Source organism: Dermacentor silvarum, chromosome 1 (assembly GCF_013339745.2).
Source record: "Dermacentor silvarum isolate Dsil-2018 chromosome 1, BIME_Dsil_1.4, whole genome shotgun sequence".
NCBI classification, from domain to species: domain Eukaryota; kingdom Metazoa; phylum Arthropoda; class Arachnida; order Ixodida; family Ixodidae; genus Dermacentor; species Dermacentor silvarum.
Window position 1 is genome coordinate 374,570,890 of NC_051154.1, and position 72,089 is coordinate 374,642,978.

General features: G+C 47.8%; 1 protein-coding gene across 1 annotated transcript; it reads left to right on the forward strand.

The window, feature by feature from the left end:
- The first annotated feature begins 13,123 nt into the window (after window positions 1–13,123).
- On the forward strand, window positions 13,124–32,104 carry LOC125943674 (uncharacterized). Its single transcript, XM_049663126.1, has 3 exons — window positions 13,124–13,288; window positions 20,055–20,201; window positions 31,943–32,104. The coding sequence occupies exons 1-3, from the start codon at window positions 13,124–13,126 to the stop codon at window positions 32,102–32,104; spliced, it is 474 nt and encodes a 157-aa protein (XP_049519083.1).
- Window positions 32,105–72,089: the final 39,985 nt, after the last annotated feature.

Consider the following 72,089-nt stretch of genomic DNA (forward strand, 5'->3'; position numbering starts at 1 on the left):
CATGGCCCTAAATTTACTGTGCCTGGGCCGGGTATGGAGCATAGTCTTGAAAAGACCGGGCCGGGCTTGGGCGGGCCAGCAACACAGGGCGAAACAGAGAGTGCACCGCTCTCTGCAGTCGTTTGTGGAGGCTAGAATATAATCGCTCTCGCGCGTTTTCCTGCAGCCGGAAGAGGGAATCAAGAGGCTTAGCATCAGCTTTGGCCCCAATGAAGAGGCGGCCTCAGCCGTTCTTCGACGTGCCACCGCCGAGGTATGTGCGTCATTCTTGGTAAAAAATACCTGTGCAGGCTTTGCTTTTCTCACTCATTAACAATAGGTACTCAGCTCTGTATTAACGGTGTCTTAAGGCCAAATTACACATTTCCTTGCCGGCGCGCGAAGGCCGGCGTGCCTTGCATTTGCCGTGCCTCGCGAGGAAGGGCGGTTCGAACTTACAAGAAGAGCGCCAACGCGCGCCCACGTCGCTCACTATTTTCGCCTTGGTAGACATGCTTTCGTACTGTGAGGCAGCCAGAGCACCGATATTTGCACGGAGAAGATATCTGTGCTCGCGCCGCGCCGCAGAACACCTATATAGTCTTGGCGGTGCTTCGACACGCACGATCTGTCTCGAACCGTCTCCGCATGCGTAGGCGCATGGGCGTGAGCTTTCGCGGCCCCGCAACCGTGCGTGTAGTTTGGCCTTTACAAGGGTGTCGCACGGCACACTTTCGATCGCGATCGAGCCTAATAGGGATCTAATTATTTCACTGTTATTAGCAAAAACGACCGTGTAATGGCTAACTTACAAACGAATAGCTCAGTGAATTCGGTGCCTATAGTCAGCGCTGCTGTCTAGATTTCGTCGCAAGTGCCGTTAACGCTGCGCGTACAGCAAACTGGCTCCATAAATTATGTCAGCATGTTAAGCGTTTTATGTTTTCTGTGTTTACACGCACAGTTCGGCGAACTGAGTGGCCGAGTGACAGAGGGACTATACCAATGGCTTCGGACAAGCTATCGGGATCTAGGTGTGCCTTTCGAGGAAATAAATATCAATGGTATGTTCTATTTTCGCATTCGCGTGTGCGGTAACATGCAAAAGCGTGGCCACATTGCGTTCATTGTCAGCTATGTCTCATTTAATATACTTGCTGTCCGTATTCGAAATTTTCATTTCACCAATTTCCTGCATGCCGTCGCCACACTTGCCTTCTCACCACTACCCGCCGCGGAGGCGCAGTGACAATGGCGTCGAGCCGCTGAGCACGCAGTTGGGGGTTCTAGTCTAGGCTATCGCATTTCGAGTAGGGTGGAATGCAAAAACGCTCGTGAGCCATGCCTTGGGTGCACGTTTCAACACCACAGCTGGTTAGTATTATTGTGAAGCTCTACACCACGGTGTTGATTACTACCCACTACGCATTTTAGAGACATTAAGTGTCAGTATTTTCGATTGCAGAAATGGGTGGTGAAATTTAATTCAGAGTGTGGTGAAATTTAATCCAGAGTCCCCCACTACGGCGTGCCTCGTAATCGTATCGTGGTTTTGGCGCGTTAAACCCCAACAATTTTTTTTGCTGCCAAGGTGTCAACTTGTGGAGAAATGTAGAAAACAACACTAGCTGCGCCACATGAATACGACAGAAGCGTATCGTGTAAGCTTTCAACCATATTGCATCTCAAGTAAACGAGGTAATTCGCTAAGAAATCGTTTCGTATAAAAGGCGAAAACAGTGCACCTCGCTGCGTGACCACTGGAACGCTGGTAGCTGCCCTGCAGAATGCATGCGATGCCGTGCTTGGTAGACCTACCGAATGTACTTGTTCATTGCATCATAGATGTCGGCTTTGGGCGACTGAAGCGGCCACCTCCCTCAAAGCGCGCGCCGGCCCCCATGCGGATGTCCTAATGATAATAATAATAATAATAATAATAATAATAATAATAATAATAATAATAATAATAATAATAATAATAATAATCAATCAATCATGTTTATTCAACGTGCCCATGAAAAACCGTAAGGTCTGAATGCTGGCCCACGCATACATAAAAACCAAAAAAAAAAAAACAAAAACGCTGCAGGAGAATATCATTAAAAATAAAATATTAAAAAGGAAATTGCGAAAAGAAGAGAGTACCTATAACAAAGCGCAAAATAAATACAAAAGAAAAAGGAGAACGGCACTTGAACAATGCATGAAACAATAGCGCAACAAGACAAAGCTCGGAAAAGACTGATGACAGCGAGTTATGAAAGATATCAATATCACGAAAGTAAGCTTTATAAAGACTTTTCTGTGGAGAATTGAGTGTTGTGGATGACAGGCAGGAACACGGAAAGGTCTATGGTCTCTGGTGAACTTACGTGGAATACGAAACATGATGCAGCTGAGGAGTTCGGGACACGTGAGGTTACCACAAAGGAGTTTGAAGAGAAACAGAAGGTCCGCGCGATTACGTCGGTAGCGAAGGGCAATGACGACAATACAACAGTGCTATTACAAGGTGCAATGTACAGATTTGCAAAGCGGCGATTATATATGCTTAGAAACGTTTTCTGGACCAATCTATAATGTCACTGTTGGATCTGGAAGAGCCATTCCAGACGACCGACGCATATTTGAGTTGAGGAAGACAGATGGTTGACTACAACTTTCGAAATGGTGTAGGAGACTTAAATTCTGTCGACAGTCGGCAGACAGAGCCAAGACAGCGCATACCCCGCATTCCAACACGTTTAGTGTGAGCAGAAAAGTGTAAGATTGCATCAAAAAGTGCATGGACATCATTGATCTCACAGAACTTACACAACGGTACAGAATCTACAAAATAAGAAATAAAAATACTCGCTGACTTTTACCTTAGCAGTATTTAAGGTAAGGGTATTATCCTTGCACCATTTAGAAAAAGGAAAAAAAGGTCAGACTTCAGGCTGCGACAGTCATTCACAGTGTGAATTTTCTTAAATATCTTGATGTTATCGGTATTCGAAGGAAAGAATAATTCCGAATAGCAGAAAGAACGTCATTAATAAATAATAATAATAAAAATAATCAATAGAATACTTATTATAGCGCCCAGGAACAGCTACGGAGCGTTTGTAGTGGTGCACTGAAAATGTAATACGTGCGACAAAATATACAGAAGAGACAAATGGGGTAGACAAAACGATCTGAGATTGGGAAACAAATAGGGAAGCAGTAAACGACGAGACGGTGTAAACGGGAGTTAATCATAGAACACGATTATGCACATATGTGCAACGCACAACAATTGAATTCTGGTATATGTCAACGCAGGCAGAATACTTAATTCAAGTGTTTTGGAGTCTTGCCACAGGACAGTCTCGAATGCAGCAAAGCCTCGCAGAAAACGCGGAATGCTGCCTGGTATACTTTTGCGGCACAAAAGATTGCACATGTTCAAAAACCTTTTGAATATGTATGATGTCATAGACCACCTTATGTAGGAAAAGGTGGCCTGATTCATTACATCTTGGTTATAGAGGTGTCAGTTAAGTAACGTTTGAGACTGCTGGACTATGGTCGCCAGAAAGGCGAAAGCGATGCACGAAAATAGATACCAAAAGTAGATTTGCACATTCCGCTGCAAACTACAGAGGCATGCTCTATTAGTGGAATGCGCCAAGTAGAATTACTCACACGTATACATGTTTATCTTTCACCGGTGGCCGCTTTCCACCGGCTAACAAATGTTAAACGTTATCGCTCAGCGCAGGACGCGCCTGTATCGGAAGTTTCTAGAACGTTATCGATGCTTCTTTCCGTTGCCTGTTTTCACCGACGCTTATGTTATCTGATTGTATGACCGACGCGAATTGTCTAGAACTTTCTGGAAGACACGCGGGCATCAGGGATTAATCTGGAACCTTCGATGACTCAGGTATAAAAGCCGACGCGCTTCGCCGCTGATCAGATTTCGACGACCGCCGACTGTGTTCGCCGCTTTCGTTGTGCTTCGAGTGTAGCTTGCTTTTGTGGGCACAGGTTCGCCCAATAAACAACCAGTTTCGTCATACACAGTTTTGCGACTGTTTTCTCTACCGTCACTACTACGTGACATCTATGTGTTGTCAACGCTGTTGCTAGGCGGCGTGCTGATATCTCGTCGTGATGATTCGCGAATCGTCGTCGTCGTCGTCGTCGGCGGCGGAGGATCTTCGGCATTGCGTCGTACAGCAACCGCACCTCCATCGGTTGCTGCCTTTAGTTTCCCGGGTAAGGGCTGGAAGATCGGCCCCGGGTGGGACCGGTGCACTGACGGCGATGCGGCGAGATGTAGCGGCCTGGTGACGGCGAGCGTGAGGGTCGTCGGGGTTGCCACTGGGCTCCGGCGAGGTAGTCGGCGATGTCGCGCGGTCGTTCACCCCGCACTGGACGCGGCGCGTTGACGGCGAACCCTCGTAGGCCCATCTCGCGGTATGGGCATCGGCGGTAGACATGGCCGGCTTCCCCGCAGTGATAGCAGAGCGGGCGGTGGTCGGGGGCGCGCCAAATTTCCGTCTTCCTTTGGTAACTGCGCTGGGTGACGGGCGGGCGTGCTGGCGGCGGCGGCGGTGGACGACGGAACTGCGGCGTTACGGGGCCCTGACGCGAGCGCGGAGGGGGGCCTTGACGACGGACGACGGCGGCGTAGGTCATCGCTTCCGGCTCGGGTTCATAACGTCACCGCTCTCATCGACACTGGCGCCGACTATTCAGTTTTCAGTGGCGCGTTCGCCGCCAAGTTAAAGGAGGTGAAGACGGCCTGGCAAGGACCCGATATCCGGACAGCGGGAGGCCACCTAATAACGCCGGCAGGAATCTGCACAGCGCGAGTCACAGTAAACAACCGCACTTACCCGGCGAGCTTCGTGATCCTGCAGCACTGCTCCAGGGACGTCATTCTAGGCATGGACTTTCTACACCAACATGGTGCAGTCATCGACTTAAGGTCGAAGTCGATAACGCTTTCAACACACAAAGCGATACTGCCGGATACAAGCATCAGTTACCATGCCTTGAATGTACTTGAAGAACAAGTCACCGTTCCGCCTCGCTCAAGCGTAATGATTTCCGTCGGTACCGAAGTGTCTGCAGACATGGCGGGCGTCATCGAGGGCGATCGTCACTTACTGCTCGACCGTGAAATTTGCGTCGCTAGAGGCATAGGTGAACTACGCGAAGGGTAAGCAAGAGTGATGCTCACGAACTTCAGCCACGAATATAAGCACATTAACAAAGGCACCACGGTCGCCTACATCGACGAAATAGTACAAGCCAGCAGTGCTTTCGCCTTCACGGATTCTAGTGCACCTTCAACGACGACTGTAGTACCTGAACCAACTTTCGACGTCAATCAGAACCTTCCCAATCATAAGAAACAACAGCTAAAAGCTCTGCTCCTGCAATACAAGGACTGCTTCTCGTCGTCGTCAAAAGTTCGACAAACCCCTGTCGCCAAGCACCGCATCATAACCGACGAATATGTCCGCCCACTCCGTCAGAGCCCATACCGAGTTTCGGCGCGCGAACGTGAGGCCATAAGGCAACAAGTCGACGAAATGCTACGCGACGACATCATCCAGCCGTCCAAGAGTCCGTGGGCGTCCCCCGTGGTGTTAGTGAAGAAGAAGGATGGAACCCTACGTTTCTGCGTCGATTATCATCGCCTCAACAAGATCACGAAGAAGGACGTATACCCCCTCCCACGGATTGACGACGCCTTGGATAGACTCTACAACGCAAAGTATTTTTCTTCGATGGACCTCAACACCGGCTACTGGCAAATCGAAGTCGACGAGAGGGACCGGGAGAAGACTGCCTTTATAACACCAGACGGACTGTTCGAGTTCAAGGTCATGCCGTTTGGTCTTTGCTCGGCACCTGCGACTTTCCAACGCGTCATGGATACAGTACTGGCAGGTTTGAAGTGGCAGACTTGCCTCGTCTATTTGGACGACGTCGTTGTGTTTGCCTCAAGCTTTGAAGGACACCTGCGGCGCCTTGAAACAGTTCTTCAAGCAATCAAAACCGCCGGACTCACGTTAAAGCCCGAAAAGTGCCGCTTCGCATATGAGGAGCTCTTGTTTTTGGGCCACGTCATCAACAAGTCTGGAGTGCGCCCCGACTCTCAGAAAACTGCGGCCATCTCCAACTTTCCTCCGCCCGCTGACAAGAAGCCAGTGCGTAGATTTCTTGGACTGTGCGCCTATTACAGGCGCTTCGTCAAGAATTTTTCACGGATCGCTGAGCCACTGACGTATATCACGAAGGCCGACGTCGAGTTCAAGTGGGAGACGCCGCAAGTCGAAGCATTCGAAGAACTGAAGCGACGCCTGCAATCGCCGCCAATACTTGCGCATTTCGACGAAAACGCCGATACCGAAGTCCACACCGACGCAAGCAGCGTAGGACTCGGCGCCGTGCTTGTGCAGAGGACTGACGGACTAGAAAGGGTTGTAAGTTACGCTAGCCGATCGCTATCGAAGGCGGAAGCAAATTATTCCACAACAGAAAAGGAGTGCTTCGCCATCATCTGGGCTACATCAAAGTTTCGCCCCTACCTCTATGGCAGGCCCTTTAAAGTTGTGAGCGACCACCACGCCTTGTGTTGGCTAGCTAACTTGAAGGATCCTTCAGGTCGCCTCGCACGCTGGAGCCTGAGACTTCAAGCATTCGACATCACCGTCGTTTACAAGTCCGGGCGAAAGCACTCTGACGCCGATTGTTTGTCTCGCGCCCCCGTCGAACTGCCGCCACAAGACGACCAGGATGACGACACTTTCTTGGGACCCATCAGTGCCGACGAATTCGCCGAACAACAACGAGCCGACCCGGAACTAAGGAGCCTTGCAGACTTCCTGGAAGGCAAGACCATCATTGTGCCGAAGGTGTTCAGGCGAGGATTGGCGTCGTTTTTCTTGCAAAACGACATCCTCCTAAAGAAGAACTTCTCGCCTCTCCGAGCCAACTACCTCCTCGTGGTACCCTCAGCATTGCGTCCAGAGGTTCTGCAAGCTCTCCTTGACGACCCAACGGCTGGACATCTTGGTTTTTCATGCACTCTCTCGAGGATACAAGAAAAATACTACTGGCCTCGCCTCTCTGCCGACGTCGCCCATTACGTAAGGACATGCCGAGACTGTCAGCGACGCAAAACACCGCCGACAAGGCCAGCCGGACTTCTACAGCCAATCGAGCCACCTCGCCGACCGTTCCAGCAGATCGGGATGGACTTACTGGGGCCTTTTCCGACGTCGACGTCCGGGAATAAATGGATCGTCGTCGCTACGGACTACCTCACCCGCTACGCCGAAACAAAAGCCTTGCCCAAAGGCAGTGCCGCCGAGGTAGCCCGATTCTTCGTTGAGAACATCCTCCTGCGTCACGGTGCCCCAGAAGTCCTCATCACCGACAGAGGCACGGCCTTTACGGCAGAACTAACTCAAGCCATCCTGAGGTACAGTCAGACAAGCCATCGCCGCACCACCGCCTACCACCCGCAGACGAATGGCCTCACCGAGCGCCTAAATAAGAACAACGCCGACATGCTGGCAATGTACGTCGACATCGAACACAAGACGTGGGATGTCATCCTTCCGTACGTGACCTTCGCATACAACACGGCCGTGCAAGAAACGACGCACATGGCGCCGTTCAACCTGGTCTATGGAAGGAACCCGGCAACGACGCTTGACGCCATGCTACCAGACGTCGCTGACGAAGAAAATCTCGACGTTGCCACTTATTTGCAGCGAGCCGAAGAAGGTCGACAGCTCGCCCGCCTGCGCATCAAGAACCAGCAGAGGGCCGACAGCCGACACTACAATCTACGACGACGCTACGTCGAGTACCAGCCAGGCGACCGTGTTTGGGTGTGGACTCCGATACGCCGACGAGGACTTAGCGAGAAACTGTTGCGTCGCTATTTCGGGCCATATAAGATAATTCGACGTATTGGCGCACTGGACTATGAGGTCGTGCCAGACGGCATTTCGCAATCACAAGGGCGCCGGGCACGACCTGAAGTCATCCATGTGGTGCGTCTTTAACCTTTCTACGCCCGCTGACGACGTTAGGTACTTTGTTACTTTGTTATTGTTTTTTTTGTTTGTTTGTTTATTACGCATGGTTTTGTTTTCGCTTTCGTGTTTGTAGCATCGGGACGATGCTTTTTAAGGGGAGGGTATTGACACGTATACATGTTTATCTTTCACCGGTGGCCGCTTTCCACCGGCTAACAAATGTTAAACGTTATCGCTCGGCGCAGGACGCGCCTGTATCGGAAGTTTCTAGAACGTTATCGATGCTTCTTTTCGTTGCCTGTTTTCACCGACGCTTATGTTATCTGATTTTGTGACCGACGCGAATTGTCTAGAACTTTCTGGAAGACACGCGGGCATCAGAGATTAATCTGGAACCTTCGATGACTCAGGTATAAAAGCCGACGCGTCTCGCCGCTGATCAGATTTCGACGACCGCCGACTGTGTTCGCCGCTTTCGTTGTGCTTCGAGTGTAGCTTGCTTTTGTGGGCACAGGTTCGCCCAATAAACAACCAGTTTCTTCATACACAGTTTTGCGACTGTTTTCTCTACCGTCACTACTACGTGACAATACAATTTCGGAAAGCCAACAGGGGAGTGGAAGTAAATATACGACAAACAATACTAACAGCGCGAAGGGCACGTTGTTTCGCATATTTCGCATGTGAAGATAAGCACAGCGTTTTGTGGAAGTACACACCAAGACCTTTCATTTTTGGCCCTGGGCAATCGAGCATCCCCAAGGGTGTGTGAGCATTTCTGGTGTGTTTTCCGCTTATACCATAGTTTTGGAAGTATTTAAGAGTAGCTCATTTTTTCTACATCACCTCGCGAGTGAAATAAATGTATTTGATGAGGTCAGTGGAGTCTTGAACTCTGTTAACAGTGTTGTATAGCTTTAAGACGTCAGCATATGGCAGGAATGAAGAGTATTGAATTGCTGAAGAAATGTAATTTATGAACCGAAGCAAGAGAAGAGGGTCATGAACAGATCCTGGAGGAACTCAGCTAGTGACCTCATAGCTAACAGAGCTCTGCCCATAAATGTCAACAGAGCACGATTTATTGCTCAGGTATTTTGACACCCATGCAGTAATGGATAAGCTATGTCTATTTGCATGATCTTTGTGATGAGGCGCTATCAAATGCTTTGCTTAGGTCAAAGTGAAATGCGTCTAATTTGCTCCTACTATGTACCGCACTAGAAACATAGGCCAAAATATGACCAAGTTCTATATTGTGGAGCACCCTGATACAAAACCATGCTGGTAATCTATTAAAATATTCTTAGTACACTAAAGAAGGTCAGGAATGCAATACCGATTTAAACACATTTGGCGCATCGCAGAGGCTAGATATAGGTCGGTAGTTTGTAACTGCACTTCTAGCACCCGATTTGTGTACGAGCACTACCCGTGCTACCTTCCGAGCGCTAGGAAACCTACTAGACATTAGGGAACTATTGAAGATGCTTATGGGATCAGGGACAACTATGCTTCCGTACGTCTTAAAGGGACAATAAAGCAAAACAATAAATCAACTTAGACTGATAAAGTATTCTTCGAAAACTCTGCTGTCGTTAATTAGACTGAAATTGGTGAATTATTCCCAGAGAAAATGAAGCGCAAAGTATAATTTTTTTTAAATTTCGCGCGGAAACACCAACTTAAAGTAATTTTTCGTATTTGCGCCACGTTGGCTCAGTAAAAGTTCGTGAAACTTGCCATATTCAGTCTTCGGCTCCTTTAGAAGACAATGTAGTCAGTCTTTACCGCAAAAAAATTAACTGAGACCTAGAAGACGCTGTCAAAATCCATGACGTCACGGTGAGCTGGTGCGAGACTTCAATGTGGTGTCGCCCCTTGCCTCTGTGTTTTAAGTTTTTTCTGGCTTACCAAGCGGCTTCTCTTGGTAAGAGTGCTGTTTTTGGCATCGCAGAAGGGTAATCTACTGATACAGAAGAAATAATTTTTTCCTTTAGTGTCCCTTTAAGCAGTGCGGGAGGATATCATCAGCGGCACAAGAAAAGGAAGGTTTGAGACGCTTTATACACCTCAAAATAAGGTCTTCATTGACGGATAGCGTACACACCATACCGGACTGAAAAGTGGAGTTACACTCTAAAAACAGTTGCACCCTTTGGGATGCATTTTTGCCACACAACAATAATCGTCATCTATCTTGCTTGCGTTTCCTATCTTGAAAACTCTGCACTTGCTACTTTCCTGTCGAGAACGCTGTGTCACGCTGATAACGCTCTTGTCGTTCGTGACCGAGAAGTGCCGGGCGCACAGCGTTAAAGAAAGGCAAGCCACGCAAGTCAGATGACGATTACTGTTCTGTTGCAAAAATACGCCCCAAAGGGTGCAACTGTTTTTAGAGTGTATGATGTGATACAACTGAGGAGTTCGGGGCATATGAGAATACCGTGAAGGAGTATGAAAAGAAACAGAAGGTCAGCACGATTACGACGGTTGCGAAGCAAGGGCAATGACAATAATCCAACAGTGCTAGAGCAAGGCCCAGCGTCCGTATTAGCAAAGCGGTGATGATATATGCTAAGAAACTTTCTCTGGACCCGATCTACAACGTCACTGTTGGATCTAGAAATGCCGTTCCAGACGACCGACGCGTATTCAAGTTGAGGAAGAGAGATTGTTGTGTACAACTTGAGGAATGGTGTAGGATTATTGAATTCGCTCGATAGTCTGCAAACAGAGCCAATAGTGCGCATACCCCGCATTGCAACGCGTTTAGTGTGAGCTGAAAAGTGTAAGATTGTATCAAAAAGTACACCGATACCATTGATCTCACAGACCTTACACAATATTAAAGAACCTACTGAATAAGAAAAAGAAATACTTGCTGTTTTGCGACTGCAAATCATGACTTTGGTCTTGGCAGCCTTCAAGGTGAGGTTCTATGCACCATTTAGAAAAAGAAAACAGATCCGACTGCAGGATGTGACACTCATCAACAATATGAATTGCCTTAAACATCTTGATGTCATCGGCATATAGAAGGATTGAAAAATTCCGAATGGCGGAAAGAACGTCATTAATAAAATGATAAAAAGAGTGGTCCTAACACTCATCCTTGAGGGAAGCCGCTAGTTGCCGTGTAAGAAGACGTTTGCCCGTTGACGTCAACGAAACATGATCTGTCAATTAGATAACTTCGTAAGAGATTTACAATTGACGAGTCAACACCAAATTGCGTAAGCTTGATGAGAAGCAGTGAGTGGCTGACCACATCAAATGCTTTGCTGAGGTCGCTATAAATGGTGCACATGTCTACTTGCCCCCTTTGAAGTACCGGCGCGGAGATCTGTGTCATGAAGCTTGGGAGATTTTTGATAGTGGAGCGGCCGGTGAGGAATCCGTGCGGATTCGGAGTCCATGTGTTCTTCACGGTAGAGTACAATATATTTTGAAGAGCAAGGTCAAAAATCTCAGACGTGGCACAGAGCCGAGAAATCGATCGAGAATTTTAGATATCGGTTCTGCAGGCAAACATAAATACAGGAAAAACAGGACCAGTTTTCCACATGCGAGGGAAAGTGGTAGTATTCAAAGAGATATTAAATATAGATGTCAATACTATATTTGTAATATATATACTGTAATACTATTTATACTAGTCAATCCAGCCTGTGGATTGTGTGCCTAGAAAAAAAAAACATTAGCAAAATGAGAACAAGGTAAAATCACGAGCCAACCTTCAAGTGAACTTGTCTTTTTCAAGGTGGGTGGGCGGTGCAGTGACCATTGGTGTGTTAGCGGCGAGGGTGTAAAATGGAAAAGAATGGTGTGCTAATCAACGTTGGTAGAGGAATGTAGGGTAACGCTGTGTGTGGCACAACGCTACCGGTTCACGTGTCACTGTAGGTTACTCTTTTCGTGGAAGGGGCCTGGGCACCGGAAAAGGGGAGGAGGGTTATCTGTTCCGCTGGAGGTCAGTGGACTATCGTCTCTCTGAAAGAGATAATAAAAGTAGCGGCGGAGAATGGTGCTCCTAGAAAAAAACTAAATATATGAATAAAACAATGAAAGGAATGAATGAAACAAACGGGAGGTGGGGAGGTTGGAATATTATGACAACCAAATAACACATAAACTAAGCAACCCAATGAAAAATAACTGAGGGCTCTTGCCTATAGTTTGAAATTTTGCATAGCGAATAGATTCTGAAGCTCGTTTGAAACGTTTATGTCCATTGGTTGAAATGTATTTTCCGTCTCGCGCAGCACAGAAATTTGACTGTAGGATGTAGAGTTTAAGTTCGTCAAAGTTATGACCTGGTTGGTTTTTCGTTTTTGTGAGAACGCGCCGCGACAAATCCCGCGCATGTAGAGGCTAACAGCTTCGCTGCAATAATCATAATAGTAGATATTAGTAGTAGTATTGATCATAAGAATTCGTGCAGTAATCGTCTACAATCACCATCTCAAGGTGAGCACCCCCCACACCGCCCTTGAAGAAAGCCTGGATGCGCGCGTTCCCGTGTTTGTGTACTTTAGGCGGTCAATAAACAGCTTCGGTTTTTTTGCGCAGGAAGCGGTACTTTTCAATAAAGCTATTTGCATAATAAAAGCACACAAGTAGGCATCATTCTAAATATCGGTAAATGAACATTTATTGTGTGTTTATTGATATAGAATTATAAACGAACAAATGCCTGCACATTTATTTAGAATTGGACACGGTTTTCATGGGCGTAATGGCAAGTTTCACCGCAGAGCGTGGCTGCGCGTCACTTTCGCTGCCGATTTAAAAATGTAATTTCTGATTTAAAAGATAAGGTTAGGCGTGTTTCCTATCATTGTGAGTCACAATCTTTGCATCAGCACCATAATCTTAAAAACACATACCGAATGGTTGTCGGTCATGTTAACACTTTCCTCTAGCCGCGCAATGGACTAAAAATATTCAGTTTACGCCGATTCTTTCTTATTTGCCTGAAAATTACTGAAGTAGCGTCAAGCTTTTCCTTTATCCGTTTCGTTCATCTGGAAAACGTGTTTGTTTCATGCTGCTGTTTTCTGTACCTTGCCGGAACAGAGAAGGAGGTCCTCGGAAGAGAAGTCGCTATGGTTGAAGAATTTTACAGGAACCACGGCCATGTTCTAGACCTCACGAAGCGCTATGAAAAATTGAGGAAATCGCTTATGGAAAGACTGACGGTCTCGTCGAGGCTCAACAACAGAGGAGCCAACCTGTTGGAAGAAGAAAAAGCCAGGGATCAGGTTATTGCGGTGAGTGCTTCAGTGAGGCATCGCGACGGCCTGCAGCACATGCGTGGTCTAATTGGATAAATTTCCTTCTTATTATACTAAACTGCTGCATCCAAGCTTTCTTTCAGCAAGCAGCACGAAAATAATTACGCGCTTGAACGCTGAAAGAAGAGCTACGGTGCCTATGAGCCTGTCAAAGACGGCTCCGTGCAAACATCGCGAATCTAAGCGATACTTTAAAGACGTGCCACAACCCATCAGTAAATGCACCGCAGTTACCTTTATGACAGCACAATAAAATCGGCGTCGATAGAATATATAATAATTATTCGCACAGAGCGTTAAAGAAATAAGTAGAGTGCGAACAATGGAATATTTCCGACAAATCTGAATAAAACAAGGAATAACACTCACATTCTCAACCACATGATAGATCATTGTAGAAGGAGCTCATGATGAAGGAGCATCATGCAGTAATATCACATGACTTAAGAAGAGTAAGGTATGTTTCTACTGCGCATAGTACGAATCACTTTTTTTTTTCTTTACGTCTTTAACGCAATACAGGGTCTAGACGGGCTTCCACATAGCGTGTGGAGGGTTGGGGGAGGAAGGGGGGGGGGAGAAGTGCTGCTGAGTAATGCATTCCATCTGTGGTTTACTTCATGGCGGGAGCTTCCACATTGTCTCCTTCATAACGTGGCAGATGTGGCTTGTAATCGAACCCATTAACCTCATACACACTGGCACAATGCCACAGACACCACGGTGGTCAGTTTCTCACTTTCTTTGAAATATGCAATTGCATACATATTTCAATTTTAAATATGAATATGCTCTAATGGACATTAATTTATAATTATTTCTAAATATTGGCAACACCTACAGCGCGTCCTTTTTTAACATCAATAAGGAACTCTTCTAGGGCTCAAATATGGAAGTAAAATACTAACCGTTACAGTTATATAAAAGTGAAATCGCTGCCTGTAAACGCAGAGGGATGTTAAACCTGTGAGAATGGGTTGATCAGAGCAAATTTGTCGCTTTTGACATGCCAATGCATACAGGCGAGCTGAGCGTTTAAACAAACGCGAGCCAGAGAACAAGAGGGTAAGCAGTGTTGTCACGCATCAATAACACATGGGTCAGAGCCATATTGCCATCATGGCTGAAATAGGCTCTATGGCTGAGCTTGTTTCGCAGGAGCATTGCTCCAGTACTATACAGCTCCTATTTGGCCACTAACTGCCGCGTTATCTATTTGCGCTTGCACAAAACATCATTTAAGCACCAAGTGTACTAAAAAGGATTATTGCAATCGTCGTGCGACAGTGCTGGTTCTTGGGAAGGAAGACTATAGGAACAGGTAGCATGATATTAGGCAGCCAACTTCGGCAAGGAAACCAATCTGAGGGCACTTTTACTTGACACTGGAAGATAGTTCGAGATGCATTTTCATGACGCCTCCATTAGAGCCTTTGCGGCTATTCTGGTCACCCCCAAATTCAAGCGTACTGTATACCTTCTCAGCTTTCATGGCCAGCTCTATCGTTCTGTCAAGCGTGCAATTGGATAGAATGGTGAACATTGCGTGAGACACTTCACCGAGCGTTTCAGAATAATTGCAGGGTTTTTGTTTTAGTTCCAAATTATATAATTACGCTATATCCTCCGGCCCCCTTGTACAATGCATTGCGCATTGCTTGAAATTTTTTTTTGCGAAATTGACGAGGAAGAAGTAATTACGCAAGATATTCATTCTGGGGATGAACTACGGTGCATGTGTAAGTGTCAAGAAGTGGTATACTCATATTCTTGTCAACTGCTTTCGAGAAATTTGACGCTAAATTGATGTAGACCTCTGTGTCGGCCGTCTCAGATTGCGTGAAAATACCGGACGCGGAAGCAACGTGTAAATGGCTACACGCAGATCCATCTTCATCTCCGTTTTTAGGCAATGAAATGGAGTTTTCACCACAGTACAGATGACACGATGATGGAGATAGTTAGTTTTTCACGTATACATGGAGACGCTGCCTTTGGCATCTGATCGTGGTATTTAAAATTTAATAATTGTTTTTCACGTTCATAGCATAACAGTAACAGTAAAAACTACCTTGAAGAGAGATTATGCCCCATAGCTGTATTGGGTCTCAGGCGGCTATAATATGCAGAAGGACGTCGCGTAGTTCTTGGCTGTATCAGGACCTGCTGACATATATATAGACACATGATATAAATGAAATGGCAGAAACGGAACTTGAACACTGATAAACAATCAAATATTAAGCAAGAAATACCACCAATGAAGAAAGGTTTTTCGCTACATAAAGAAAATCTTCATGTCAGAAGCAAATTTATAAAGATCCTATGAACAATACAAAGCCATTACGTACAAAACCGAACAGACAAGCATGTGTTTTATAAAAAAGAAAAATATAGAAAGAAATACGAGAAAACATGAGAGAACCGAGGTATACACGCGGATAAATATTAAGAAGTATAGGTATTTATGAGAAACGTTTTGGGTTCTTTTTTCACGGGGCCCTGAAAGTATTTCTCAACGAATCACAGAATGACATCACTGTTAAATTAGGCCACCTCACGAATCCCTTGCAGCAAAAAACTTTCGAATCCTTAAAGCTCAAGATCAAAGTTGGATCAAAGTATCGGACCGATTAGTGACTTTCTTTGTCCTTTCTTTTCCACTGACGCGCTGGAAGCAACTCAGGAGAAACGGCAAGCGAGGGGTTAATTTCCCACTGGCACCGCCAAAAGGTTAAACGCGACACGGCTCATGGCGACACCCGGTAGCGGCCGCAGTGTCTACGCTACGCTTTTCATCTTCGAGGGCACACGCAGCAGGCGCAGCAATGCGCAACGGTCGTGCTTAGATCCGTAGCGCTAAGATGAAATAGTTCTTCGATTTTTTTGAAATCGCACGTATACCGGTTGTTTCCGCGAATACTTCCAAAAATTTTTAAAGCTTGCCTGCGGTAGATAGCACAATTATAGTTCCTGAGTTGGTCTTCTCGAAGAGGCGGACATTACTTGCACAAAAAGTTCAAATGCGTGATCTGGTAATCAAAAAACACTAATTAAGTTTCTAATAATTACCATATGGCCTATATTGCAATTTACGAATTCTTGCCGTGGAGCTTCACGAGGTGCATGCACTTGGAATGAATTCTCAGGATGACACAAGTTTCGAGATTTCAATTCCCGAACTTTGCGGAGAAATCCATTGGCTATCCAGTTAGTTTTGTTCTTGATTGCATAAAGCGAATTTTTTTTAAAGGAAAGTAACTGGAACGCCAATGTCAGTTGGCGCAGCTACGTCGGCGCTTGGAGGATGGCATTAAGTCTAGGCTGCCTGTTTATGTGTCATTCCAGCGCTAAGCTCTCTTTTTGTTTCGGTTTCGGCGCCATGTGCTGCCCTTTCAGGAGTGGTTCAGTTAGAAATACGGTGGGAATAACAGCTGTCGAGTACGGGTTCCGCGCCGGCTGCTTTAAAGCAAGCTATTATGTGGACTTACAGAACAGCTCAAGTATTCGCACGCATGTCGTGGCGCTTCATTTTCGCCCATGGTCCTTCAATGTTTATCAAGGTTTCCTCGAAGCATATTGCTTGTTTTTTTTTTCAAAAATCACCACGTTATTTATTTACTCAGTAACTCAAAATCCGCAAGTCGCTTTAAACGAGAATCGTGACCGTTCGGGTCTTTATGTACCACCAACCCCAAAATTTTGATAACCGTGGTATCTCAGTAAACGCCAAATTTCCGAGTAGCCTATAATAGTAGCCAGTAAAACGGAACGTCACATTGTTGTTCACATATACTGGTAGAAGCTGTAAATGCGAATACTAGGTCGCGTTGTGAAGCTGCTTGGAAATGGGACATTTTCTGAGACCCCGTGGTCCGTAAACTTTTTTGGTTGACTGTACATGCTCAGCTAAGCGCAGTACTCTCGACTGTCGATCAGAACAAAATCTGCTCTAGATGTGGTCTGCATGTTCGGGGGAGCACTGCATGAACATGGTCTTCGAGGGAGAACATTGACAATTTTTGATGAGGAAAGCTTCTCTCAGCAGAGAGCAGTGCGCTGTGAGCAGAGCACAATAGCGCGTTGCAATCATGGCTTCCACTACGTGATAGCGCTAACAGTCAATAAGGCGCGTGCCTCATCAAAGATTCTGGTTGAACCAAACGTAGCGCATTCTGGTGAGAGTTATAGGCACATGGGAGTTAGAGGGCACGAACATATTCCGGCTGCAGTAGTCGTCTGCCTGAGAAATCTTGCCTGAGATGTTTATTTTATGAATCAAGCTTAGGAAAGGCATCTCTATTCCAAAACGCCTTGAGCTCGGGCCGCCTCTAGGGCACTCGCTTGTGACCAGCCGAAGCAGATCCTCGAGGTTGGAGCAATATAGCAATATTTTGCCCGACTCTTGCAGAAAAATGCCTCGGATGAAATGAGGCGTGAACTAAAATTAGCTGAGAACGTGGCTCAGTAAACACCAATAATGTCATGAGTAGATCGGAAAAGAAATCATTCGGCTAATTGTAACAATGAGTGGTGTCGAAATCCACGTCGGAGTGGCAGCTCTCACAAAAATTTTTCACGCAGATCTTCAGGCTAGTGTTGTGCTGGTTGCATGCGGCGGAAGTAATTTCGGAGCCCGAAATACGCGTAGAGATTTGGACACCATCTACAGCATGTATAAGACACCTGCAGAACATCATCAAAAGTTTTGGCTAAGTTTTCGGCTACTTTTCGCTCTGAAAAATTTGGGTCTGGCTGTTTTTGGGCTACATTTTGAGATCACTTGGCTATATTTTGTTGGGGCCATCTGGCAATTACCGTGCTTCCATCGCCTCAGATTAGAGTGTGCTAGAATACGGTTCAGTGGGACGAGCGGCTCGGGCGGCGCATGCTTTGCAGTGAGGCGCCCGACGACGAAAAATGCTTTGGCGGCGCTGTGATTGAAGTGGATTGAGCCACGTCAAGGTTGCGCCGTTGCAAACTGCTGGCAATACTGCTCGGCACGATCCTTCGTATACTACTTCGCGCGCTGGTGCTTGCGTTCAGACCGCTCAAATGCTGTTGATAATAGCATATGACATGTATTTATGCCTGAAGAATAAATTCCTTTCTTCCTCTTCTCCATTTTATTTATTTTATTGCCCTTCGGTGATTGCGCGTGCATTGCGTCGGCTTTCATTCTACTATGCTATTGTACCGTTCCCTTTGGAGAACAAATATTTTTCTCGTTCTTCAAGCAGCACGTATCTCGTGTGTGTATTATTGCCCATATAGTTTTCCATCAGTAGGTCTTGGGAAACGCAGACAGAGAAACATATGTAACCTTCCTGCTTGCCGCTTCAAACAAATAACACACATCTGCCCCATCCGGTGCCTTGTGCTCAGATTTACAGGAAGCGTTGTTAAAATAATAATAATAATAATAATAATAATAATAATAATAATAATAATAATAATAATAATAATAATAAGCTGCAGTGCAACATTCCATTCAAGTTTCCAACTTCCTCGCGAAACAGAATGCGGAGTAACTGATACGGGGACATTTATTGCGATTTATAGCGCCGAAAACAGTCTTCGTTAGCCATTCTATATGGTAATCTTTGGCTTCGAGCTCCAGTTTCACGTACGTCCAGTTTCACGTGCACGTACGTGAAACTGGAGCTCGCAGTTTCAATCCGGGTCGCGGAATTCGATGGACCCGCCGCGGTGGCTCAGTTAGCTGAGGCGTTGCGCTGCTTAGCACGAGGTGGCGGGATCGAATCCCGGCCACCGCGAACAAATGCAAATACACCAAAAAGAATCTCGCGAATACACGCAAAGTTGCCGCGCGACTGGCGGCTCGAGACTCTTTGCGTGTAATCACGAGCTTCCTCCATGCTCGGAAAAACACTTTTAGGTAGCACGTATTGAGCAACAGAAAGCTGTATCGGGAGTTTTTCATGTTGCTCTACAATTTTCTCGTTGCCACTTTTTATCTAATTATAATCACGTGCACACCCGTGGATGACGCGTGGGCGCGATTCACAGCAGCCGCCGCCAACAACGCTCCCGGACGACGCGCGCTACTCCGGCGCCATCTCGTAGACATCGTCGCCGTCTACGCTTTTATTCTCACGCTTTCGCCATATGCTCCTACGCTTTCCGCCTCATGGTTCCGCTGCACCGTTCTCTCCGCTTTCCTCCTCTCACCTCTTCACTCTCGCCACTTTTTTCCTCCCCCACGGCGAGCCGCATTCGCTCTCATTTTTCGCTGTGTTTGTTCGCTCGGTTAGAAGTGACGCCGTCGCTTGCTGCAAGAATGGGCGCCAAAGAGATGTGCTCTAAAGAAGAGATCATTTCGATATGGAATTTAGGACAAGATTACGGTCTGTGGCACCAACACTTATACTTTTATTTTATATTTGTTTTTTGGTGAAGGATGCGTCTCCTTCAGCAATATCAAAAGGCCGCTCATACGTACATATGCTGCATACGTGTTTAATTGCGGTTGTGCTGCTGTCTCGAACATTAATGTTCAAAATAATTTAATATGATCAACTTGTTCTACGTGGCAGTAGCGTTTTCAACTTTTGTTACTTCATAAGAGGAAGCCTTTGCCATCTTTATTTAAGCATTAGAGGCGTAGTGGAATGTCTAGCATCGAGTGAAAAGGCTTGTACTGAATTCTTTTTGCGCTATCTCTATAATAATGAGCTTCTCAAGTTCCAGTCTTTGAGCGTTGCATATGTCTTGGTTTCAGACCCGAAAAGCCATCGTCCAGTACCTCAACAAAGTTGATAGCGGAAAGGAGTCCCAGCTTTACCAAAAGTGGGAATCCATCACGAGGATTCGTGTAGAGACCCAAGAGGAGCTGAAGGGAGACCCGCAGAAGAGCAAGGAGATGCGCGTATGCTTTGCGTCTGCTGTTTTAATTCATAATCGCCATAGATGCCTCACACATACTAATTCATATATTGGGGTAGTGCAAGAGGGACGCCGAATATGAAGCCCAGCGCGAGGCAAACGCTACACTTTGAAATAATGTTTACGGCGATGCAGTGCACCGACTACGTTGATGCCGGCCTCAGAAAAATGTTGAGAACGACCTTACCAAAATGCAAGAAACATAAGAATGGCGGAAAATATGACCAAGTGTGTGATCGCTAGTCATATACGGCATATTACGACCGCATGCACCGACTCCAGGAGTGGTCTATCGTTTTGTAATACTGCACGTTGCTGGCATATAGAAAATATATGGTCCAGATTTCAGCCCACGTTCTGCTCCGTCCTGTCGTTTTACAATTGATGCGAGCTTGCACCTTCACAACGATTTCCGACGTAGCTGTCTGGCTTTGTTGTTTAAAGTTTCGTGCTTCGAATTATAAGGGCATAGGTGGCGCGAAAACATGCGTCTGCTTCAGGCCTGGCTGTTCAGCCGGTGTGGTGCATTTGCCGTAACTTTGTCCTTGCAATGACATTGTGAATGCTTCATAACTCACCATTTTTGTGTCAATGCGTAATCTGGCTTCAAATCCGGCGATTTCTTGACCATAAGAACATCAGAATGAATAAAGTTTCCAACTTCTGTGCATGGTGACTCGTACCTATCAACGCCATCTATGCAGATCTATGGGGAAAGTTCCTCACAGTGTAGCTCAAGACGGGGGCATTCTGCGTATGATCTGCCCTTCATGTAGCAGGAGACAAACACGGCTAGATAATCGTTGGGGTGTAAAGAGAAAACCGCACGGGTGGTAGAACAAGGAAATAAAACAAGCAATAGAAAAGTGTAAGCATGCGTGCTAGGAATAGCCGAGAAGCCAACAATTAGAGATTACCGTTGTTTTCTGTGCGAAAGTCGCGTTTTTTTTTCTGAATTTTACGTTGGTGCGTCTTATATAGAACGGTGTGACTTATGTACGTTTTTTTCCCGAAAAGCGGCCGTCAAAATCGGTTTGGATTCTATGGCCACACGAAGCGCGCTGCGTTTGACCTGCTCTGGCAGTTGCTACAGGTTGTGTACGCACTATGGCCACATATGTAGCTAGGTAAGGTGGCTATATAGCGGATGTTCAAAATTAAGATTTGCGGAATTTTTTAAATCGCCTATAGCAGGTAGCATAATTCTTATCGTTGAGCTGGGTTCTTCGATAAGGCGGACATTAGTTGCACGACAAATCTAAACACATATTCATCGGATTAACAAAAAAATTACACCATCTTCCCGTAGGGGAACCCTGAGTAGTATGCGAAGCAGCCATGGGGTCGACTCAAGTTCCCATTAGTTTTCAGGTCGGCCTGTCGCCGCTGCCGTTTCGTGGCAGCGGCTCGAGCCCTCTTCTCCGCGGCACTGTCCACGGCGCTGACACTGGCGTTGACGCTGGCGCTGTCCGTGGCACTCATCGCGCGTTGCGGGAGGAGAATGAGAGGAGCGGAGCGCGCGCGTCATTATACCGCGAGCTACAGTGGCGCCCCCCAGCAGAGTATGCAGCGCCTACCGTCGCGCCTGTAACCTAAGCTGCTTCGCATTATTGCGCGCGGAGCCGCAGGCGTTGCCATTCGTTGCGCAATCCGGACAGGAGAGGAGCTTTGGAGAGGAGAGGAGGAATGTCGAGAGGAGAGTAGATGAGACAAGGAGAGGAGGGGGAGGAGGATGCGCAGTGCGGGTGTGGACGCCGCACGGCGGATGGATGGAGGGAGGGAGAGAGTGACATAGCCGCGTCCATAAGCGGCTTCGCATCTAAAATTCACTAATCAACTTCTTAGTTGTACTTTGCGACACCAATTGCAATTCAGGAATTGTAGCCGGTGAGCTTGTCACGCGTATACACTTGGAATGAATTTCCATAATGACGCCAGTTTGGACATATGCACCATCGAACTTATCGTAAAAATGCACTGTTGTTCCACTTTTTTTTACCAAAGTGCTGTTTTATATATTTAAGCACAAAAATAACTGGAACGCTTATGTATTTCGCCCACACTTTGGGAAGTATCTTGAAAGTGGTGTTATCTTGGAAATTCATTTCCAGTGAATGCGTCTTGCAAACTCACCGGCTACAATTCATAAATCGCAATATGTGTCGTAAAGTAATTAACTAAGAAGTTTATTAGTCAATTTTTGTTAATTAGATGAATAAGTGTTTCGATTTCTCGTGCTACTAATGTCCGCCTCTTCGAATAACCCAACTCAACGATCAGAATTATGCTACCTGCCACAGGCGATTTTTTAAAATTCCGTAAAGCTTACTTTTAAACACCCTGTATAGAATCGAGTTGCCGAGCGCCGTACGAGGACGGAGCAGAAAAGCAAGCGGCGGCACGCCGACCGCGGGTAGGCCGACTCTGAACTCTTCCCATCTGTAGATCGCTTTAAAGATACGGCGCGTGCCGCTGCGCAAACTACGCAGTTGCTACTAGAATACAAGCTACCCCTCTCTCCCGCGCTGCCTTCCCGCTTTCCTCTATTGTGCGCGTTTCGGCTCACCGTCGCACGCTTTCACTCGTACATGGAGCATACGGCGCGCAGGGACGATGTTATCGCCCTTGGGTTTTATATGGAACATCGCGGTGACCACGACGGTATAAATGCGATGGGGTGTCCATCACTGCCATCGCAATTCTACAGGAATCGCACCGATATGCTTGCGCGTGACCCGCGTTCACGAAGTGAAACATCACTGTATTTTTTTAATCGCTTAGCGAATGAACAGGCGCGTCTTGTACACCGGCGCGACTTCTGTGCATTTTTTCTGCCGTTTTGAGGGGGTTATGACTTATACAAAGGTGTGACTCATATATCGAGAAATACGATACACAAAGATGAACTATACTGCTTATGGGGCAGAAGTGGGTAGAAAAGAAAGGTGTGGCGAGTGAACTAGCGCAAAAAGGTAATCTACAAGTGACAATTGGGTGTATGTCAATCGCAAAATATATAAAGGCGCAAGAAAGACTTTGTGAAACCATGAAAGGGCTCCAGGAGCCGCAAGCAAAGATTTTCAACGTTTATAAGAGTTAAAGATGGTAACATCTTCGAAGGAGATGACGCGTGGGGGTACCTGAGTAACGTTATCAGCGAGAATTTTGACAAGAATAAACTCGCAGTCTAGAATCAATCCGACCATGCAATAGAGAAGCGTGACAGCAAGCTCGAAGCTTTTTACTGGTAAAAAGCATCAGAAAATTTTCCGAACAACACGGCAGCAGCATCTCAAACAGCTGGGCCAAATGAGCAAGGAAGAGATGACTAGTGCTATAGAGGAAGTTATTACAACAAAGAAAATTACGATGGGTGGCAGGAAACCTTATCATAAGGGCCAAGGTCATAATGATAAGACGAGCTTATACTTGCTGTCACAGTACCATCAGGTGTATATATATATATATATATATATATATATATATATATATATATATAGAAAGGCAATAAATGAATGCATGAATGAAAGTCCTTTATTTAGAAATGGGGAGGCACAGGTCCTCTGTGGGGTAAATGGGGCATTACTGTCGTCATTCTTCAAATAACTTACTGTTTCAAGAAATAGGCATTCTCATGTAGGAGTATACACCCGTACTGAGGCTGTGCGTGACCAGTGCTGTGGTATGTCGGTCCCCCTAAACCACCCTGATCAGGCCGCTCCGGCTAGCATATGTTGCAAATAATAACTGCGTATTGGGATCCGTGAGCAGTGCTTCACGGTAGCTAGTAAACTGTAAAGGCTGTATGGCCATTCTGCCTGTGTCAAACGCGGAACATTGCCACAGTAAATGGTAATGGTCTGCACGGCATCGCAGCCCGCAGTGCGTGCACGTCACAGACGTAATGTCGGGATGTCGCCATTTTGCCACAGAGTACGGTGTGTAGGCCGAGTTTGCAAATACCTTATTTACAAAAACCTCCTGAGCGCGTGAAAGTGAAGACATGCTCGAGAAGAGGGCAGGCGCGGTAACCTGCTTGAGGCGTTGTTTACTTGCAGTACGCAGGGACGTCCGTACATAGTGCATGGTGGTTATCGAGGCAGTCACTTGGCTTAGGAGGTCATACGGGTTCACCCTGAGGGGTGGGGGCTGAGAAACATTGGTCGACCCACCTGCGGAAGCAGCAGCGGCGTGTGCCGCAGTATTGCCCCCGGGCACACCCGTATGCCACGGCGTCCAGATAATTTCTATCGGACTATTTGCCTTCTCGTGCCTACGAAGGATAGATTGAATAGCAGAAGCTGTAGCATCTTCCGAGGCTGGGCGAAATATTGCAGAGTAGGCTGTGTGCGAATCCGTATAAACGCGGACAGGTTTCCGGATGGTATATGGGAGGCTTGCAGTGGCTTCCCAAATAGCCAGGAGTTCAGCATGCGCTGGGGTACCGCCCGGGAGATGGCAGCTATAGGCCCCTGTGTAAGCGGTCGTCTGCGTGCAAACCCACGCCATGTAGGCCCGGTCATTTGAGATAGCAGCATCAGTATAGATGTCGATTGTGTCCAAGCTCGCTTCCTTGAGTTGACGTGTGGCAAGAAGTTGGCGAGCAGGAGCGTTGTTCCGAGATATACGACGGCGAATGCGTCGAGAAGCAATCGGGGCTTCTCAAGGGGGTAAAGACATTAAGAGGAGGTGCGTCATGTTGCTGGTCATCCCAGGTGAGAAGGCGACGACCTTGCGGCGTATTTTCCATGCGGATATGGTGTCGGGTGTGGGCTTCGCGGATGACGTCTTGCAGTGGAGGCAAGCCTGCACCGCGTTCAAGTGCAGGTATCTTAGTGTGTTTGGGGAGCCCCGTGACAGTGCGCAGGGTGGCCCTGTGAAGGCGTTCCAGATTCCGGACGACCGTGGGAGAGAACGTGTATATGGGTGCACCTTACAAGATCTTGCCGATGAGCACAGCCTTGGCGAGGGTACAGCATGCCATTTGTCGCGCTCCCCCGTATTTGTTAGAGTCGACGTATCGTGTGCAGCATGGTAGGACATGCCTGTCGGAGGCTACGCACCCACTTTTATGGTCTGTTACAGCTGGCGATAGGCAGGCCAAGAACTTTGATCTGTTCGTTTTAGGACTGTATGGTGTGCGATCCAATGTGGAGCGAGATACTCATGCTCGGTCTGCGTTATTTCCTTGTCAGCATAATCTCCTGCTTCTGTCCAAATAGTTACATCATCGGCGTAGATGGCAAATCTAGCCGTTGTGTCTCGTTCAAGGTTTTCAGCCACTCTGCACATAGCCACATTAAAGAGCGTCGGTCCTAGGATGGACCCCTGCGGAACACCTCTGTCCAGGTAATAAGTCTTTGGGCTCCATCCGGGTGACGCCTGTTACGAAAGCCGATGGTTCGTGGTGTCCACGAAGGTTCCATGTATGGTGCCATGCCAGGTGCCAAGAGGAGGAGTTATCCAGGGAGATTAGTAAACTGTTTTATATACACTGTACATGGTATTTTACAAGAAGGGCTCCATGATATTGGAGCCATCTACGTGCTAACATCTTTGCATGTAGTAGCATTTACATCTCCGAGCGTTCTCCATGGTCGAACGTCTACATGGTCAAGCCTCTCTCACAACACTCAAGTCACCTGTTTTATCCCTTTCGTTTCCCTCTTTCACTCGACGAGGGAACACACTGTAGTTCTTTTAGCCAATCAGCATCTTGGATCAGGTGGCCATATCCCGCACGTGATGGGTCGTCGTTTCCCGCCGGGCTCCGCCTCCAATCTTGTTAGGTCGCCCCCGAACACAGGCAGCGGTTGACACCTTGGGAACCGAACGTTGATGTCGTTCCCCCGGGATTGCCAGACACGGGCCCCTTTCAAGATTGATGCATAGGCGCCTTAAGATGGCGCCTATGCATCATCAAAAAGTGAGAAGAGGAAGATCATCATGAACAAGCCCATTAAGAGAAATAAACAGAAATATAGAATACTGTCCAGTAATTCTAAAGTCACGCGAGTGAAAGACAACTACCGTTTCTCCACCTGCGCTTCACCTTTGGCTACAGTTTCGAACAACACGCAAGACATTTCAACGCTTTTAATGGGATTGCTCTACATGGCGAGGGCGAGGCTTGCGCTGATATGGGCACGCGAGGGTTGTTACACAAGGGCCAAGTCGCAGACAAGAAGAACCCTTTCGATGCACTATTCGGGGGCGAGTGAGAGATAAATAAATAAATAAATAAATAAATAAATAAAATCGGTGTTGGCATAAGCAAATTTGAGAAAGAATACAAATATTTGATAAAATCGCCGATGGAATATCGAAACAGATATTTTCTTAATTCTTAAAGCATCATGAAACATGAAAGTTTGCATGGAATCATCATGGTCGAAAACATGGCTCAACTTTTAGGGCAGCGCGTTAGCGTCATCTTGATATGCTATAACCGACAACAACAGTTCGCGCGTCGTGGGCAGAATTCACGCGCTTCCTGCTATAGCCACCACGTATCTCGACCTAACAACCGATGAACCGCCGCCTTTTCTACTGACATAGTTTCATACATATACTAGAGGGAACTCTGCCGCTAGTATCTACGGAAACTGCAAGCAGGGTGGCTCAACGAGCATGGGGGTGATGGTTAGTGCATGGATTTGCCGGAATTTCGTCCTTCTGGCTTAATACGACTTCTCGACTTTTGAGACTGATCATGTTCAGGAAAGCACTGCGGTATAAATAACAAAGTCACAGTTTTGCCCGAAAGGCGAAGCATCAATTGCGATAGCAAATTTAATTTTAGAGAGCTATACGAAATAAGGATAGTGGTTATATCGGCTGCATAAACTTGGACACATTCGCTTACTAGCTGAATGAGCAAGCATGGTGTCAGCTCGCACAAGCAAACGTGCATAGATCACACTCGATGACCGCATACAACCACTGTCAAAACGCTGGCGTGAGCAAGCGCTGTGACAGCAGCGACCGAAGGTTCGTGCGGTCTATTGTTTCAACAAAAACGGAGCGGCGAAAGCACAGCGCATACAAAGGTAAAAGCCGTGTGGAGATTGCTTTCAAGATACGGTGCGCGCGACAGCCGGGAGCCGAGCAAAGTACAAGTACACGGCTGCTGGCAGAGTAGAAGCCGGGTGCCCTCCTTCCCGCGCTGCCTTCCCGCTTTCCTCCTTTCACGTGGGAGATTGAGTCTCCAGTTCTCCTTGCATCAGCTCGCAAGATACGCATTTGGTGCCGCAGCAAAAGGTCGCCTCCCCTGCCTCCCTCCCATCCCCCCACGACCTTTCGCAAGACGGAAGATGCCGCGTTTGCTCCCCGCCGAGCGTTCGCTCTCCGTGAAAGCGCGCGTCCCTTGTGCGCTTTCACTTGCACATACAGCATATGGAGCGTGACGACGATTTTATCGCCGCTAGACCTTATACGGAACCTCACGGCGACGACGATGGCAGAAACGTGCTTGGAGTGTCCATATAATTGCTATCGCAATAAAAAAACTTCGCCAGACATACTTAAGACTCCTTACGCGTGGGAATGCGAAAGTATTAATGTTGCTTTGGTAAAATGTTTTCCATTGAGCAAGTGACGCACCGGAAGCAGCGCGCTCATATTATAGACTTATGACACGGCGCCACCTCCCTCCATTGGCTGCGCCGGCACGCGCCCAATAACGCACGCACTAGGCCACACCTTTAGTCAGCCAGATGGCTGTGACGTGATGCGTGCAATGACACACGCACTAGGCACACCTTTAGTCACCCAAAAAGCTTGCTCGTCTTGCACAGCCGAGGGCCGGGTTTGATTCCGGCCCAGACCGAGACGTACCAAATTTTTCTTTTCAAACCCATGAATTCACTTTGCTTACAGGAACCTCCTTGAGAAACTTGACGTCAATCCGAGCATTTATATGTGTTCTCGCTCTTTGCACCGTCGGCCATTTTTGGTATCGTCGCTTGATGCCGTCGCCGATGACGACGCCGCCTTTTCGCGTAATCGGGTATCTAATGCTTTCGCATTAATAAACGCAGTACAATAAAATTCCCCGATGATTACGATACTCGCTAATGCTAATTTTGAGCTCAGCTGTTTAGGCGTCTTGATTTCGTGATACATTGTGGCAAAGAATTTGAATCTGAACGACAGGGTCCACCTCGGGAGACGTTCGGGCAGCTCATTTAGCAGCAGCGGCAGACGAAGCATTCAACCGGTTGCATTGCTCACGGTTCAGAAAGAAAGCGTGAACACGGGAACGCGTGGCTCGCGCGGAACGCATTCCTTGGAGGCTGCGTCGCAGGCGAAGTAGCGCATGCACTGTGGGTCCGAAGTCAACGCCGGTGCTTTGTTTCCATAAATGGTCTCGTCGCATGCCTCCTCACCTCCTCCTTTCTCCATACCCTCTTCCTCCGCTACCTCCTCGCGCTCTTGTCGCTATCATGGTTTTTCATCCACCGATGCGTTCCACGTTCGCTATTTCATCCGTAGTCGTGCTCGTTCGCTCCGTTATCCGAGGGGCGCCGACACTCAATGATGGAACGGGCGCCTGTGAGCTGCGCTCTAAAATTGTCCGACGGTAGGATTCGAACACGGGACCTCTCACCAAAGCCTGATATTTATACTATTATGCCACAGATGCATGGACCGGCTGGGCCGCTGCGATGAGCAGCGATTTGACATGCTTTCAGAGTCACACTGGCTTTTGCGTTCAAAAATGTATTGATGGCTTTGAAATTCAGGCAAACGATGACGCATAGACCATAAAAAAAATACCACAAGAACATCCGAAGCCGCAAGCACGAATATCAGAGAAATCCATGTACTAACAATCATTCCCATCGTGACTGAAAATAGGAGCACCAGAGTTCCCCCTGGTGATATTTGCACGAAATTGCATGGCCACTGAGACAGACTGATGGCACTACTCGCACGTGTGTACTAGCGTACTCCAAGAAGTCACATGATATTTTTCGCAGTTCGCGGGCTATCTCTGTCTTCCGAAAAAATAACGACTCGATGTGTATGTACCTTGCTGAAACCACAGTGGTTTGAAGTGCCTTGCGATTCTCGACAACGGCCTAAATGACATCTTGAGAATTAGAACACAATTAAACTGGTACGTAATTGTTTTAAATAAATAGTTAATTAATAAGGACTAAACAATACGGGCCTTTTCTGAAACAGACTATAAAACACATGCGCGAAGTCTTATTCTCGTAGGTTTATTGGTGTGTCTCTATAAATCACAGTGCACGATTCCTGGGACACAGAGCATATAGTGTAACCCCAAGAATAGATTTTAATTAAACTGTTCAGAATATTTGCGATACATTGTAGCAGTAATTGCCTAGGGTAATGCACTTGAATGCGCACGGTCACCGAAGGGCTCAGCCACCTTGTATATAACATACGTATTACACGACTGTATCTCAATGACACTATATATATGAACCAGTATGTGAAAATAGGCGCATACTGATGAAAGACGATAGGCGGACAGGTTAGCTGCACAAAAAACTTCGTATGCTACTACAGCTTCGTTACATAAAAATAGATCAAAGGACGAGAGAAAAGAGACAAAAAACGCACACACATCCATTCAGAAAATACACACAAAAAGGAGCAAATAAGCACCATGAAATCAGCAAAGTGGGAAGTGGAACTTTTATGAAATCATTATTATATGACATTTTATCCATCTCTTTCTTCGACTGCATCACATAAAAGGATTATATTTTTGCAAATATTTTGTACACATCTTCATGTTGACATTGTATGGCACAGCTTTGAGTGACTAAATGATTCATCGACCTATCGATTGATTGTTCCATTGATTGATTGATTGTGGCTGAACCGTGGCAGGCATGTTCATAAGCCGGCTAGAACGTGCGCGCGCATACCGGTTTCTTTAGGTGGTACGAAATTGTAGGCAAAATGGTAAAAGAAGTTTACGAAAATTAAAACCGTCCAGCGCAGCTAATGTAGAAGCCGTGGTCGCTAGAATAATGTTCGGTCCTTGTGTGATGTGCCCGCTAGAGTAGACATCAATATACACACTATACTGAACACAGTAAGCTGAAGTCGCGGTACTGTCACTTCTAAAGGAAGCACACTGCAATGCACACGTAGAGGGTTGTGCTTTGTGCTTGATTTAGTTGTCAGAAAACTGCAACGTTTTCTTGAATGTCACGAAATGAAGATACGTAGGAAATAGAGGGCCATGTAGTGTCGGAACTTGAACCTATATTTGACCTTATTAAAGCAAATCTTCCTCTCCGTCTTCCTATGTCTTTCCCACTGCTGCTGCTGCGGCTGTTGCTGTATAGCGCATCGCGCCGGGGGTGGTTCATTGCGTGGGTATACATGACAGGAGTGCGGCGGAGAGGAAAGGCGACGCGAGAAACTTTTTTGGACCTTTGCACCGCGTCGAATGTGCACAATGTCCTCTGGAACCCCCCGGTCATTGCTACATTAGCCTCTTAATTCACAGCTGTAATATACATGACCCCCCGCAAAAGCATTGCAAAAGTTACAGCTCGTACCTTTCTGCTAACCTACGTGTACAGGGGAAACCAAGATAAATATGGTAGAGAGGAGGTAGAGAGAGGAGGCATATAAGGGGTAGAACCGGCGCAGTCGCGAAACGAGTGAATAACAGCCTTGCCACTCTTCGCTGGCACTTCCCATACCAAGGGGCCTGTGGGGGGATGGAGGGATAGGGAATAGGTGACGCGAGAAGGCGAGGAAACGCTAGTACCATAGACACGACAGCGGCTGCGGGCACACGGGAAACATTGAAGTTCAGAGTACGCTACGGTTCGTTTCTATTTATGAAAAAATACACACCATGCAACTTTGTCAAGCGGACAACTTACGCAGGGCGTGCCGAAGCAGAGCCGCACTAAGGCGCACCGAAGGGTCTAGGCGACGCTACGGAAGTCATCACGCGTCAAATCAACACTTTTTTGCCCGCCGTGGTTGCTTTGTGCCCATGGCATTGCTTGAGGTCGCGTGTTTGATCCCGACTGCCACATCTCGACGGGGACGACGTAAAATGTAAAAAAAAAAAACATTTACGCTCGCGCACCTAAGTTTAGGGACATGTTAAAGAACACCATGGTGGCAATATTAATCCGGAGTCCGCCACTACGGCGTTCCCCATAATTCGATTGTGGTTTTGGCACGTACAACCCCATGATTCAATTAAAATTTGCCTCACATGGCAAATTCATTGCCATGTGAGGCAATGAATGTGCTCAACCCTCCAAGAGTTTTGAAGTATGGCGCACAACAACGCCTCAAGCAAACACATACCTCGATGTGTTCTGTGTACTACGCAGACAAACAACAGTAGTGCACGCAAGGTAACGTTTAACATCAACTGACCACTCTCGTGTTGGAATAAACGTTGAGGAAATAGAACATTCGCCGTCAACATCGCCGCTAATTATCGTCAGTCAAAGCAAACAGCACACAAAGCTTCGCATAGATTGATTCCCACAATGCGTGGGTTCCGCGTGTCTTTTTTCTAGAATCAATTAGTCGCTGCTAAAACTAGAAGAGTTGGGACAATTCCGCCCAATTGTAGCTGCGTTCACTTAGACGACTTAATGCTCTTTCGTATGGACGCAGCATTTCTCGCAAACGCATAGGCAAGCCACACTGTGCGATTTGGCAGCTTCCCTCGAGTCACATATAAGTGTATCTCTTTATGTGCAGAAATCAAGCCAGAGACTTAGCGCCGCCCAGCCGGCGACTAGCACAGACGCCACGGCATGGAGGTCACATGGCCGCCGTGACACCAAGGCTCATTCCATGGGCGCCCAAGGTCAAGAGGAAGAAGGGGAGCCATCTTGCCGGGCGCTCGGCCGAGTGAGCTGAAAACAGTTTTTTTTTCATCTTTTACTTTTTTCCTCGAAAAGTTATCATGCATTTCGATGAGCATCCTTCGTTTAATTCGTTCTTAGTAAGAGAACATTAGGGGAAAGGCGTAGTCGCAAATGTTATCGGGCGTGACCTAATGCCCCTTGGCAGGAATAAAGTGAGCTTTTATAGGTACGTGCAGGAGAAGTTTCATGCTTCTATGTGGCATGTGGGTGACGTAGACAGGGATCAGAATTTGCATAAATTGATGTTTAACGAGATGCTTGCCCCAAAGTGACTGTATAGACTTTCTGAACTACACAGCTCGACACCACGATACTTCGCAAGAGGAAAGTGCGTGTTTGGAAGAGTATGTCAACAAAGGATGAGTTTTTGTTGTGGTAGATGATAGCTTTACAACCTTCCGCCAAGAGGGACCGCGGTTTGAAGACTGCAGGAGTTATTCTGCGAGAACCAAAGGAAATTACTCCTGTACACTGCTTACCCGCCTTTCACGCCACCTGAGCTGTCCGCAACTGGTCTTCAACCATGTTCATTCACATGTTTCCTGCTGTGCTTAGAAAACCCATGGCCACCGTCTCGGTAGTTCTAGAATTTATTAGTCGCTGCTATAACTATAACAGTTGGAGCATTTCCACCCAATTGTAGCTTTACTCAAATAGACGGCTTAATGCTCTTTCGTTTAGACGCAGCATTTTTCGCAAACGCATAGGCAAGCCGCACTGTGCGATTTAGCAGCTTCGCTCGAGCCACATACCTCGACTGCGATATGCTGGTACGGCAAAGTAAGCAAAGGTAGATTGGCACTACTAACCACGGGTTATTGAATTGTGCTATCTGCCATAGGCAACCTTTAAGAATTTTTGAGTGTTCGCTGAAACACCCTGTATATATATATCGATAGAACGAGAACAAAGGGAACCGAGCGGGCCGATTTTTATTATTAATATCATAAGAAGCTAACAAACAGTGACCCCAAGGTTAACATAGGGGAACTCACTTGTACTTGCTAATTGAATTAAAGAAATGATAAATTAATGCAAATGCAAATGAATGAAAAAACTCTCCCGATGAATGCCATAGTTACAGGTGAGTCCGCTCCGATTAAGGAACATCCATACCAGCATTCAACCTTCGCAAGGAAGATAAGCCTAAAACCGCATTTACGTGTGGGTTAGGGCTCTATGTGTTCTGTGCAGTCCCTTTCACGCTGTATAATGTTCCGGCTACGTTTCAGAGCATGATAAACAAAGTCCTAAGTGGTCTCATTTGGAAAGTATCCTTGGGCTCTCTTGAAGACTTTGTTATTTTCTCAAAGAAGAGTGTAGCCCACCATGCCGATTTTGAGAAAGTATCCGCAGGTGGGGAACGATCCCACGTCTTCGCATTACGCGTGCGATGCTCTTACCATTGAGCTACCGCGGCGTCGTTTTCCCATCCACTTTCTGGGGTATTTATGTTTTTACACCTAGAATTAACCCTGGGAGTGCTAGCCAGGGCCACCACTCACAAGCCTAGGCAGTGGATGTTCCACATCCGCTGCCAAGAGACCATGTCGCAGCGAGTGCTACTCCGAAATCAGTAGTTATATAATATGCAAGTGCCTAATTCTGTAACTCGCTTAACTAAACGCCAAATAAACGGAACGAAATAAACAGTGTAGCCAGAACAGTGCGGCCAGAATAGCCAGAACGCTGAGAAAATGGTCCACCTTCCAACTGCTGCAACATCAAGACAGTTCATCGGACCCCCACTCTTCGAAGGTACCCTTGAAGAGTTTGTCTCGGAGTGTATAAACTGCTACAAACACGTCTCGTCACTCAGCACCTGGGATGATGACACCAAGGTAAAATTTATTTATTTGGCTTTGGAATGCGACGCGATCAAATTGTACACAACACAATTCTGACCGGTGCCACTAATACGTGGGAAGTGTGGACTACACTGCTGAAATCATCCTGCAGCATTCACCACGCAGCCAGAGATTTGGCACTTGCGATTAGAAGAAAAGCGCTACTGCCGTCTGAGAGCACAAAGCAGTATCATTGAAGCATGCTGCAACTTTGTCCCCGACTTGGACCCAGGAAGTAGGAGGAGAACTTGCGTCATCTATCACACGGACTTCGTGCCGATACGCTGGAGAAAATGATCCTCGCCAACCCGACGATTGTGCAGAACTTTAGAAAACTCTACAGCGTATAAACCACTCTACCTTGATGGCCCATGCCCCTCTGACGCTTTGAATGGCTACTTTCTTCCCACCAACTCGCATGCGTGGTCAGCGACCATTCCCGAAGAACTGAATGGCTAAGTGACTGTCACCGCCGCCGCACAGCCTTCTCTGGTAAGCTTCGCCTTTCAAGAACACTGACTCGCTGTGCCAACATGCATGTCGAACGCCCAGAATTACCGGCAAATCACTTCCAATGGCAACAATCTCTCAATTGACTGGAAATCTCTGAGTTGACTGGCTCATTTTGCTCAGCTGCAGATGCACAGGTGTGCTGGCCGCCTGAACCGTGACCTCGAAGAACATCCCCGGCGACGATGGGTGCCCCGGTATTACTGTTGCAATCGTCTCGGCCACATCTCGCGTGACTGACAGATGCAGTACTAAGACAAACAGCCACAACGAAGGGACGAGGAAAGCCGTAACACTGATTGGCACTTTGACTCTGGAAATGGGAACCGACAGGCACAGGGGGCCAGCCTGACCGCTCAGTCTGCACACTGTCAGAAAACCAACTAATCTCGGCACCTGTCAGCGCGAACGAAACAAGTGACAGACTAATCGTAGACAAAGGTCTTCTGTAAATGTTGCCTACCTTAAACCTCGCGGACAAGATCAGTTCATTTCAACACATGAGAGAGAATAGAATTTTGATAAGAGGAATCGGAGGAAATGTCCCATGGCCCATGGCGGAAACGGAAGTAATTATTCACTTTGATGCCACACAAATCACCCAGAAATTATTAATTGTAAAAGACTGTCCTAATGAGCTCCTGGGTGGACTCCTATGGACGCCTGCAAGCAGCACGGTTACTTGTCGGTTTTCTGCGAAGAAACCAAGTGGGAAGGGAAGTGCCCGATCTTCAAGTCAAGTTGAAAAGTGCCACGCACGGTAATATTCCAGCTCGGTGCCAAGGGCACATCCGCCTTGAGCCGCTCACCGTGACTGTTGTGCCTGCACAAATTCCCATAGACGGAGTCCACATTGTCGAGTCAAACGTAACTTTCAGAAACGGGTTTCAAGTTGCACGGACCGCAACCAGTGTGTTTAGTCGAGTCGCCATACTCTGCGTGGCAACCCTACTATGTCACCAGTGACTCTGCCGTGTTGCATTGTGACAGAAAGCTTCGCGTGGTTGCGTCCATTTATGACGCCCAGCTGGGCGTCAACGCGCTGCACTACGTAGCGACGATTTCGAAGTTAACACCAGAGCCGATTTGCAACCTCCCGAAAGAGGTGAGCTGCCGTCACTTCAAAGAACGGACCTCCCGATGAATGCCATAGTTACAGGTGAATCCGCTCCACTTATGGAACATCCATACCAGCATTCAACCTTTGCAAGAAAAATGATTAGCCAGCAGGTTGATGAGATGCTTCGTGACGGTGTGATCAGAGTCGAACATCCCTTGGTCATCCCCCGTGGTTCTAACGAAGAAGCCGAATGGCGGCTGGTGCTTCTGTATTGACTTCAGAAGAGAATTGATGACATTCTTAATGTGCTCCAGGGGTCCCACTATTTTACGACACTCAATTTTATATGGGGCTACTGGCAAATTAGAATTCGCAAGGAAGATTAGCCTAAGACCGCATTTACATGTGGGTAAGGGCTCTATGTGTTCTGTGCAGTCCCTTTCACGCTGTATAATGCTCCGGCTACGTTTCAGAGAATTATAAACAAAGTCCTAAGTGATCTCATTTGGAAAGTATCCTTGGCCTCACTTGAAGACTTTGTTATTTTCTCGAAGACGAGTGTAGCCCACCATGCCAATCTTGAGAAAGTATCTGTTGCCCTCGAGAAAAATAACTCGAAGCTTAAACCTGAGAAGTTCACCTTTGCGCCCGAACAAATTAGGTACCTGGGACACGTACTCAGTGCTGACACTATAAACTGGGAGCCGTGATCGAGAAATTGCCGACACCAGTAAACAATAAGCAGGTACACAGTTTCCTCAGCGTCTGTAACTATCACCGGCGCTTCATTAAAGACTTTGCATAAATTTCCCGTCAATTAACAGTGTTGGCTAAGACACATTATACTTTTGAACGAACGCGATAGGGTTTGCGAGGCAGCTATGCGAAGGCTCAAACAAAAATTAACCATTACACCGTTGTTTCGCCAGTTCTAACCGGGCAAAGCAATCGAAATTCACACGGACGCCTGTGATCACGGAATTGACGGAGACCTCGTTCAAAAGGAGGGATCCCAGGAACGCGCCGTTGCCTACGCTAGTCACCATTGAAACAAAGCGGAAATCAACTACAGCAGAACACAGAACTAGTGTCTCGCCGTCGTTCACGCCTGCAGACTGTTTAGCCCTAGCATCTTTCGTGTGCCACTTCACCGTAGTGACCGACCAAGCTAGTCTATCTTGGCTGATGAGAGCCAAGAATCCAAATGGACGGCTCATGAGATGGTCGTTGCTGTTGCCGTAATGACACGACAATGAATGACATGACAATGAGGCAAAGCCCAGGTTGAATGGAAACGCGGACACGCTTTCCCAACAGCCGCATGATGGTCCGCCGACTGGAGAAGAAAAGCTTTTACCGCTACTTGTGCTAGATTATGTGAGCGTAGGGGCAAACCACGAGGATGACACTTGAATCAGGCAGTTAATACAGCATTTGGAGAATTCTCAGAAACCCGTCACGGTAACGTTTAAAAGAGCCGCGCTTTGTTTCCGGCTGATTGCTGGAGTGCTGTACCGAAGAGCCAAGGACTTCGACGAATACCTCTTGGTGCTTGTTCTCCCGAAAAGCTTGAGGACTGAGGTGCTGAGACATTGTCATGACGACATTACGGCAGGTCACCTCGGAGTCCGGCGAACCTAGAAGGAGGTGCAGAGCCATTACTTCTGGCCGAATTTTTATTTTCCAAGTAACAAAGGACGTAGTGACCAGCAAACGCGGCAATCGCTATGTGCTTTTGATGACACACTACACACACTGTGGATGGGGGCGAAATGAGAAAACACTCGCGTACTTAGGTTTAGGTGCACGTTAATGAACCTCAGGTGGTCGAAATTATTCCGGAGTCCCCCACTACGGCCTGCCTCATAATCAGATCGTAGTTTAGCACGTAAAACCCCATTATTTTTTTACACACAATGTGGGTAGAAGCAGTCGCCTGCCCCGCTGCAACGAGCACTGAGGTACACCAAACTTCGTGGAGCAAGTATTGCTGCTACACGAGCATCGGAAAAATATTCCAAGTAATGGGCAGCAACCACATCACAACTACCGCCTACCATACCAATGGTCTGTGCGTACGGTTGAAACATACGCTTGCAGACATGGTCAGCATGAATGTTTCTGCAAACCACAGCGATTGGGGAGAATGCCTCCCTTATGTAATCTGCTGTTACAACTCTTCACAGCAGGAGACAACCGGCTTCAACCCGTCTTTTATATTGCACGGCCACGAGCTGACTTTGCCCATTGGCGCGAGCCTCAAACTACAACGCGGCGACGAGTGCGCCTTCAACGCATACGCAGTGGCGCGCAGTCGGCGCAAACTCGTAGGCAAGTGCGAGAGGGGCCAGAAACAAAATACAAGAAAGTGTACGAGGCCCGATGGTAGGGTGCAGTGTTTCACCCGGGGCAATTCGCCTACATGTGGATGCCCTCACGAGCAAGAACCATAATGGTCCACCGCCGCTACCATGGACCGTTTCGACTCGTTCAGCAAGGAGCGGTGAACAACTTGGATGTCGTGGAACGCAGAGGAAGCAAAAGGGACATTGTGAAACGCAGCTCGGCTGAAGCTGTGTCGTCTGCGTCCATGTCTCGACGACACCGCGGATGACGAGAGTGTTGGTGAGCGCGAGTGTTTTGCACGAGTTGACGCCAGAGTGCCGCAGGGTGGCGCAGCCATTCCGCACCCGATTGCCCAAAGTCAACGTGACCGTTTTAGTAGTGAGGATGAAGTAGAATTTGATCCGCGTGCATTCTGCAGGGACCTGTCCTCCGACACCGTACCGAAAGTACTCTGATACTGAGATTGATTACGGAGCAAGTGATGATGACAGAGTGAAATCAAGGCTCTATACTTATAACTCTGTGAGGCGTCGTGTGTTCCTTGAGAGTGAGCGCAGTGTCCGCTAGCGATATGGCCTAGCCGCGTATTGTTTTGAGTTCTCCTTTATTTCGGAGCATCTGCTGTAGGCCTTTTGTATAAGCGCTAGAAGCGTTTCGAAATGTGCAAAAAATTGTTTGCAGATTTATTCGCCTGTTTTACACGTTCTAATGATGTAAACTTTTGTTGTATACGCGCGAGAATGCAATAGTGTTTTGACAGTGCTTTAGAGACTGATGTAGATTTTTTATTTCTGAATTTGTCCGTGTTAATCATTTTATAGCTTGTAGCTTATTAGGAGTGTGGACACTCCTAGTGCCGTAGGAGGGAGGTCTCGCGTAGCTTTTATTGCGACAGCAATTATATGGACACGCCAAGCGCATTGATGCCGTCGCCGTGGACGTCACTGTGAGGTTCCGTGTAAAGTCGAAACACGATAACATAGTCACTGCGCGCCGTACGCTGTATGTGCGAGTGAAAGATTGCTAGGATCAGCCGACGATTGTGGCTCAACCTCGCGCGCGCGAGGGCGTAAGGCGGGGCGAAGCGCGCTTCTTCTGTCGTGCGCGGCGTGCAAAGCACGGGGGAGGCGAAGGAAGGGGGTGGGGGGGGGGGACTTCAGTGGCGGCTTCTTGCGGCGCGGCCGCGCGGGCGCCGTATCTTGAATGCGATCTGCGACGCGAAAAAAGTGTGCGCCCGCGAGGGCCTCAGCTTCAAAGCGATGTGCGATGTGGACAAAGTGTACTACTACCAGTAGTTTCGTATGCACTAAGCTTTCGACGTCACTTAGTTCTCATTGAAGCAAGCGACGGCACGAAGTTCAACACGGCACGAAGCTCGCTGCTGCGCCTCCTCACTCCAGCGTTTTGACAGTGAGTTTTCGCGGTCATCGAGCGAAATGTGTTCATGTTTACCTGTGCACGCGTTACACCATGTTTGTTCATTTAGTTAGCAAGCGAATGTTTACAAGTTTATACGACCGATAAAACTACTATCCTGAGTTTGTATAGTTGCCAATCTACTAATTTGCTATCGCAATCGATGCGTTGCCATTCGTGCAAAACTGCGACATTTTTTAATGTTCTCTCTCGAGAAATACCTTTTTTTCGCATTAGTAGGGTGATCAGTTTCGGGAATCTCAGGCGGGGCCCCACCCGCTGCCCCTCAAGGGGTCGGTAGGGGCGACCGCGTTGTCGCCCGCATTTTGTTCCCAATTTGTTCGGCGAAGGCTTCCTGACTGTCTTGTGTGCATTTTCGCTTTCTAGATACACACAATTCTCTCTAGTTCATCAAGTGCCCAAGGGCGGTCTCCGTAGTTTTCTGGATGTTTTCACTTTGTTTTGGATTGTAATTCTTTGGGAAGACGGCTGTAATCCAGTTTAAACTCATCGAAGTCCGCCCGCGATTTGGTGGGCGTCTTTGAATATGTATGGCCTGATTGGTTCTGGTCAACAAGTAGTTGTGATTGGTCCCTTTGTTTGCTCGCTGGCGGGGAGATGGGACGCTTCCGGAGGTGCCCGATGGGAGTTCGGGCCAGGGGCACCAAGAGACTAGGTCACAGCCAGTGCTGCTCCTAAATCAGTAACGTATTTATTCAGTTATTACACAACTACTAAATCTGTAGTTATGTAATGTACAAATGCCTAATTGTTTAATTCGTATAAATACTGTCGAATAAACCGAATGAGGAAAATGCCTATGGATCTCCTGTTTGCTCTCATGATATCTGCGGCGCGCAAGAAGTATCGGCAACGATCTACCCTACAATATAGTTTTCCCGCTAATACTATCTGCCTAATTTTCTAAGATTCTAAAGCTTCATAACTTTCGTCGTCTTTGAATGAAAGTATCATTGAAAACAAGAAAATCAATCATTGTCTCCCTTTCACGCAGTTTCTCCCGTCACGCTGTTGCAATGTTGAAGAAAGATCCCTGGAAAGAGAGTGTAATGAAACCAACTTTGTATTGGGCAGACTTGTGCCCCGAATCAAAGGGAACACTGTGGCGCCGACCGTGACGGAGGTCGTCGAATATAATCTGACGGCTATGGTGGCTAGATGGATAGGTGTGCCTTCCGAGCGTTATATTGTCCGTGGCGCTGCGGACAATATAACGGTTCAGCTGCGCGCAACGTCGGCTGTGCTGTCTGGACAAGCAGTGTGTTTGATATTAGCGCTCCCTCTGATGTTAGCTTTGATATACGCTTCATAATACCGCTCTGAGCAGTCTAGGAAAAGCCAGAATGAGGGATTTGTTATTGTCGTCTAGTGAGAAAACACGAAATACTGAAGTTAATTTTCTAGCCTGGCACGAATATACTGACCCGAACAGACGACATACAGCTATTCCATTACGGTCTTTATCGCTATCTGCCACCTGCAGTAGCCGACGCGCGCTGCGGAACCGTTATATTGACTGCATCGCCAATTTTGCGTCATGACACGGAGAAGCCATCAACTATATGCTCCAGGCGCGCCGGTCGGCATACCTACCCATCTAGCCACCATATCACGGCTAATGTCCGTGCGGTATTTATATACGCGACCATACATTCCAGGTGGACTGCTGGTATCCGCGTAGATTACGCAATGTGCATTATGCCCCTCGCACGCGAATTCTGACGAAAAAGGCCTGCTGATCGATGTGCGCTACAACACTCAGAAAGTTTCGAATACAAAAGGCGCGTCATGCGCGAGCGCCTACACGTTGGCCATGACGTTTAACCTTTGATTCTGAAACTGCAACGGGTGCAATTTGTTGCATTGCTACATCTCCAGGGACGGGGACGCAGATTTCGTTGAACCTTTTATTCGGTCTGCTTACGAGGTTTCTCGTAGAGCGTCTGACAGAGCACGCGGGAGCAGCGTCTTGCGGCAAGAAACTAAACGCCACACGAACCACTAGACGAACAGAACCCCAGCGTCTGGCCCTCAGTGCCCGGTTTAGTCTCAAGGATCCGTCGCACGACACACTAGACAGGTACATCCACGCCATACCAGTGGTCAAGAATACGCATGTACAGAAAGCAAAGCACATATTAGAGCAGCCTTTTCTACAGCGAAGCTGTTAAGGGCTCACTCCTTGATGGTTGCGTCCTGCAATAGAAAAAAACTCTCATTGGCCGTATGCTGTATGTGCGAGTGAAAGCGCGCGACGGCGAGGGACGCGCGCTTTCACGGGGAGCGAACGCACGGCTGAGAGCAAACGCGACTTCCCAGTGGAAGAGGAGCGATGGGCGAGGAGTGCATCGGGGCACCCTACACTATGCGTGTTTGTGCCCGCGCTCTCCTACTAAGCGCATGCGCACAGTCCTGCCGGCCTCTACCACCTGTGCCGCCGACTCTCTCTGGGCTCTTGCCTCCCTCTCCCCTAACAGTGTCGACAACGGCGTTTAGCCGTTCCTTCACGAAGCCAGCGTTTTGACAGCGGTTGTGTGCGCGGTCACACAAATAACGCGCACAACTCTTGTCGATGGCGGCGGCGTTTTGCCCGCGTTCCCACCGAATGCGCGCGGCGTTGGTGACCTGTTTATGAAGAACGTACCAACCTTTGCCATACACCCTATGGCGGTGTACCGTAGCGACCACAAAAAAGGCCATGGTCCCTGTGGTCACTAAATAAATGAAAACCACCTGATCATATATATTTCTCATTCTTTAATAGTTCAAATAACCAATTACACCATCACATCTTAATAGTCATAATTGGAAATACAGAATTCCCACCATAGTAAAGCTTCGCTGCTCTTCCATCTCCAGCTCAGTGGAAGGGCTGACAGTTTTGTTTCTTGTTTTTTTCTCTCTTTCTTTGTTTGAATGAAAAACTAGAGAAACCGAAATTACACCGCTGCTGCCTCCTGCTACGCTGGGATGACCTTGCGGTCAGATAACGTAACATGGATGAGTTTTGCTTTCTTTTTTATCCGGCGCCTTTATTAACGCAACTGCGGACCAACACTTGGTAGTCACCGGTATGAAATTCTAACAGCCCGCCGCATACACGTATTGCCATGCAACTTGCTTTTTATCTACATCTTGTGGTCGTGACCATAACGATGCTTATACGCACTCAAGACATGGCCCAATATTATAGAAATGTAAAATATCGGGCGAAACGATAAGCTGTGTTCGCCCTTAGTCAACCGTCATCGCTAATTATGCGTCCAACATTACGATTCATTTGCAGTTCCGCGTACGAACAGTAGGATAGCTGCAGCTAAGGAAATTTCGTTGTGAATAAGGACGCTGAATATTAGAAGATCGAAAGTAAAGAATTAAAACAAAATACTGTCACCTGTAGTAGTGGGAATAGGGCAAGCGCAGAGGCGCAAGAAGAAAGAAGTGCGCGTGCTAACCGCCCCGCTCGATGGTTAGCTCTCGCCGCCATTTTCTCCAGAGCCCAGCGGCTCATAAATAAACGTCGTTAGCCCCCTTTGAAGGCGCGTGGCTAAGTGGTGGAGGTGCGGGGTACTTCTCACTGATGCCGCAGACTCCTCCTGGGAGCGGAAGCACCAGCCCTGTGTTAGTCGATACTTCCGTCCATCGGACCAGCCGCAGGATCCGGGGACTGCCTCCTGAAGATACTGAAGACACCGCACTGCTTCAGACTACCTCAACCGGTATGGAACGTGCAGTGACGAATCGGTATACGCTTCAAAATCCACTGGTGCCGAAGTCGTTCCATGGCGACGTCTTCGAAGACTGGATGACCGACTTCGAGCGCGTGGCCGAATGCAACGAATGGGATGACGCGACTAAACGTAGGAACGTCTACTTTTGCCTGGAGGACGGCGCGCGTACATGGTTTCAAAACCGTGAGGAGCAACTGACATCGTGGCGCGACTTCCGTCGTCAGCTACTAGACACCTACGCCAGTCCCGATCGCCGCGAACGAGCCGAACGAGCAATCCAGGCCTGAGTCCAGCTTCCCAACGAAAGTGTTACTGCGTTCGTCGAAGATATGACGCGCCTCTTCAGACGAGCAGACCCCGGAATGACCGAGGACAAGAAGCTGCGTCACCTGATGCGAGGGGTGAAGGAGCAACTCTTCGCTGGTCTGGTGCGCAATCCTCCCAAGACTGTCGCCGAATATTTAGCCGAGGCTGTAAGTATGGAAAAGATGCTTCAGCATCGCTCCAACTTTTATGATCGGCAAGTGAACGCGAGTACAGACATTTTGACGGCCATTGAAAACAGTAATGACAACCTTCGCGAACTCATCCGCACCGTTGTGCGCGAAGAAATAATGAAGGATTTGTGGGGATGCGCGACTCTCACGCGTCCCCTGATGTTGTTTTCCCCGCATGTCTCCTGTAGTCCGGCTTCTCTGCGTGGCTAAGCCCGGCGGTGGTTGCGGCGCGTTGCGAGAGATGGCGCTGGTGTCGCGATGCTAACGCCACCGAACGGCGAGGTCACTTGGGAGAAAAAGGTCGGAGGCGCTCTCTCTTTGGCTTGGGATCGGCGACGAACACGCACGGACGCTTCGCGCGTGCGCCGGCCCGCTTCGCGCGACCGTCACATGTGTGAGACCCCCACATCTGGCTGCCCAACGTGGACCTCTTGGGGCATCGGAAGATAATTTTAACAGCTTTGCTCGGTTCGAGATGTTTCAACCGAAGCGTAGTCCTAGCGTGGATTTTGATCGCTAGTGTCGGCGGTGTGCTTTATTGAGCGAGGCGACGGTTGCTGTGGGGTGCTTCAACTTTTCAACATGCTAAGCCTTTTCGCGAGTGTTTTGAAGTACACTCGTCGCTACGAGAGCCACGTGGTCGCATCCTGGGAGAGCGAGGCCTAGCGCCCGCGGAGCATTGGCAAGCCTGAAGCGAGTGAGTACGGAAGCCTCGTGGGTGGTCCGAATTTCTTATGTAAATAGCTTCTTCTATATCTTTGACTTCGGAAGTCGAGGCTCAGGGAGCCGGGTGGCCGCGGGCCACGGGTGCCGCTACGGGCTGACTGGTATTGCGGCCTGGCACCGGGCGCTCCGACACCGTCTGGGACGGTGGGCGCCGTCAACTCGGATGCTGTGTGCACCGAGCGGAGTAGGACCACCTCACAGAGCTAACGTCTCCTCTCGGCTGCCTGTTCTTGTGCCCATTTTGGGTGTTTTTTTTTGGATGCCGGTTGTTGTCAAAATAGCGACGCATTAGGCCTAAGGCTTAACAAAGCCGCCTGTCGCACGTTGAGGGACACAACCTGGTGGACCGTGGTGTTGAGATGTCGCACATTGCTTCCCCTCATTAGTTCGCCTCGCACGAATTGAAATTACTCGTTCGACTCAAGAAAGCAAGCTTTGTTCACGTGAATTTAGCATCTGAAATGCCACCCGAAATTTTTGCTAGCCGAATTGAACATCGTACCACGTGGGCGATGCGTATGCCGAATTCCTCTCCCTTGCACTACTTCAGTGGTTGTCGAGTGCGTTGAGTGTACGCAGCGTGAGCGGAGTCACCCCTGGTTTGCTGTCACCTGCACATCGTCGGCGCTGCTGCCCCGGACTACAATCGAGCTACCCCAGGCTTTGGAGATGCCTGTGGTCAATTCGGCGCAGCGACTTCGGCGGCCGCCAATGTCCGGCTCGCAACCCTCGGCGGCTGGGAAAAGAGCCGGCAGTCACCAACGGCTACTGCGGCTCTCGTCAGCAGGGCGCGAGCGACGCTTGCTCGTGCCGACTTCTGCGTCGCCGTTTCCGGAGTCCTGGGCTGGAGTCGTGCCATCGAATCTTCAGACGTGGTGCTGTGACCAACGGACGCCAGCGGTGAACCCCAGAGTCAATGTCGGCTCGCACGTTGTGGATAAAGCGTGGACATTTACTCGGCGGCGCCACTGTCGCATTTACTAACTTTTGTTCGCGACGCGCGCGTTGATAGGCCTTGTGACATGTTTCGCCGGCGTATGTGTAGTGATTTAAGGTTGGGGGGATGTGGGGATGCGCGACTCTCACGCGTCCCCTGATGTTATTTTTCCCGCATGTCTCCTGTAGTCCGGCTTCTCTGCGTGGCTAAGCCCGGCGGTGGTTGCGGCGCGTTGCGAGAGATGGCGCTGGTGTCGCGATGCTAACGCCACCGAACGGCGAAGTCACTTCGGAGAAAAAGGTCGGAGGCGCTGTCTCTTTGGCTTGGGATCGGCGACGAACACGCACGGACGCTTCGCGCGTGCGCCGGCCCGCTTCGCGCGACCGTCGCGCGAGGCTAAGAGCGGGACACCGGTATGGACGAACACGGATCGTTCGAGCGCGCCACCGTTCGCGTGACTGTACACGTGAACGACTAGGCGATGGTGTCATAGCATGGGGCGAACGTATTCGCTCGCTATCGGGTCGCGGTGAGTCGGACTTCCTTGATTTGTCGCGCGCCCATGTGAATGTTCAATTGGCAGTAATTCGGCTAGTGTGCATTAGTGTATGAAAGGTGCAATAAATGCCCTTTTGATTGTTTGCACTACTGTGTTGTCGTTCCTTTGTCCCAAGAGCCCGTGTGAGACCCCACAGTTTATGGCACGCCACAAGCCACGGTGAGCTCCATTGCGAGTGTTGTAAAAGATGAAGTGAACCAAGCGCTCCGGTCCAACTTTCCTTTTGCTAACACCGCGCCTATACCTTCTGTACACCACCGTGCGACCTACGCAGAAGTGTTGAGACAGCCTGCTTCGTCCCCGCCGCTGTTTGTCCAGGCCGCTCATCCGGTTGCACTTCCACCAGCCCAACCGGTGTCGTACATCGAGGAACGACGCACGCCTCCACAGTTTCACCATGCCGCTCCTCCGGTTGTGCTTCCGCAGGAGCAACCAGTACATTACGCCGACGATCGACGCATGTCCCCTCGGAAGTCAGATGTTTGACGCACTCCGGATCGCCGTCCTCTGTGCTTCCACTGTTGTTAGGCAGATCATTTGTACCGCCAGTGCACATACCAACGCCTTGGGTTGCGGGGCTTTTCCACCTACTCGCCACCACCCCGACTGGGCCAACGACCTCGGGATATTGAAGATTATCTGGCTCAGCAACGCATGCCGCCGCCTACCGGGCGGCAGTCGCGCTCGCCGTCGCCAAGGCGATTTTCACCATCGCCTCAGCGGTATTCGAGCAGACGGTCGCCAAGTCCCCGCCGGGAAAACTAACTCCAGCGACCTTTGGGGGCGAGGCCGCTGGCAGTCGACGCGCTGAAGACCTCCGATCAACGCGAGTAACGAAGGGTACCGGACCGACATCAACTGCAGCTGAACGGAATGACCGGCTTTCGCTCAACATACCTGTAGTCATCGATGATTATGCGGTTAGCGCTTTAGTGGATACCGGAGCGGACTATTCTATATTAAGCGGGAAGATGGCGACGTTTCTGAAGGAAGTAATTACACCTTGGCATGGTTCGCAGATTCGTACAGCTGGTGGTCGCGTCGTTACTCCACTGGGAACCTGCACGACAAGAGTCCGGATTCGAGGATTGACGTTCGTGGCGAGTTGCCTTGTCCTACGTGAATGCTCCCGCGACGTCATTCTCGGAGTTGACTTCCTGCATGAATACGGCGCTGTTATTGACTTACGGGGAGGTGTAGTCACGTTCTCAGCCGACCAAGCAATCGACACAAACGCCGACAAACGACGTGACGACGCGCTGCTTGTTTCCACCGAAAATGTTACGCTTCCTCCACCAGCCAGGGTTCTAGTCGAGATGATGTGCGGTGGATTGCGCGAAGGTGGAGTGGTCGCAGAAAGTAACTTAGCGTATCTACTGACGCAAGGTGTTTGTGCGGCCAGAAGTGTGCTACAGCTTCGTGATGGCCGATCTAAGTTGCTAGTCACCAACTTTAGTAACGAGCATCGACACCTTTTCCGCGGTACTTCGATAGCGTTTGCCGAAGAAATAGAACACGTTGCTGAATGTTTTGCCCCTGAACCAGTGAGGATGGCTGGCAAGGCACTGGGCAACGTCGACATTAATTCAGAGTTGTCTCAAGACAAACAGGCAGCACTGCACGAGCTCTTGCTTGAATTCAGGGCATGCTTCGCAAGCCTGTCTAAGGTGCGCCAGACTTCAGTTACTAGGCACAGGATCACCACATGCGACGACGCACGCCCGATACGCCAGCAGCCCTACCGCGTGTCGGCAAAGGAACGCAAAGCGATTCGTACGCAAGTACAAGAGATGCTTGAAGACGGCGTGATCGAACCTTCCAACAGCTCATGGTCGTCTCCGGTCGTTCTTGTCAAGAAGAAAGACGGAACGCTGCGCTTTTGCGTGGACTACCGGAAGCTCAACAACGTAACTAAAAAGGACGTGTACCCACTGCCACGTATCGACGACTCGTTAGATCGACTGCGGCGTGCCCAGTACTTTTCGTCACTCGACTTGAAAAGTGGATATTGGCAGATCGAGGTAGACGAACGAGACCGCGAGAAAACTGCCTTTGTGACTCCCGACGGCCTTTACAAATTTCGAGTGCTCCTTTTCGGTTTGTGTTCAGCCCCAGCTACTTTCCAGCGAATGATGGATACTGTCCTCGCTGGATTGAAGTGGCAGACTTGCCTTGTGTATCTTGACGACGTAGTTGTCTTTTCTGAAACATTTGAGCAACATCTTCATCGCCTGCGGCATGTGCTAGAAGCGCTCCGATCGGCTGATCTCACGCTTAAACCAGAAAAGTGCCACTTCGGTTATGAAGAGCTCAAGTTTCTTGGACACGTCATCAGCGCCAAAGGAGTTCAACCCGATCCCGACAAACTTGCCGCTGTAGCAGCTTTTCCTCCTCCTGCCGACAAGAAGGCCGTCCGACGCTTCCTGGGCTTGTGTGCGTATTATCGCCGCTTCATCGACAACTTCTCGAAGATTGCGGAACCCCTGACTCGCCTTACCAGGGATGACACGCCATTTACCTGGACGCATGAGCAACAGGCGGCCTTCGCTGACCTACGACAACGCATGCAGTCAGCACCCTTCCTGGCACATTTCGCCGAAGAGGCTGACACCGAGGTGCATACTGACGCCAGTAACATCGGCCTTGGCGCAGTACTCGTCCAACGTCAAGACGGCATTGAAAGAGTAATTGCATGCTAGCCGCTCGCTGTCCCGTGCCGAGGCGAACTACTCTACTACAGAAAAAGAGTGTCTCGCGGTCGTCTGGGCGATCACGAAGTTTCGCCCTTATCTCTACGTCCGCCCCTTCAAAGTGGTGACAGACCACCATGCTCTATGTTGGTTGGCGAACATACGCGATCCTTCAGGACGACTGGCACGGTGGAGCTTGCGGCTACAGGAATTTGACGTCACTATAGTTTATAAGTCTGGCCGCAAGCACGAAGACGCCGACACGTTGTCGCGTGCTCCCGCCGAATCTGTCAGTCGACAGTCAGAGGACGACGACGGCTTCCTGGACGCCCTTACTACGTCGGACTTGGTCAGATGGCCGCGTGACGACGCTGAAATTCGACCTCTAATCGACCACTTAAAGGGCCGTCAAACAACCATACCACACCATCTACGTCACGTCTTGACGTCCTTCTGTCTACGAGACAATGTGCTGTACAAGACGAACGCCCGCCCGAATGACCGAGCCTACCTCCTAGTAGTTCCCAAAGACTTGCGGGACGATATTCTTTTCGCTTGCCACGGCGAGCCTACATCTGGCCACCTCGGCTCCTCACGAACGCTTGCTAGAGTGCGCGAGATGTATTACTGGCCCGGGCTGTCGGCAAGCGTCAAACAGTATGTTAAAGGCTGTCGTGAATGTCAGCGGCGAAAGTCACCACCCCTGAAGCCCGCCGGGTTATTGCAACCCATCGAACCACCTCATAAGCCATTCAACCAAGTCGGCTTGGACATTCTTGGGCCGTTTCCTCTATCAACCGACGGCAACAAGTGGGTGATTGTCGCCACTGACTATTTAACCCGCTATGCTTAGACAGAGGCGCTCCCACTAGCCACGGCTTCCGAGGTAGCGCAGTTCTTCATGTGTCACATTGTCTTGCGCCATGGTGCCCCATCCATTGTTATCACAGACAGAGGAACGGCGTTCACGGCACAGCTCATGGACGAAATTTTTCAACTAAGCAACACCAGGCATCGAAAGACGACCGCTTACTATCCGCAGTCCAACGGCCTTACGGAGCGACTAAACAGGACCATCACAGCCATGATCTCTATGTACATCGACGTCCAGCACAAAACATGGGATCGTATGCTGCCTTATGTTACCTTCGCGTATAATACCGCCGTACAAGAAACAACGCGCTTCACACCATTTCGCCTCGTCTACGGCCGCGAAGTACAGACGATGCTGGACGCTATGCTTCCGTGCCACGACGCCGAGCACCTAACTACTGACGCCGAAGAGTTTGCTCAGCGCGCTGAGGAGGCTCGCCAGCTCGCGCGGCTGCACATCGGTGAGCAGCAAGTCTCAGATGCACGGCGCTATAACATCCGTCACCGGCAAGTGCGCTACAGTCCCGGAGACCAAGTGTTGGTGTGGACCCCTGTTCGCCGCCGTGGCCTTTGTGAAAAGTTGCTCAGCCGGTATTTTGACCCATACAAAGTGCTGCGCCGCATTAGTGACGTGAACTATGAAGTCGTTCCAGACAGTGCGGCGCAAACACGGCGTAGACAACCACCTAGCCCTGACGTCGTTCACGTCGTACGCATGAAGCCCTACGTTGCGCATTCGTGATTTTTACGCTCCCATTTGCACCTCATGTGCTTAACTCTCTGTTTCTAGAGACGTAGAGAACTGTTTCTAGCTACGCTGCTGTAGCTATCACTGTGTTTTGTGCGCGAGCATTTTCACTGAGCGTGTTTTCTTTTTTTGTTTTTTTTGTTGTTTTTTTTTCCTTTCCCACACCACTTCTTGAGCATCGAGGCGATGCTCTTTCCGAGGAAGGGGGGAAATGTCACCTGTAGTAGTGGGAATAGGGCAAGCGCAGAGGCGCAAGAAGAAAGAAGTGCGCGAGCTAACCGCCCCGCTCGATGGTTAGCTCTCGCCGCCATTTTCTCCAGAGCCCAGCGGCTCATAAATAAACGTCGTTAGCCCCCTTTGAAAGCGCGTGGCAATACATTATCTTTCTTCGCCACTTTCCAGAGATTCGAAAAATGCCTTTAAGTATATCAGCATAGAAAAACAAAGAGAGCTGCTGGGGCAGGTCAAAGCCACAGATAGGTTTCTAGAGGCAATGCTAAGATGGTGACAATTCTATAAGAAATAGTCCACTGGTTTATTTACTCAATGAATCTTGGCAGCTTTTGAAATTCTGGTAGGCTCATGAATATAAGTCATGTAGGAAAAAATAACGGGACTTTGCGGTCGTTTCGGTCGGGGGACCGGCCTTCACAGGAGTGATGCACACATGCGACGGTAGCGATATACAAGGAAACAATGATGTATCATTATACGTATCTGTGACGTATCACAGCACCGTTGCTGGCTTAAAAACGTATTGATAAAAACACATATGTAAACAGGGCACGTGATATGACAAATACTCACGAAAACAGGAAATGCACGTGTAGTTGGAAGAAAAAACTGTGGCTCTAGCCCACGCTATAAAGGTGGTTGGACAGCGAAGCTGTAAACGACACCCACAACAATTACCCACTGTGACGTCACTTAAATTCACACACGTGGCTCTACAAAGAGTGAACCTAGAGAAAAGTCAAATGTACTTAACCACACCCTTTATTACTTCACAACGACATTATATTCACGGCGTTATTCTGGCGTCTTTACTTTCCGTGGTCTACCCATGGTAGCCTACAATGAACTGAATGAGTTGCGAGACCGTGGTTACGTCACTACGTGATTTCTATGCTGTTGGGTACTTTTCCACTCGGAGTAGCTTTCGCAACCATAATCTTTACCGGGAAACACACGCGGGAGAACGAACGCTGTAAACGACACCCTGAACGATTGCCCATTGTGACGTCACTTGAATTCTCACACCTGGCTCTACAAAGACTGAATGCAGAGACACTGATTTCACGATGGTTTTGAAAGACGTCATCCCCGTTCGAAGCTATTGCGAACTTAATCTTTGCCGGAACGCGGCGGATGGTATTCCCATTGTTCACACACGCCTTATCATCCATCACGTGGTCTTGATGTTTGTTTTGTGGTTTTTCTTTTGAAAACGAGTGCTGAGTTGTATACTGTATGCCTGATTTCGAAGGAGATATCCTGTTTGTATTCAATTTTTAGCCTGGCGTTTCTTGCTTACGCCAACAACACTAAAATGTCCTTGGCTGGTAGAGGTATACAGCTTCACTGTGAAAAAAATCTTGCGCTTGTGTAGTTCAAATCCAGTGCTAATGCTGCTCCACTAACACGAAACCTGGACAAGTGCGAAGCAATGATGCGCCAGCGTTGTCGCTCGATGCGCGCCTGCAGCTCGGCGTCCATGGCACAAAGGAAGTTCCGTAGCACGCCAACTGCTTATACACCCCTGTTCCTTCTCTCTTGCCACACGGCGCGCGCGGATCGGGTGCTGGTGTAGCGCTGGAGTGAGAAGGAATCGAGCGCTTGTGGGGTGGCGGCGCCTTCCTTGTGCTTCGCTGGTACCAGACTGGCGTTTGGGAAACGATATTCAAGAGTTCCTGCTAAGTAATGCGCTTAATGCTTGATTATTCCTATCTTTTAAATTGTTCTGAATCATGTTAGTTTATTTTGAACCGGTTTCGATCAATTCTGCACTTGTTTTGACACTGTTTTGCTCCTGACCACGACGACATGGGATCACATTTCACGCCGACAGCCTGGGCCTCTAAAATGCTTCGCACTTAGAAGGCAAGTAAACACGAGAAGAACAGGAGATATCTCAAGAAGAGAAATCCGCCTCTATTCCATACTGTGAATGTGGCTGTACTGCGAAGCTGCTTATACAAGCACAACCGGTGTTAGACAAGTTTCACCACCCCAACTGACGTTAGATGACGTTACACAAGCACCATCATCACAAGCGACGTACAGTCAACCACAAAAGTTTGCGGACCACGCGAGCGCGTGGCCAAGAGCCTCTTCGCGACACTTCCGCTACGTCACCAGCGATCGACAGCAGCGCTACATTGAAGACGCATCCCTCCTTAAATCTATGGCCTGTCTATTTTCGCACTGTGCGCAAATATTTTCTACCTATCTCTTTCAACGTGACGCGCTCTTTGTTAGCCAGGGCTACTTGCTTATATTTTGAGAGCAGAATATCAGTACAAGTAATCAGACAGCGTATTCTTCGGCTGTTATCAGTTCTATTTTCGCGTAGCCACGCAGTTTTTTTTTTCGTGAGTGCGTGAGTGAGCGGTGAGGCAGCCATGGGACACAGATGCTTAGTCAGTAGGCAGAATTTTTCCGTTCCTCCCCCATCGCTAAGTGACAGTAGCGGCCGGGATTTGATCGCCTGCGCCCAGGTTTTGCTGCCGAAAGCCCGAACCACCGCGCTGCTATAGTGGTTACATTTAGAAAAATAAGAAATAACCGGGTGCGATGACTCTTTTTATAACCCTTTGCGACACGGCGTCCTCGTTTGGGGACTCGAACTTCGGAGGCGCGTCCCACGCCACGTGTTTCTTCAAATGACCTAAAACTCAGTGTGCACATTCGTGTCCGCTTCCTGATGGGACAACTAGCGGTCAGTTAACTTCATTGTCCTACGTATTGCTGCAGATGATCGCTTTGCTGGAGACACTACCATGTTAGACAATCGTTCGACGTGCCGCGTTCCAAGACCAACGTCAAGAGTATTTTTTTTCTCCGATCGACACGAATACAACCGAAAAAGCAAGTGTGCATGCGTTTCGGGCCTAATAGTTGATTCTTTTTATGCAAGCATTGAAGCTGACGGATTTTAGAATAATTAGATAATGAGTTATACGCTAATTAATTTTTTTTACTGAAACTCGCACAAAACAGCACATTGCTTCGTCTTCTTTCTTGGAATGTAATAGTGAGCATCTTGAAATGATGTCATGCGCATTTGACGCATTTGCAGACAGTGCATCATAATTCGTGTCTGAAGGGGATGAATTTATTCACAAGACATTTACAGAAGTGTCATGAAACATAGGTCTCTCAATGATCTAGTAGGAAGTGAAATGTCCGCCGTTTTCTAGCACCTTATTGATGCGTGTGGGCATCGACTCGTACAAAGATTCAGTAATCTCCGGTCGACCGCGCAGGCTTTCCCATTCATGTGCGATCGCTTGCCACAGCGTATCGGCCGTGCGGCCGCGGTTGGCTCGTGTGGACAGCCGTTTCTTCAACATGCCCCAGACATTTTCTATGGGATTCAAGTCGGCGCCACATGGAGGCCACTCAAGCTGGCAAACAGCATGTTCTTCTAGCAATGACTGGACGATACGTGCTTTATGGATCGGGCTGCGGTCGTGTTGAAAAAAATAGCAGCTGTCGCTGAAGGGACCGTCCAGCGCATACGGAACGAGGTGTCTAGTGATGACGTCGCAGTACCGTGACGCAGTGAAGGGCCCTTCCAGACGCACAAGGGGACCAAGGCCATCTTTGCTGATTGCTCCCCACACGCTCACGGAACACCGTCCACTGGATAGAACACTCTGTGTGTAATTAGGCAGATATCTGCAAGAAATAGCATACAATTGGGTTCCAGCGGCGCGTCTAAAAATGTGATTCCTCTTGCGTATGAACTTTATAATGCTGTTATAGAGTCGCAATAGAAAACGTGCAAACATCATTAGATAGTACTGAAAGACCCACTGGCAGCTTTTAATTAGCTTCATAGTAAGTAGTACTATGAAACAATCGTTAATGTTTTCAACATAATACCACTACAGAAAAATCTCGTAATGTCCAAAAGCTCATTTTACGTGAAACATGTTGTGATGCAGAATTAGCTTCGTGAATTAACTGCCAATACACTGTAAACACACCTGCAGTTTAGTGGACGCCAAACCCGCTTCCGTTGGTCTCAGCGCGTGGAAAAAGTTGACTCGTCGCTAAAGATGACATCGCCCCATTTCTCTGTTGTCCAATCTTTCATTGCTGTAGCGAACATGAGTCGTTCTTGTAGCTGGCTGTCTGAGAGGCAGGGCTTCTGTGCTGCTACGAAAGACTGCAGGCCAAGCTCACTTAGCCTTCTTCTTACAGTCACAGACGATACCGTGAGCGAGAGCGCTTCTCGGATATCCTCTGCACTTTGAAAAGGATCAGCCACGATGGCGGCCGTAATCAGGCGGTCCTCTTCCTCAGTCGTGGCCCTTGGACGCCCACTGCGCTCCATATCTGTGAATCTGTCATCGTCGCGGAAAGCTTGAATAATCCTATTCACGGCAGTCCGGCTCCTGTTGGTTCGGCGGCAGATTTTGCGCTGAGGTATTCCCTCTATAAATAAACGCACAATGTGCCTTCTTTCGTCAAGTGGAACACGCAGCGGCATCTTTCCAAATAGGCAATCACCACGTGGCCTGAAGCAAGTCTACTACGTTTTCAGCGACTGATGCGAAGTTGCGCCTATGTGTGAAAGAAAATTTTCTATGCATCCGCTTTTTCTTTATTTTTGATGACAGTGAAACACCTCCCTACCCTTTCTCTCAAGACGCAGAAGCAGCAACACTCATTGGACCAAGATGCTGTCAACCAAAGTGCGCCAGTAAACGTCGCGTAAAAAAATCGTCGCAGCGCTTCGTGAAACTTATCTACCCACTGGCACACCAGTCGACAAAGGTTGCAGTGATTGCTCCGATACTGCTATGAAGCCAGATATGTGGCGGTCTTATCGCAGACAGCGCTCTGCGTCAACACAACGAACTAACAATGTCAAGCACGGGAATAAAAAATTAACAGGCAGGCGAGTACCAAGAGGGCTCATATCCGGGAGAGCGCCCCTGTCGCCGCTAGGTGGCGTACCGCTAGGTGGCGCAGATAGGCAGTCTGGCACGCGCTCGCGTGGTCCGCAAACTTTTGTGGTTGACTGTACTTCATGCGAGGACGCACGTGTGCGGAAGTGCAGCATACATCCTCATTCTTCTAGGCCCTCCGCCAAGCAAAAGCTCCTTATTGAACTGAAAGTAACTTGCGTCAGGCAGTTCGTAAAGCACGACTTACACACAATCTACAGACATGATAGCATCGGAATGTAATTCTAATATACGAGAAAACATGATTGTGTTACGCGTTAACGAGTCACCGCGGCTGCCTGTTTTTTTGGTGAGCACACCCCCAAAAATGCCGACCAACTCGAGGCTAACAGCACGCGTGACAACAGCAAATAAGCGTGTGCGCATTCGTACAAAGAAATAAGGGGGGGGGGGGACGGCACTGGATGTATCACCAGCACAATCAAAAATTATCAGCCCTTCCCCTGTCGAGGAAATGGGAGTAAGCGAAGCTTGTCTTGTGTTTCTTCGGTGTTCCTCCGAACGAATTGCACTGACGAGTACCACGTTGTGCTCAAACCACAACCGGTCACACGCACTGCAGCTGACTACGAAGTTCCGGTTGAGAAACGCGCGTTGATACCTGGCTGTTGCACCGGGGAAGTTGACGCTAGCGTTGCTGAGGCGTGCACCACCTTTGTCCGGTTCCTGGAGTGCTAGGCGACGCCGACGTTTGGCCTCAACATCGCGTTCCCGCAACTCGAGTTCAGCGGCTCTTCGCTGGCATTTGGCCTCAACATCGCCCTCCCTCAACTCGGGGTCCGCGGTTCATCGCTGACGTTTCGCCCGGGCTTCGGAAGCGCTCACGCTAGAATCGGCACGTCGAAGACGAGCCCTTTCCCGAGCGCGCTCATTCTGGATGGATTTCCGTGAAATTTCTTCAAAATTAAATCTGTCCGTTACGTAAGACAATAAATGGCTCATACCCCCTTAAGCAATGGCTTATGCCCCGTAAACGCGGCCTCCCCATTACGACGACAGAAGAGAAGTGAAATTCTACGCTGGAACGATTTGAGGCAACGCAGCCAGCTGTGGAAGAAGACGACGAACGCGGGAGCAGTGACACGAGCGCGTGCCGACCACCTGTGCATATAAAATCTCGCTTTTAAGGTAGCGTATGATCAAACGATAGTGGCCGAATCGGTTAGCGCGGTGGTCTCGAAACCGCAGTCCGATGAGCCATTTTCATTTCCGCGTGGCTTACGTTTTTTCGTACGCCAACACCAACGCCGACACGAGTGAGGCAATACAAGCTTCGCTTGAATAGGGAGAACATATGACAGCAACAAATAGTGATGCACACATTTCGACATCATACCGACCAGAAGTGATAGGGAAAAAATGTATATGTACAATAATAAGGGTGACGAAAGTCACGATGAGTTAGCACACTGAACTGCTAAAAACGAATGCTTGCTAGCACTTTCATCAATTCCACAAAGTAACCATTTAAATTTATGAATTAGATACGGTTCTCGAAGCTGTCTTTCATGGACGGAACGAAAAGTATATTGAAGGATTGTTGCGGTGATATTATCAAATGTAGGCGCCCAAAAAATGGACGGGTGTTGATACGAGAAAATTAGGAAGGGCAGCAGCCTGACACTTATGGTTGTTAAAGAGGTATCTGAACGGCGTTTCAGTTTGTCCAACGTACTGTAATTTACAAACGGAACATTCGAGCAAATAGATGCATTTTTTAGTGTCGCACGTGAAATTACCTTTAATTTTCACGTATATTCGGAGGCAGTGCTTTTGGCAATGTATGATGTCGTCATGTGTGCAAAACCGTTGCATCGTGCTATCTTACTAGGTCGGTAACCCAGTCTCAGGAATCCTCGTTTTAGATGACGTTTAGGATGCCATGCAGATTACTAGACTGTCTGAAGACTAACCAAGGTGCTTTTGGAAATATTACTTTAGGGTAATAAGTCTGCGCTAGTATGTTGAAAAGTTTTTTTAGGGATTGGCGAAACATTTGGAACTGGTGCATAGTGGGTTAGAACAAGGTTACTTTGTGTCTGAACGGAAGATTGCTCCTTCGCGCGGAACAAATTCTTGCGATTCAGTGCATCGGCTCATTTAATGGCATCATCCACAATACGATGTGGGTATTCCTGCTGGAGTAAAGCTTCGCGAACTTGTTTTCAGTTTTCATAAAATGTGACTGTTCCGAGGAAAGCTTCTTAAAGCGGAGTGCAACTATATGGTGTACCGGTTTTCCTTTCTTCTTCTTTCTGGGGTTTTACGTGCCAAAACCAGTTCTGATTATGAGGCACGCCGTAGTGGAGGGCTCCGGATTAATTTTGACCAACTGGGGTTCTTTACCGTGCACTATAACGCAAGCACACGGGCGTTTTCGCATTTCGCCTCCATCGAAATGCGGCCGCCGCGGCCGCGATTCGATCCCGCGATCTCGTGCTCAGCAGCGTAACGCCTTAGCTGACTAAGCCACCCCGGCGGGTCACCGGTTTTCCAATGTTTTACGTAGCAACTATAAAGTTGAAGATGACGATGCCTATCCTTTTGTTTTATTTACAGTTTAGTGGTTAGCTTGGTGCTATCTAGGGAAACTGTAGCGGCCAGAAAGTTAATGGCAGAAGGAGAGTACTGATGCGAAAAAGATACGGATTGGTGGGCGGTATTGAAATCGGCTATAAAGGATAGAAGTTAATTTTCACCATGAAGACAGATCAGAAAAATGTCATCGATAAATCGCTTATAATAACGAGATTTTAGTACGCGATTGCTAATGAAGTCATTCTCTAAAACTTACATACAATGCTAGCATAATTTGGTCCAATGCGAGTGCCCATTGATGTGCCACTTATTTGAAGATAATGTGAACTGTCAAATTCAACATTATATATTAAGTTGTAAAATTATTTTCAATAATACGGTCTGTCCTATGCATGAACTGCCTGAATGCCATCACTATGGGCATAAATGAAGACACATCTAATGTCACTAGCAGTAAATTATCAAATATAAGAAGGTCGGCGACGTCAAAAAATGCTTTGTATCTTTAAGATAGGAGAGAAAGTACATGGAAGGTTGCTGACTATTCAACGTAACGTGAAAGTTATTCCGTCACAGCGCCAATGCCTATGACAGTTTTCTTTGTGTATTTTACGCAGTAAATAGAACATGCCAGGGACGGTACTAAGTAGGACGAGTGAACCTACTGCTTTATCGCTTGATTGCTTAGCTTTTACGAGCCCTCTTATAGTATCTTCGCCAATTGTTCTAAAATGTGTAGTAGGATCACAGTCTAGGCGCTTATATAAAGTCTGATCATTAAGCTGTCCCTGGGTTTCGCTTATATATTACGTTTTCCTCATGATTACTACGGCACCACCTACCTTTGCCTGCTGACTTTATCATGATATCCCTACGTTTAGCCAATGACGTGATGGCTTTGATTTATTCTAATGAAATATTTGGTTGAAATGAACTTTGCTTTTCCTAAGCTTTATGTAATGACGTCATGTTAGACGGCGGCAATATACTTGTCTAGGTATGTATCTAGCTGGGCCGGAGGGGTCCAACTGTTGTTAGAAGACATATCAGGCTGCGTGTCCGAAGTGGACGGACGATCGTCGAAATATACCCGTAGGCGCATGTCACGTGAAAAGTTGTCCAAATCCTTAGCCAATTGAAAATTGTCATATCTGCCGCACGTGAACACGTGTGTATTCCGGACGACTCATTAGATAAGATAACCGCAACAATACTTCAATCTGTTTCCCCCGCCCCCGCCGCGAAGGAGAGCTTCGAGTATCGTATCAAACTGATCAATTTAAAGTGGTAACTTGTGGAATCAATGAAACTGCTGGCAAACCTTCCTTTTTACCCGTTTAGTGTGCTAAGTTCTTCTGGCTTTCGTCGCCCTTTATTATTAATATACATGTACAATTTTTCCCTCTCACTTTAGGTAAGTGTAATGTCAAAATGCGTGCACACCAATTTCTTGCTGGCATATGTTTTCCCTACTTTTCTCTTTTATTTTGATATTTGATTGTTCCGGTACCGCACTCCCATAGTTGCCCCCCCCCCCCCTTTTTTTTTTGGTCGAATATTCACACGCCTATTGGCTGTTGTCTTTCATTTTTTCTTTGAGACGCCAGCTGTCGCGTTTACTTACCTTTACTTTCTTCCTGCGTCTGCGTATTTGCTGTTGTCACGCGTTTTTGTCACTTATACGTACTATCATGCATCATAGTTACCTTTATATCGCCACTGTTCCGACGAAGGCCGGTCCCGTGGCCGAAACTTCAGTACAGTCGCGTTAAGATTTTCCTGCGTGCTTTTATTATATATATATATATATATATATATATATATATTGTTACAACGCGAGAAAAACTGAGTTTATTAAACAGACCTCAGGGCGACCCTCGGACGGGCAAAAACGTTCTCTTTCTAGTCTTCTCCGCTCACACTCCTTCCTCTTCTACTCATGCGGCTACATTGACTGTAATATGCAGCTACATTGACTGTAATATTTGAGAAATATTACAGTCAATGTAGCTGCAGGAGTAGAAGAGGAAGGAGTGTGAGCGGAGAAGACGAGAAAAAGAACGTTTTTGCCCGTCCGAGTCGCCAAAGCATTCCTTTAGCTCATGAACGGAACGTTGCCACGTTGTTAATAATTCTTCGTGATTCTTAAACCACATCAGGGCAGGATCAGTGAGAGCGAAGACAACGTTGTTTAGTTGGTCGGTAGTGTCCCAGTCGTTGAACTTGCTTACCCGTTGGTAATGCCTGAGCCACTCTTCTACATCTTCGCCTGCTTTCCCGGCGAAAACCCGAGATACTCGGTAGTAGCGCCACGTACCAGCATGCATTGATCCTGGAGCGGCAGGCATCGGTCCCCGAGCGTCTCCTTCGTTGACCATGTTAGCAGGCGAAGGCGGTAGTCCGGCGAGGCGACGACTCTGGCGAAGAATAAATGGCTTCGGTTCCGTCATTACTTCAAGTACCCAGCACCTTCCACCAAAACTGTTACGACGCGAGAAAAACTGAGTTTAATAAACAAGCCTCAGGGCGAGCCTCGGACGGGCAAAAACGTTCTCTTTCTCGTCTTCTCCGCTCACACTCCTTCCTCTTGTACTCATGCGGCTACATTGACTGTAAATATATATATATATATATATATATATATATATATATTGTAGTGACAAATACCGGCGCCAGCAGAGGACGAAGAAGAAGACTTTTCGTGTTGTTGGTGATCGTACTCGCTTCGCTTGGCCGTTGCCTGTTTCTGGCATTCATAAAAACGCCAAGCGCATCTAACCTTGAACGCGTCCTATCAATATATACAATTTATACATTTTCTCTCTCACAGTGAAAAATTGAGAGAGCGCGTAAATAGCATATGACTACAAGCATGCGCACATAAAGTGGCGCCATGAATACCCACAATGTTTATATTCAGTGGCGTCCACAAGGGAGCGGCGTGAGAATTATGAGATGGAAAAGTGCAGCCAGTGGAATGTAGGGGAGAGGGGCCACATGTGAGCAAAGAGCATGCGAAGGGGTACCAGCTGCCAGAAAGGTGTTTCACTTACTCATTGTTTCAAGCTACTGCAACTTTGGCGTCCCTCATAATCAAAACAGGTTTTGGCACCTTCGATCTGGCAGGTCCCTATGAATGACACTGACCGTCCGAAGACAGCGATTGTAACCCCAGACGGGTTATACGAGTTTAACGTGATGCCATTCGGCCTTTGTAAGGCGCCTGCCACCTTCGAAATGGATAACATTCTTAGAGGCCTCAAATGGCACACGTGTCTGTGCTACCTGGACGACGTCGTAGTCTTTTCCAAGGACTTTGACTCCCATCTAAAGCGTCTCGCAAGCGTCCTGACTTGCCTTTCCGACGCTGGACTGCAGCTTAACCTGAAGAAGTGCCACTTTGCCGCCCGCCGGCTTACCATCTTAGGTCATGTTGTCCGCAAGGACGGTGTCCTTCCCGACCCTGCAAAGCTTCGCGCCGTCGCCGAGTTCCGCAGGCCGTCTACGCTAAAGAAGCTCCGTAGCTTTATAGGCCTGTGTTCGTACTTTCGCCGATTCGTGCGTAATTTTGCGTCCATAATCGCCCCCTTAACGCAGCTGCTTGCCAACAGCCAAGGCATCTCGGCATGGTCTACAGCTTGCGAAGACGCGTTTGCCACCTTACGCCATCTTTTGATATCCCCACCTATTCTACGCCACTTTGACCAAGACGCTCCAACAGACATCCACACAGACGCTAGTGGAGTCGGCCTCGGCGCTATTCTAGCCCAGCGTAAGTCTGGCTTCGAAGAGTACGTCGTCTCTTACGCCAGCCGCACTCTCACCAAAGCGGAAAAGAACTATTCGGTCACGGAAAAAGAATGTCTTGCTATCGTTTGGGCAATCACCAAATTTAGACCTTACGTATATGGCCGTCCATTTGATGTCGTGACTGATCACCACGCCCTGTGCTGACTGTCGTCATTAAAAGACCCATCTAGTCGCCTAGGTCGTTGGGCGCTTCGTCTCCAGGACTATGACATCCGTGTTGTCTACCGGTCAGGCCGTAAGCATTCGGACGCCGACGCTCTTTCGCGCTCACCACTGCCTGACGAGTCTGGTGCTGCGTCTGTCTCAAGCTATGATTCTTCTTCTCTTACATTAGCCGACATGCCATCTGAGCAACGCCGGGATCCTTGGATAGCATCTCTTCTAGAGTATTTATCTCAGCCATCACCGCGCACCACCGACCGCTCGCTTCGGCGCACTGTTCGCCACTTTGCCATCCGTGAAGGGCTCCTGTACCACCGCAACTACCTCTCTGATGGCCGTAAATGGTTGCTAGTGATTCCTCGCCATCTACGTTCTGACATTTATGCCTCTTTTCATGCGGATCCTCAATGCGCCCATGCCGGTGTCCTAAAGACGTATGCACGCCTACGGCTTCGATACTACTGGCGCGGAATGTACCGCTTCGTTCGGCAGTACGTCCGCTCGTGCTCCAAGTGTCAACGCCGCAAGAGCCCACCTAACCAGATAACAGGGCCGCTTCAACCATTGCCTTGTCCCTGCCGGCCTTTAGACCGTATCGGCATTGACTTGTACGGCCCTCTACCGTACACCCCAGATGGCAACCGCTGGGTTATCGTCGCCGTGGACCACATCACGCGCTACGCCGAAACTTCAGCGCTTCCGGCGGCCACAGCACGTCAAGTCGGCTCGTTCATCCTTCGCAACCTTGTTCTTCGACATGGTGCGCCTCGCGAGCTACTGAGTGACCGTGGTCGTTCATTCCTCTCCGAGGCTGTAGAAGTCCTGCTCCGCGAATGCAACGTTGTCCATAGAACTACGAGCGCCTATCATCCGCAAACCAATGGTATGACTGAACGCTTCAATCGCACTCTCGGCGACATGGTCGCTATGTACGTTTCCGCTGACCACACTAACTGGGACCGGATCCTTCCATTTGTTACGTATGCCTACAACAGCGCCACTCAGTCGACCACAGGATTCTCTCCTTTCTTTCTTCTTTATGGTCGCGAACCTTCCTCGTTTATGGACACGATTCTTTTGTATCGCCCCGACGCTTCAGAATCTACGACTCTATCCGAAGCTGCCACCTATGCCGAAGAATGTCGTCAGATCGCACGTTCTCTTACCGCGCAAAACCAGGCCAGCCAGCAACATAGTCGAGACGCCGGCTTGTCCTTTGCATCATATTCACCTGGAACGCTGGTATGGCTCCGTGTTCCCTCGTCTACTCCCGGCCTTTCCACAAAGTTCAGCTCAAAGTATGACGGCCCTTACCGGGTTCTACGACAGACGTCTCCGGTCAACTACGTCATTGAGCCCGTTCAGCCATCTACGGACCAACGGCGTCGCGGACGCGAAACTGTTCATGTCGACCGACTGAAGCCGCACTACGACCCACCAGCGCTGCCTGTTCCATAGGTCGCCAGGATGGCTTCTTTTTCGCCGGGGAGTGATTGTAGTGACAAATACCGGCGCCAGCAGAGGACGAAGAAGAAGACGTGTCTTGTTGTTGGTGCTCGCACTCGCTCCGCTTGGCCGTTGCCTGTTTCTGACATTCATAAATACGCCAAGCGCATCTAACCTTGAACGCGTCCTATCAATATATACAATTTATACATTTTCTCTCTCACAGTGAAAAATTGAGAGAACGCGTAAATAGCATATGACTACAAGCATGCGCACATAAAGTGGCGCCATGAATACCCACAATGATTATATTCAGTGGCGTCCACAAGGAAGCGGCGTGAGAATTATGAGATGGAAAAGTGCAGCCAGTGGAATGTAGGGGAGAGGGGCCACATGTGAGCAAAGAGCATGCGAAGGGGTACCAGCTGCCAGAAAGGTGTTTCTCTTACTCATTGTTTCAAGGTACTGCAACTTTGGCGTCCCTCATAATCAAAACAGGTTTTGGCACGTAAAACCCCAGAAAGAACTTTTGTGAGACCACGAAAACGGCCAATACAACCCCACCTTGTTATATAACACCCAGACTGTGACCTCTACTAACTTCTGGGTTCCGCGAAGTGTATTTCATGCTTTCTTTACGCAGGTGGAATCGTTTGCGCTTGCGGGTAAACAGTTTTTTAAACAAAGTCTATGCGTATATTGAATACTCAAAAAAATATAAATGAAAAATTTAATAACAAAGTGAAGCAATGAACATCAACTTAATAGAAGGGCAAGGAGAACATATAATAAATTTGGCGGAAATATGCATATAGCCTCATAAACAGGCTATATATTATGCACTATACATAACTGTCAGGAAATGCCAAAAAAGTAAACAGGAAAAATGTTCAAGGTTGCATCAAACATGTCGGTTATCTTGGAAACGTGTCTGGTGCTAGTGGCGCATACACGTCAGCCTACCTATGCTTTCATTTATTCCCCTAGTAAGCGCGCTGAATTTGTCTTATACATATAACTCGCAAGCTTCTCTGTCTTAGTGAGTGGAGAATCCTGCAAACAATGGCCTTAAATTTTCGAAAAGGTGGCCTTACGTGTTCGCACAATTTGGGGAAGGGGAGCAACGCATAGATGCTACATGTGATTTCTGATAATTACAGCTTAGCCTAAAATGCGTTTCTGTTTGTTCGATGTATTTTGAGCGATAAATGAGGCATTTGAGGAGGCATACAACGTTACAAGTGTCCCAGTTGTAACACCCTTGAATTTTGAATGAAAATGAAGACATGGTACTCTTGGCAACATTAGTGGTACTTATCATGGGGCACACTTTGCATCGAAGTTTTACGTATGGTGCGCAGCCTCTGAAGTTAGCTGAGTTAATTTTGCAGGACGTGACAACATCTCTGAGGTTGGTGGCCCATTTCTATACCACCCGCAGAGGTTCGGGAACAATCTGGCTCATTTTCTCGCTTTGTAAGAGTATTGTATGACGTTTGCGGAGGATACGATTTATATTGGGAGTTGATGCTGAATATCTGAGGATTAGGTTGTCCATGAATTTGGGGGAGCTGGTTGTGTGTTTATGAGCGCATGATGATCAAGGTTGTCTGCTTTTCTATTTGCGTCACCGATAACAGAGGGAGGATAACACTGGTGCAGTAAGTCGTTATGCAGTTGTTTACAGTTCGATGCAAAGCCCTCTTCTTTAATGTATATCCGCTTAAAACAAAAAGCTTGGCTGTACGGGATTGATGTTTTACATTACTACTATAAAAATGTAAGTATTCGGGCTTATCGTTTATTTTCTGTAAACGGACGTGGCAAGCCTGTTGTTGCGCACTTACATTAACGTCCATAACGGTAATTGCGGAAGCCTAATACGTATGGGAGAACGAAATGTCTGGAGGGACTGCATTGAGCTACATGAACTTCAACAACTCTTACTCGCTATTGGGCTTGTTTTGAAGTAAGAGAAGTGCTGCGCAAAAATAGTTTTGTAGAAAGACTTAAGGTGCATAGATTAAAAGAAATGACCGGGTAAAGTGCACAAATATTGGTACCTCAAAGGCGTGGACATGGAATTAATGAAGTGGTCAAGGAAGCTAGCTACAAAGCACAGAGTAACTGAAAGTGTAAATATTGTAACGGTATTTCGAGGATTAAAATATAATAACTGGTTTATTAAGGGCGAACCTGTGCCCTGAAACTAACTATGTACAAAAAGAGTTTTGAAGAACGCCCCACATGAGCGTCTCCGCGCCGAACGCACTTCTTTCTCTTCTCCAGTGATGGTCCGCGCCACTGTCTCGTGCGCGTGCACGAGCGGCATACATTGAGCCACCCCACGAAACCAAGCAGGCGCGCGAGACGTAGCAGACGCTCTTTTGACAGAGTGGTTCGCTGGCTACAGAAGACTTGCTTAGGAGCAGACTTGCGGCATTACTCCCCCTCCCAATAAGCATCGTCCCGATGCAGGCAGGAGGGTAGCTGAGTTTGTGGGAGGCTTTTTGTTATCGCTCGTAATAGGGCTTCATGCGGAATATGTGGACGACGTCAGCAATGTTGGGATGTTTAGTGCGCTCGTTTCCACTAGGGATGACTTCGTAAGTCAGGTCGCTTAGTCGCCGGATAACCTCATACGAGCCAAACTACCATCGAAGTAGCTTTTCTGAGAGTCCGTGACGTCGCACTGGTGTCCAAACCCATACCTTGTCGCCCGGCTGGTACTGAACTATTCGGCGGTGCCTGTTGTAGGAACGTGCGTCCTTGCATTGTTTATGGCGTAATCGGCATCGTGCCAACTGGCGGGCTTCTTCGGCTCTCTGTAGGAACTCGTCAACGTCGCACGGGTTGCCGTCGTCATTATCTGCTGGCAGCATGGCATCCAGCGTTGTTGTGACGGTGCGCCCAAAGACAAGTTCAAACGGAGTGACAAGAGTGGACTCCTGTAGGGCCGTGTTGTAGGCGAATGTAGCGTAAGGCAGGATCTCGTCCCAAGTCTTATGTTCGATGTCAACATACATTGACAACATTTCAGCAATGGTGCGGTTCAGGCGTTCCGTCAACCCGTTTGTTTGGGGGTGGTATGCAGTGCTTTTTCTATGACTGGTGTTAGTCATCGTCATCAAGCACTGCATCAACTCAGCTGTAAATGCTGCACCTCGATCTGTTATGACAACCATTGGGGCGCCATGTCGAAGCACTATGTTGTGAACAAAAAACTTGGCAAGTTCGACGGCCGTTCCCCGCTCAAGGCAGCCAGTTTCAGCATATCGTGTCAAATAGTCGGTCGCCATAACGATCCACCTCTTCCCTGATGACGACGTGGGAAATGGTCCAAGAAGATCCATCCCAACTTGTTGAAATGGAGTCTTAGGTGGGTCTATGGGTTGAAGAAGACCAGCGGGCTTTACGGGTGGTGTTTTGCGCCTTTGACGTTCGCGACATGTCTTCACGTAGTGCTGTACTGACGCTAATAAATTCGGCCAATAATACTTTGAATGGATTCTGGCGAAAGTTCGGGTGACACCCAAGTGGCCTGATGACGGGTCATCATGGCAGGCTTCTAATATTTCAGGCCACATGACTGACGGTACGACGAGTAAGAACTTTTCATTGTTGTTTTGGAAGTTTCTCTTGTAGAGTGCGTCATCTCGGAGCCAGAATGAAGATAATCCTCTCTTAAACACTCGTGGAACTTGAACGTTATGCCCTTCGGGATACTTTATGAGTGGGAGCAAATCTGCGTCGGTCCGTTGATGCTCGGCGATTTCCGTCGCTCGCATAACACAAAGGAATGGGAAATCATCGTCTTCAGAAGGAGGAGAGCCGACCGGTGCGCGTGACAAGCAATCAGCGTCGTTATGCTTTCGCCCAGACTTGTATACAACGGTAATATCGTATTCTTGGAGTCTGAGGCTCCACCTCGCAAGTCGTCCGGATGGGTCCTTCAAGCTTGCCAGCCAGCACAGTGAATGGTGGTCGCTGACTGCATGAAACGGCCTGCCATAGAGGTATGGTCTAAACTTGATGATGGCCCATATGACTGCCAAGCACTCCTTCTCCGTCGCAGAATAGTTTCTTTCAGCTTTTGAAAGAGTGCGACTAGCGTACGCTATGACCTTCTCTTCTCCATTTTGCCACTGCGCCAAGGCCCAGATTGCTGGCATCTGTGTGGACTTCTCTGTCTGCTGTCTTGTCGAAGTGGGCCAGGATTGGCGGGGATTGCAAACGCTTCTTTAATTCTTTGAAAGCAGTGTCTTGTTCGGTATGCCACACGAAGGGTGTCTTCTTTCGTGAGTCTTGTTAGAGGTTCGGAAATTTTTGAGAAATTTTCTACAAATCGCCTGTAGTAAGCGCATAAGCCCAAACATCGACGCACTTCTTTCTTATCTCATGGCTTGGGAAATCCTGCGACGGCTGCAGTCTTCTCGGGGTCCGGCCAAATTTTCTACAAATCGCCTGTAGTAAGCGCATAAGCCCAAAAATCGACGCACTTCTTTCTTATCTCATGGCTTGGGAAATCCTGCGACGGCTGCAGTCTTCTCGGGGTCCGGCCCAATACCTTGAGCGCTGATGACGTGACCCAAGAAACGAAGCTCTTCAAATCCAAACTGGCACTTTTCCGGTTTGATTGTCAAGCCGGCCGACTGGATAGCCTGAAGCACTGAACGTAGCCTCTCCACGTGCTGCTTGAACGTTGAAGAGAATACCACAACGCCATCCAAGTAGACTAGGCATGACTGCCATTTGAGACCTGACAGGGCACTGTCCATCATGCGCTGGAAGGTCGCTGGCGCGCAACAGAGGCCGAATGGGAGTGCTTTTTATTTATTTATTTATTGATACTGCAATCCCAGGGAGGGATTTTCGCAGGGTAGGCGTACAGATACAAGCACGGATCAAATATTTACAAACAAACAAAGCCAGAAACAACAAAGGCCGCAAATGATTAGTAAACAAACAAAATGGATCAGCATTGAAGACAACAAAAAAAGTTCAATGATGGCAGTGCAACATAGGGGTACAGCAAGGTTCATGGCATATCTTAATTATTCAGGAACACATAAATATTGAGTGATTATATTATTACAAAATGTAAGTGGCATAAAGGCAATAACAATAAGAAATGAGCAACTATATGGGCAGCAGGGAATGAATACATCAGAAAATAAATGTTAATGGACACTGAGGCTGCTGGTGAATGAGGTCAGAGATTTCTGTAGGACCCGCCGCCGTTGCTCAGTGGCTATGGTGTTGGGCTGCTGAGCACGAGGTCGCGGGATCGAATCCCGGCCACGGCGGCCGCATTTCGATGGGGGCGAAATGCGAACACACCCGTGTACTTAGATTTAGGTGCACGTTAAAGAACCCCAGGTGGTCCAAATTTCCGGAGTCCCCCACTACGGTGTGCCTCATAATCAGAACTGGTTTTGGCACGTAAAACCCCACAATTCAATTCAGACATTTCTGTAGTACTTGATCGTTAGTAAGCCGATTCCATTCCGTGACTGTTCTTGGAAGAAATGAATATTTAAAGCAGTTATTACGCTGACGAAAAGGGGTGATTGTAAGATTATGACGTTGTCTTGTAGTGTAACCTGAGGAAAAGGATATTAGTCCGTCAATATTAATCTTGAAATGGCTTTGATTATTTGGTATAAGCACTTAAGTCGAGAAACGCGATTTCTTTCGGATACAGATGTCAAACCAGCCCTATTTAACAGATCAGTCACTGATGTGCGTCCATAGTTATTGCAAACAAAACGAACTGCTTTCTTTTGTATGTTTTCAATTTTATTAATGTTCGTTTTAGTAAATGGATCCCAAATTATCGCCGCATAATCTAATATTGGAAGGACAACCGATTTGTAAGCTTAAAGCCGGACTCTGGGTGTGGAGAGTTTTAGTGCTCGCCTAAGAAAAAATAGTTTACGGTTAGCATTGCTTATCACCTGATCAATGTGCTTAGTCCAGTCAAGGTCGTTAGTAATCCATAATCCTAGATATTTGTATTGTGCAACTTCGGAGAGGATATTATCAGAAAAAGAATATTGGAATATAAGGGGATTTTTCTTGCGAGTTATTCTCATGTAAACGGTTTTTTGAAAATTTATTGGCATCTGCCAGGCATCACACCATTCAATAATCTTTTGGAAGGCCTCGTTCAGTGTTTTTTCATCGGATGTAGTTTTAATTTCGGAGTAGAGCACGAAGTCATCCGCGTATAATTTAATATGAACTGGAATGTCTTTTACGATGTCATTTATATAAATGATGAAGAGAAGTGGCCCAAGCACAGAACCCTGAGGGACTCCAGAGTCAACAGAAAGAGACTGAGATGAATGATTACGAAAAGTGACATATTGTTGACGGTTATTCAAGTATGTTGAAATCCAATTAGTAATCTTGTCATTTTTTATTATGCTATTAACTTTCGAAAGCAGCTTTTTGTGAGAAACTTTATCAAATGCTTTTGCGAAATCCATAAAAATGGCATCTGTTTGGTTTCCGTTATTAATAGAGCTAGCAAAGTCATGTACAGTTTGGACTAATTGAGTGCAAGTAGAATAACCTTTCCGGAATCCGTGCTGAAGATTTGTAATAAAATCATGCTTTACAAGAAAATCAGAGATGTGGGTATGTATTATATGTGCTCCATAATTTTGCAAGCTGTCGATGTTAGAGAGATTGGCCTGTAATTATTGATGCACTGTTTCTTACCGTTTTTATGAACTGGTTGTACTCTGGCCGTCCTCCAGTCGTTCGGAACCTGTCCTTCGTTTAGAGATCTAGAAAATAATATACACAAGTAGTTGGCTACCCACTCTGCATACCTAGTTAGGAATGCATTTGGTATTTTATCGGGTCCGGGGGACTTCTTGGTATTTAGATTTAAAAGCATTTTAATGATACCTTGCTCGCTGATGACAAGATCAGGCATCGGAGGTAAACATGTTTCGAAAGCTGGCAGTATGCCATTATCATTAGTGAAAACAGATTTGAAGTATTCGTTAAAAGCAGATGCTATTTCTTTTTCGTTATGGATTAGAGTGCCATTGAATTCAAACGCATGACAATCTCTGGATACCGGAGAGATTGTGCGCCAGAATTTCTCTGGTGAAGTTGAAATAACGTTAGGCAACAAGTTGCCAAAACATTTTTCTTTATCGAGTGCTATTTGACTTTTTATTTGAACGCCAAGAACAGAAAGTTTTTCTTGCAGACACCTAGGACGGCTAACTGCTTGCTTTTTCTTTTTCAATCGTTTTAATTTTCTGCGCATTTGTATTGAAGTACGAGAAATCCAGGGATTCTCGCGTTTTACCTTTTTAATAATGGTTGGCACAAAACGGTCAATGCACATCAATACGAGATCCTTGAATGATATCCACAAATCGTCTACATTTGCTGTTGACATTGAAAAACTATCGAAATGAAAGGATAAGACATCGATTATCGATGTGTCATCTGCAAGTGAGAAGTTAGGAAAAGAAGAATGTTTACTGTTTTTGTCGATAGCAGTATCACATAAGGTAAGGAGTACGGCCTGGTGATCGGAGATTCCCGTGACAATTTCGCATTCTGATTTATTACTAATAGATCCGCTCACGAAGAAAAGGTCTAGTATAGATTTAGAACTCTCGTGTATCCTAGTGTACTCGCCAACAACTTGAGATAAATCAAATGCAAATGCTATATCCAACATAGCATCGCCTGTTTTGTCGTTGTGGTTTACGAGGGACATTGCGGACCAGTCGATATTAGGCAGGTTGAAATCACCAGCAAGAATTATCCGATCGCCAGGTTTAATATACGTGTTCATGTAAACTTTCAAATCATCGAAAACTGACAGGGAAGAGGAAGGGCGCCTGTACATCACGCCTATGATGTACCTGATTCGACCACAATAAGCTTTACTAAAAATGCACTCGACATTTGACACATCAGGCATCCTGAAAACTCGTAATGATTTTTTGTAGATAATACAGACGCCACCACCTCTACCAATGCGATCTTTCCGTAGTGCATTGTACCCAGCAGGCACGAATTCGCTGTCAAAAATTTCATCATGTAACCAAGTTGCAGTCAGTACAGCAATGTCACAATTGTTAGAAAGAAGAAGCTCCTCAAGCTCGGTTGCCTTATTAATTACACTTCTGCAGTTAACGTTCAGGACTATCAAGGACGTAGTCTCATGTTGTTTCTGTCACTTATTTTTCCTTTTCGTCAATCTGGTACGCTCTCTTTTCTCTGCATCCCAGGCATATACAGAACACCATCTATGCCAATTTTATCGAAGACCAGCTTTACTTTAGCGCCGTTTGCTTTTTCTTCCGCTGCACTGTCCCACAAAAGTTTACGCACCTCACGAACGCGCTTTGAAAAGTCTTCGGATAAAGACAACGACGAGCCTTTTAGTTTGTACGATGCATGTAAAATGGACGTCTTTTCCCGATAGTCAAGAAATGTTATAATAACCGGCCTAGATTTCCCATTGGATTTACTGCCAAGCCTATGAAGTCTTTCAATACCTGTAGGCGTTATACCTATCTTCTTTGTTATTAAGTCGTTCTTTATCTTCTTCTCGAGTTCTTCAAACGCCTCCTTTCCCGACTCTTATAAACCATAGACAATGAGGTTATTGCGACGGCTCCGGTTTTCTAATTCATCCACCTTATTCGTGAGAAATGATAATTGACTGTCAAACTCTGTAATTGTTTTTTGATTTCACTCACTTGTTTCGGCAGTGAGCCACAACTGGATAACTGTTGTTCAATATAATCTCTTCTATTGCTTAGTGTCGATATTTGCTCTTTGATTTCATTCTGTGTAACGACGATTCCTTCAATAGTTCCT

What these genes read in the sequence shown, in the direction of transcription:
- LOC125943674 (XM_049663126.1), top strand. Translation starts at nt 13,124, where the DNA reads ATGGTTGAAGAATTTTACAGGAACCACGGCCATGTTCTAGACCTCACG. An exon ending in CCAGGGATCAGGTTATTGCG is followed by an intron (nt 13,289 to 20,054) that starts GTGAGTGCTTCA and finishes TCTTGGTTTCAG; the next exon opens with ACCCGAAAAGCCATCGTCCA. An exon ending in AGAAGAGCAAGGAGATGCGC is followed by an intron (nt 20,202 to 31,942) that starts GTATGCTTTGCG and finishes CTTTATGTGCAG; the next exon opens with AAATCAAGCCAGAGACTTAG.